The 60,948-nt window shown below is 38.4% G+C and overlaps 1 protein-coding gene across 4 annotated transcripts; it reads left to right on the forward strand.

Moving 5' to 3' along the window:
- The first annotated feature begins 32,383 nt into the window (after window positions 1-32,383).
- Window positions 32,384-59,254, forward strand: APPL2 (adaptor protein, phosphotyrosine interacting with PH domain and leucine zipper 2). 4 transcript variants are annotated; one of them, XM_083366012.1, is made up of 21 exons: window positions 32,384-32,717; window positions 35,920-36,018; window positions 38,324-38,383; window positions 39,146-39,217; window positions 42,488-42,575; window positions 43,803-43,844; window positions 43,936-43,994; window positions 44,358-44,504; window positions 45,321-45,403; window positions 46,094-46,249; window positions 47,043-47,231; window positions 48,706-48,748; window positions 48,866-48,922; window positions 49,047-49,135; window positions 49,466-49,624; window positions 49,736-49,788; window positions 51,984-52,158; window positions 52,704-52,740; window positions 52,830-52,970; window positions 54,498-54,545; window positions 55,918-59,254. In XM_083366012.1, exons 1-21 carry the CDS (start codon window positions 32,664-32,666, stop codon window positions 56,044-56,046), a joined length of 1,980 nt encoding a protein of 659 aa, XP_083222138.1. In that variant the 5' UTR covers window positions 32,384-32,663; the 3' UTR covers window positions 56,047-59,254. The 4 variants fall into 4 exon arrangements, with proteins under 4 accessions (XP_083222138.1, XP_083222136.1, XP_083222137.1 ...); XM_083366010.1 differs by having other exon boundaries at window positions 49,466-49,788; XM_083366011.1 differs by having other exon boundaries at window positions 43,806-43,844; window positions 49,466-49,788.
- Window positions 59,255-60,948: the final 1,694 nt, after the last annotated feature.

A 60,948-nucleotide genomic window follows, 5' to 3' on the forward strand; every position in this document is an offset into this window, starting at 1 on the left:
CTATCTAAATTTTATTTCTTTAGTTATGATTCCAGCAATCTCATTAAGCCTGGAATAGGGATGAAGTTTTTTTCCTGTTTGCACAGAATGAGGGATGGAGGCAGGACATGCAATTGTGCTTCAGTGATTGTATGTTCCATTCATGAGGCCCCACTATCCATTTTCACTCCACTTGAATTATATTTAGAAGAAACACAGAAATATACCACAGACAGAAACTAGCAACCCAGGCATAATTTCACAGCAGAAATCACAAACTGAAAAAATAATATATTAATTTTTTTTTCAGCCTTGGTTCATTTTAAGTGCACTTCTGTGACCTTGACTCTCTTCCATTCAACATATTTCAGACTTTTAAAAACTCCATTGCAAAGAAATAAAACAGTGTGCACACGTTGTGATTTAAAGACAGTGGAAGTATTCATTTTAGCTTTAAAAAAATAACATCCATAAAGCTAAAGAACAGCCAAGACATTGTTTAAAAGCCAAGATTTTATTGCAAGCTGTTATTGGAATTCAGGGTGGTCTTCCTTCTCCGGCAAATATGGGACTTTTTAGCTGAAAACTTTACTAAACACTGCTTGGAATTTAAACACCAGAATATGCATAGTTTTATGATAAATTCTGGACTGTGATGACCTTTAAAATGCTTTGTCAGCTTGGTTACCTCTTTTGGTAGTAACTTCAATCATCCCATATTGGAGGGCCATTGTATACTGCAGGCTTCAGAAAGTCTGGATCATGCTCCATAGCAATGGTTAGAGCAGAAGAGAGACTAGAACCATAATTGCTAGAATCGGTAGCCCTCACTGCCAATGCTGGTGCTCCTGCCAATTCTTCAGTTGTAGCTCACCCTACCTGGAGATCATGAGAATTTGGAAGGCTGGGCTAAAATATTGGACTGGGACCAAGGAGAAATTGGTCCAAATTCTCCCCTCGGGGCACAAAATATTTTGGATTGAATTAGTGCTTTTTATTTGTTTTCTCACTATTACTTAGCCATTTTGTGGGAAAGTTTAATATTAGCACCAGCTCCAAGTTTTCAGAGGTCCTTGGGCAAGTGGGACCTTTCTTTTCCATGTATTTCTAGCACTTTGCATTATCAACCGATGAAAGAGGAGAGAGAACTGAAGAACAAAAAAGAAAAAAAATCTCAAAAAGACAAAAGAGAATTGTAAACAAGGAGTGACAGTTATGATTCTTTCCAGCTTGTAGTGACTTATACTGCTCGTCCTCTCCATCTCAGCCATATGACCACCCAGAAAGAATGAGTGACAATAGGAAGTTGAACAACAACTGTCCTTTCATTGTGGCATGGCTTTCAGCGGATCCACCAATGCCAATCTAATAGCATTGGGCCCATAGGGAAGGGGAGATTGAGGCCAAGAGGATGGGATTCACCAATGGTGAATTGGAAGTTGACCTGATCCCACTGAAGGCTTCTCAGTTTCCATAATTAGATACTACCCTGGGTTTGAACAGTGGGAGATAGACACAATGAACTAAGATGTAAACCATAGTTTCCAAGCCACCAAGTCAAAACCCAGCAAAACACATAGTGGCATTGAAAAACAGATACATTGGATCCCTGTGGATGCAAATTTTGAAATCTGTCAGTTTGAAGGGTTTTTTCTTAACGTAGCTTCCATCCAGTTCTTTCCCATGCTTTCTGATCACTTCTGATCAGCAGGTAGTGCTCTACACAGTCAGCAATCTGGATGTCAGTTAAAAATTAAGTTCCACTGAATTAGCTGTGGGTAATTTCCAGAGCGTATCATACAGCAATAAAGGCTCTTCATCATAGCTTCTAGTCCCTAGGTCCGTGGTGGCTAACCTATGGCACACGTACCACAGGTGGCACGCAGAGCCCTCTCTGTGGGCACACGCGCCCTTGCCCCAGTCCTAGGCCTTCAGCTGGGTTTTATAAAACCTTTTCACGTTATGCCTCCGCTGCCGTGTGCAAACAAAGAAAGAAAAGGTTCAATCAATCAATCAATTTCAACTTCTCGTGGGAAAAAAAAGATCTTGCAAAGTTGGAATTGATTGATTGAACTTTTTAGTCCCACCCAGTCTGCCGTTACCACCGCAGCCACACCTACCCAATTGGCCATACCGACCCAATGGGCCACGCCCACCCGGCACCCAACAATACATAAGTGGGTTTTGGGTTGCAGTTTGGGCACTCGGTCTCTAAAAGATTTGCCATCACTACCCTAGGTCCTGAATAACTGTTTTAAATTCTGGAAGGAGGTGGTAAAATAAACTGGGCAGATTCCAGTGGGCATATTTATAGCCTCTTTCCAACATTGTTTGCCCTGGGAAGCAGCTTCCTTTTCCAAATGTGGACTTTCAGGGCAGAGCAACCTTAGCACTTAGCATTCAAACGACTACTGCAATGACTTGTTTGTATTTATCCCATGCTTTACCTGCATTACATATTAAGTTAAGATGATAGCATACTTTAAGATATTGGAGTGTGGTGGAGAGAATAGTATAAGGAGGAAAAGTCTATCAAAATTGGCAGGCTGTCTACTTCTTCCAAATGGATTTCTTCCAATATCATCCCTGTCTGATCATAACCAGCTGTAACCTATAACTGTTGCTGGAGCTGTCCTGCCCTCTGCTGGACAAATTCAAAAAATGATTTTAAAAAAACCAGTAATAGAAATCCTGTTAAAACAAACGAGTGTGTGTGTGTGTGTGTGTGTGTGTGTGTGTGTAATAAAGGTGTTCTTAGATTTTTTTTTATTATATCACAACTAGCTTTCAATTAGCAATGACTTCGTTAATATCCATCACCAAACAGCCACTTTTTCTTACAGGTTTCTTATCTATTGGATTCAAACTCAACTCATTTTTAGCCAGGTTGACTTTTAAAATTGTATTTTGTTTATATACTACATTAAAAAGACACATTATTTGCATATGTATGTATATATGTATGTATGTGTATGTGTCTGTGTGTGTGTATGTATGTATATAAGTGTTTGTTAAGTATTTTAGAATACCTTGCTAGGCCCCAAACACGGGACAAATATGTATGTATATATGTATATTTGTATGTGTATGTGTGTGTGTGTGTGTGTGTGTATAAAGGTAAAGGTTCCCCCGCACATGCGTGCTAGTCGTTTCCGACTCTAGGGGCCGGTGCTCATCTCCGTTTCAAAGCCGAAGAGCCAGCGCTTGTCCAAGGACCTCTCCGTGGTCATGTGGCCGGCATGACTAGACGCCAAAGGCGCACGGAACGCTGTTACCTTCCCACCGTAGTGGTCCCTATTTTTCTACTTGCATTTTTACGTGCTTTCAAACTGCTAGGTTGGCAGAAGCTGGGATGAGTAACAGGTGCTCACTCTGTTACGCGGCACTCGGGATTCGACCCGCCAAACTGCCGCCTTCTGATCGACAAGCTCAGCGTATTGTAAACTGCTTAGCATGTTCAGAGTTAGGCACTTATACATTCATAAATATATTATTTAAAATATATTTAACGTCTCAGTCTTTGGCTGCTAGGTAGAAATTCCATTTACAGTGCTTTTACACAATGCAATACATTCTTTTTGGCACAAAGGAAGTCTGGAACTGGTATGTAGCACTACTCTGTGTACAGTAATCAGTTCACCAATTTCTGAATTAAATCTTTCCTCTGGGATACTAATACAAGGCTATGGAGCCTATTGGGTAACTTATTATTTGTTCATTTACACAAAGAAGCACTGATTAAGAGCTGGTGCTCAACAATATACATGTAAAATAACCATCAAGAAGCATTTCCATTATGGTTGAGTTCAGGTATTTCACTAATAGTTGTCTGAATTTGGCTTCAGATATTGTGTGAATTCAACTATTATCATCTGTCAAATCATATTTTATTCTTTAGCAGTTGTTAAACACAGCCAGTCATGGGATTTCCAACAAAACATGGCTAAACAAATAATTGTCTAAAACCAGTTACTTTCAAAACAGATGTGTGATAAATCACTAGAAAGTTGAATTATTAGAGTTCTGGAATTAACACAAGAAGTTACTTCTTCACCTAAAACACAGCCAATTGATGGGTTTCTAGATTGTTCCCTTCACATTCTGAGCCTTCCTGAAGGCATTCAACTAACTTTGGAAGCAAGATGTTGGGCTAGAATCTAAAACCAGTGTACAAATAAATTCCACTTAGTCCAATCCTTCAAGAACATTTTCAAAACTTCGTAACTCATTTCTGCTTCTTATTGGGTATCAACCTCATGAAAAACCAAGAGACTTTGAGGCTGACATATGGATTGTATCCAGTGCTTTTTTTGTAAACTCACACATGTCATACAACCCGCCTTGCCTACCCTACAAGGTTCCATCCAAAAAAAGGTGCCGGAAGTCCGTTCTGAGCGTTCTATGACAAAAAAAGCCCTGATTGTATCCATTTCTAACAATCATTTTTCTAGCTGCTTCTCTAATTCTGTTTGTCAAAAGCAGAACATCAAAGTTTAATTGTTCCCAGGAAAGAGGAACCAGTAATGGTTCCTTCTCAGGAAGAAGAAAAGATTCTTCATTTGTCAGAAAAGTCAAAGTGGCCCTTGAAATAAGCAGCAGTAAAATTGAATTATTAGTTTTCCATTACAGAAGACATTCCGAATAAAATATTTCAAATATAATTCCAAACTATAGTAGCTCCCAGAAGTTAGAATTAAATTTTTCATTGCATTGCTGAAAGCACAAATGGAATATAGACAAATTCTCCCCTGCCTTAGGAAATCCTCCCCCCCCCCAATATACATAATTATTAAAATATTTGGGGGGATGATTCCTAAAATACATTATAGCTTCTTTGCAGGAAGTCCTCAACTTACAGGTTGAAGGTTTAAAATATCAGATAATGAAAAGTAAATATCATAGCAATAAAAACAGCTGTGCTGGGGGCCAAGTCATCTCCAAATCAATATTTATTTTAAGGAGTCTTTCCTGGAATTTCTTTGCAAGCACAACAGAACAAGCTACATTTGTTTCACTGTGGTATCTGCCCTACCTATCATTACATTTTCTAAAATCTTATGAAAAACAGAAGATGTAACACAAGCATTTGGGGGAAAGCAGCTAATTCTTTCTTTTAATATTAGCAGGAATGAGGGAATAAATGTAAGAAGAAAAAACAGTACAAACCATTGAAAAATTACAATCACTTTTTAGTAACCTCTTAGTAAGAGGTACACAGTCAATATAAAACCAACTGGTAATCAAAGGGAAAAAGGGACGCGGTGGCTCAGTGGGTTAGGACGCTGAGCTTGTCGATCAGAAGGTCAGCAGTTTGGCGGTTTGAATCCTGAGTGCTGCGTAGCAGAGTGAGCGCCTGTCCCTCGTCCCAGCTTCTGCCAACCTAGCAGTTCGAAAGCACATAAAAAATGCAAGTAGAAAAATAGGGACCACTCCGGTGGAAAGGTAACAGCGTTCCGTGCGCCTTTGGCGTCTAATCATGCCGGCCACATGACCACGGATACGTCCTTGGACAAGCGCTGGCTCTTTGGCTTTGAAACGGAGATGAGCACCGGCCCCTAGAGTTGGAAAAGACTAGCACACATGTGCGGGGGAACCTTTACCTTTACCTTTAATCAAAGGGATCTGACAATGTCTTTTGGGACCCTTGTCTAAATTCCTAAAGCTACTTTTTGAATGTATGATTCAAATAGCTTTATTACTCTTAAGTAAATCAGTAATGTATTGTAGCATCAGCTTAGGAACACTTGAGTGAACAATAGAAAATGTTCTTTCGTTTAAAAAGCTATCAAAAATACAGGAAGCAAAACAACTATACTGTTGTTCAAAGTGTTAACGACTATATTGTTATTCAAACATGCATTCTTGGGCAGAATTGCCCTATATCTACTAATTAATGCAGCACTAAATGGCATTAAAATTGTCCATAAAGTTTGATGCTTCATCCATTTCATTTCATTTCTTCACTCAACTTGATTCATAGTTGCAGCTCTTTTAGGTTTTCACGTTTTTCAGATGATGTGATCTTTCTGTGTAATTCACTTGGCAATGAGTGATCTTTGCAGATAACCAATTAAGAGAGAAAATGGCATATGCGTAATAAATAGCACAGTACTTTCAGAATGTTAAAATAAACTCTATGACAAGAAGAAGAAAGGAGGAGAATCACCCTCAGGGATGAAGCGATTAAGCAAATGCTCATTGTACTAACAACAGGAAGCTGCATATTGGAAAGAGCATTACAGTTCCTATTTCTTGTATTACTTGCATTAATAATCTCTATTGCAGAAAAATACGGCAAATAATAATTCACTGTCATCTAGATAGATAATTAATCAGGTAGAAATCAAGTACAGACCCAATAGAGGTAATCCTCGTCTTACGACAACGACTGAACCCAAACTTTCCACTGCTAAACAAGAGAGTGATTAAGTGAGCCTGACCCCATTTTATGACCTTTCCTGCCATAGATGTTAAATGAATCACTGGTGGTGTTGGTAACAGAGTTGTTAAGTGAATCTGGCTTCTCCACTGACCTTGCTTGTCAGAAGGTTGCAGAAGATGATCACATGACCTTGGGACACCGCAACCGTCATAAATATGAGTCAGTGGCCAAGTACCTGAATTTTGATCATGTATCCATGAGGATGCTGCAACGGTCATAAGTCTGAAAAACAGTCATATGTCACTTTTTTCAGTGCCACTGTAACTTTGAACAGTCACTACATTGTCGTAAATTGAGAAATTCCTGTACAAATGAGCATACCCACTGAAATAAGCCACAGAACCTCACAGGAAAGATGCAAGGGGAAAGAATGTTTCTTGGACTGATCCCTTTAAAGTGAATAACATTATGAATGTTTGTCAGTCCCAACCTTCAGTGCATAAGAAAGCAATTTTTCAGGAAGAAGAGTAATGCTTTTTAAAAAGGCTTGCTTGGAACATATAAATAGAGAGAAATAACAACATGCCATTTCCCTGCAACCTGAAGTAATGATTTAAAACAGAGGCTTGCTTTAAAGTTGGTAACTGATTTCCAGATCTGGAGGCTAACAGGAAACTAAAATTAAGTAGAGGTTTCTTGATTTATTGAGATATGCCATCAAAGGAAATACGGAGGAGTTGTATGCATAAGCAAAAAAATATTTACATATATTAGCAACATACCTACCTCTGCTCCAAGCTCATAAAATGATGGGCTGACTTTCCCTTAGGACTTGTCTCCCAAAAGTCTGTTCTTCAGATTGTTCTCTCTGATCAGGTTCCTATTTTGGAAAGAAATTAGACTGGTAGAAAGGCTCGTATGCTATGTGGGCATGATTTTAAGCTAGTTGTTTAGGGCTGCACTTAGGAAGTTCTCAAATTCAGCAGGCTTGATTTACCACATTTTGACATAACCTAAGACATCTTACAATTAAAAAGGTCTTCCCTTTATATGACAATTAAGTCCTAAAATTATCTACTTCACTGTAGTTTGAACAGAGGCATTAACACAGAGTTGACACTGGATTACTTCATCTCTTCAAACTCGAAAACACCTTCTTTTCTAAACAGTAAGTCCTGTGCTATGGGAAAGATCTGCCAATCCAAAACATTTAGTCTGATCCTGTCAAAAAATATCAGCTCTTTCCCACATTGTAAGAATTTTTAAACTATAAGAATTGGATACAGCAATCCAATAAAGCAGGGAAACAGTTCATCATCCTGACCTATGGTTAGATGAGGGTATAGGAAAATATCTTGTGTATATAGGTGGAGGAACAAAGACCAAAGGATTAGAAAGAAAGAGCAAATCCCTGTATTTCTTCATTGCTGAAATGGGTGGTTCCCTTGAATATTAGCTTGAAAATGATGCTTTGCATTATGACTTTGATCCTTTATGGTAACAGCTAAACAGGGATTTACTCACTTTCTATTTTTATCCATATTCAGTTCTATTATGTATATTTGTGTGTTTCTGTATGCGTGGTTTCTGCATTATATGTATGATTTCTGCTTGAGATATGCAGATAATAGATCAATTTAGGTTTTGTACAAGTATTCCGTTTTGATGAGTAATTATTTTTCCTTCTCTCCACTATCTTGGTTCTGCTACTTCAGAACCTGGATATGGGAAATACAGAAAGATACATACAAACACACACATGTATACAAGTGTATTATATATGCCCCTTTGTTAAGGGTGATCCTCCAAGTTAAGATGCTGTAGAAGCTATGCATCATAGACAATTTTTCTTTTTATTGTTTTTATATACTGTTCCTCCTTGGAAGTGGGTGGTTAATATCACAAATCCTTAGAAGCATGGCCCTGGAATAGTTTGTACAAAAGTTCATTGCATTAATTTCTAAATGGCACAGAACTTTTAAAAGGCTTGGTAAAAGGTCTGAGTGTCTTAATACTGTCTTATACAGTATTAAAAGTTCCAAGTTTCATAATTAATATTTTAAAGCCTTGGGACATTTCAAGGCATATCTAATCCAAATATATATTCTTTCACATCCATAGATACAATTGAGCCAAATCACCTAGGGATGCTACTAGAATCTATTTTTTTAATATAATTTAGGCTTGGCAGAAGAATCATCAAAGTCTCTAAATTGCTTCATGGTTTGGTAAAGTGAAAATCAATGCAATGAGAATCTGATACGTGGTAAGATAACATCATACAAATTGCAGCAGGCTTTCACTGCCTTCAAATTTCATTGTATTGATAGCCCTAATCAATTTGATAGGAAATATCAAATTTTAAGAAGACAGACAGTCAGCCTATGCTGAAGATGTCAGAGTGAAAATCGGTTTCATGTTCAGAGGAATACTTTCAGAATTACTATATTTTGATGAGGTCAAGCTGGTTCCTGTCATCAGATTATATGGCTCAGGTCTCTCAATCTATGGCCTGTTTTGCCAAGAAAAATTTAAAATCACAGACTAACCACCGGATGACTGTGGCTTCTGACTCTAAAGTTGACTCCCTCACTTAGCATAGAGAACATACTGTATTGGTAATTAACTTGATTGTTTGCATTTCTAGAGACCCGTGGTGGCGCTGTGGTTAGAATGCAGCGTTGCAGGCTAATTCTGCCCACAGCCAGCAGTTCGATCCTGACCAGCTCAAGGCTGACTCAGCTTTCCATCCTTCCGAGATTGGTAAAATGAAGATCCAGATTGTCGGGGGCAATATAAACCACTTAAAGAGGGTTGTAGAGCAGGGGTCCCCAACCCCCAGTCCATGGACTGGTACTGGGCTGCAGCATGCCAGCAACCGGTCCACACAAACAAGCAAAGACCCATCTGCGGGATTTAATTTAATTTAATTTAATTTAATTTATTAATATTTCTATACCGCCCTTCTCCCGGAGGACTCAGGGCGGTGTACAGGGCAAGAATAAAACACAGAAATTTACAAAAACTAAAAGATAATTAAATGCATGCCCGATTAAAATACAATTGATACATAGTAAAAACCCCAATAAAAATAATAAAAAACCCCACCAATCCCCCCTCAGGCCAGGCCGGCTTGCTCGAACAAGTATGTTTTCAGATCGCGGCGAAAGGAGCGCAGATCGGGATGCAGGCAGCACACAAAACCACGCACTCTCTGGTCCACAGAAAAACCTTTCTCCATGGAACCAGTCCCTGGTGCCCCAAAGGTTGGGGACCTCTGGTATAGAGCACCATGAAGCGACATAGATGTCTAAGTGCTATGGCTATGGCTATCTTGCTGTGCCTAAACTTCATGGAGTGACCTAGGACTTCTGCTTAACTTGAAAACCTTTTAAAGTTTCAAATGATAAAATGTCTTTCCTAAGCATGATGATAAATGTTAGAAACTAGAAGTACTGAAAAACAGTGGTTGAAAAAATACCTTTAGGTGCTGTTTTTGTCTGGCTGGAAGTCTTGGCTGTTGCAGCAGGTAGGCCAACATAAACACCTCCATAATCTCTTAATGAAAAAGACATGAAAGTCATGACTGGATGCCATACTAAAAGTATATCCTTATGCACAGCAAAATATTTAATCTTTTTTGGACCGTGTGTTACATTATTTAGTATAACTGCTCCCTCAAAAGTGACATTTGGGCAGGATAAAATTATTCTGCTCATTACTCATCCTACACTCAAGTATTACTCATTCTGTTACATTAAAAATTACAATCCAGTGGTAACCTTTGAAGGGGCTCTTGGGATATACTTAAAGCTCGTGAGGGATATTTAAGCAGGTGTGTGTCTGATTAAGACTTCTAATTAGTCTTCACATACATAAGCGCAATGCAATCCTGTAGCAACTGTGAGGCTGGAATGTAGGACACATTTTTTTCTGTTTTCCCCACAAAAAGTGAACAGGCTATAATGAGTGAAATAAGTCCACACTAAGCAACTGGTTGTGTTTATTGGTTTAGAACAGGGGTATCAAACTGCTGGCCCACGGGCTGGATGTGTCATGCGGAAGCCGCTCCCACCCCATTGCTGGCAATGGCAAAACCGTCCCAATAAGTTACACGACATCACGTGACGTCGTGAGTTTGCCATGTCTGGTTTAGAAGAAAAGTTAAAATACTTCATAAAAAACAGATCTCTACATCTGTTGTGGTTATAATATAATACTTTCTGTTATGTACTAGGCTCTTGTGAAACACCACGTGGGTTGCTGGAGCAGCTAACGGCTCTCCAGCAACCCAGACTACAAGTCTACTTTGCTGCAATTGGCTATCTCCAGGTGGCACTGGTTGATTCAAACCTATTGGCTGCCACCTAGGGGCTAGACTATATATTGTGGCTAGTTGCAGACATTTCCCCAGTACAGTTCCACCATGAAATAAACAATGAGTTACCCTATACTCTGTTCCGCATCTTCATTCCTGTGCCAAAGAACCCACTATTTAACACTTTCTGTCTCAGTAAATTTAATTGGACAACCTGGCATATCTTTCCCAATTTAGTTCTCTCTTTACATCAGTCCATGCCATTTTATTCCTTTTTAAATGACAAGGGTTGGAAGCCGTTTGACTCAGTATTCCAACAAGCAATAATTAATACATTGGTCAACCAAGGCGTAGACACTGCTTACATAAACTTATTACAATCATTATATGAAAAAACAATGACGACAATTTGCCTTAATGATCTTAAAGTGAAAATCAACATAGAACGAGGTGTATGACAAGGCGATACAACATCATCTATTCTTTTCTCAGCCTGCCTTGAAGAAGCATTTCACAAACTAGACTAGGGGAAAGATGGAATAAAAATCAATGGTGCCTATTTAAGTCACTTAAGATTTGCAGATGATGTTGTTCTCTTCTCACAAGACCCAGAAGAGCTACAAAGACACATACAGAAGCTGTACAAAACAGGAGAACCATTTGGCTTAAAAATAAACCTGAAAAAGAGCCAGGTTATATTTAATAAGTTCACCAAAGAAATTTTTTCATATCTGGAGAAGAACTACTAGACATAGTAGACCAGTACATATACCTTGCCTAATGGATCTCAATGGTAGGTGATACAAAAAAGGAAATTGAATGGTGTGTTAAATGTGGTTGGCAGGCATTTGGCAAGCTAAGCATAATTTACAAGAACAACCTCCCACTATGCCTGAAGAGAAAAGTTTTCTATCAGTGTGTGCTACCTGTCTAACATGTCAGTGAAACATGGACACTAATCTCACAATTGATACAAAAACTAAGAATGGCACAAAGAGCCATGGAAAGATACATGCTAGGCATTACAAAACAAGACAGAAAGACCTGCACATGGATTAGAGAACAAATGAAATTATACAAAGCTATCAAGAGAGTAAAAGAATTGAAATGGAAACGGGCTGGTCACAGAGCAAGGAGAACGCATGGCAGGTGGACCAAGGAAGTCATAGAATGGATCCCACTTGATTAAAAAAAAAACCTCCACAAAAGTGACCTAAAACTTAAAGTGCAATAGATTTAATATTTTATTGTTGTTTGCATAAGGTAGACTATGATTGTTTGTATATTTATACCCTGTATTGAGCTCTGGGAAGTCGGGGGGAGGGGAGGGGAGGGAGGTGTTGGGGAGGGTTGAGGAGAGGGGAGGGGGTTGGGAGGGGTTTTGTCTTTTTAAAAAAATGTATTGTAAAACTTTTCAATTAAAAAAAAGTGACCTAAAACAAGATGGATCGATGACAAGTATTGTGGGCCCAATTGGCAAAAGAAAGCTCAGGACCGTATTGGCTGGAAACATATGGAAGCTTTATCCTGCAGTGGATAGATCATGGCTAAAGATGATGAAGATGAAAAGACATGGGTATCTGGCTGGGCCAGATGATACAAATTTTAAACCACGCTTTTATGATAGGGTTACTAGATCTGAGTTGCAAAAATATAACAGAAAAGTGGTTGTCTGTATTTTTTTCAGTCCATATCTGGCACCTTATTATCTGATTCAACCTAAATATATGAAAGAAGCATTTAACTATATTTGGAAACCAATATCTGCAATGCTACTGACTTAGATAATCTAGGCAAACAGATTCCCTGCATGGAGCATTCCTATGATAAGCTAAATATCATTATGAAGCTATAATACGGCAATTATTTCCCAGGGTTAGACTACAAGATTCTTAGTTAAAATCTGAGAAGTTCCTATTGGACAAACGAATATGAAGCTGTTGGACTGGGGTTTATAAACCACATTTTAAATAGTTTTCTTGACGTCTTTCTCATGACATAGCAGCCTACTTCAGTCCAGTTCATTGCCAACACACCTCCTTTTGTCATCTTCTGACACCGGCTCATTTGTTCTGCAATTAACAGAAAGAAACAAGGGAGAATGCTTATTTTATTTAATCCCTTTAAAGACTATAAACAATAATGTAAAATAAAGATATACAGTGCATCTGATACTGAAAATCTTCTGAACATTTAATAATAGCCATCTAAAGTTAGAGCATAGCAAATTAAAAATAATTATAATATTAAAATAGTTTACGATTTAAGTTTTGAATTTAAAATTTAGTACATTTTAATAATTTAAAAGTAGTGTTTAAAAGCCCAATCTGAACCAGGTCCCAACTCTCCTATTATCTAGGAAAGTGCACATAATCCCTGCCATTTGAAACAGAGATAGGGATCCTGTAGAGCTATCCGAAAACTTCCCTTCCTTGATCTTCACTGAAAGATCAAGCATCTGGTCACTACTTACATCCACACTATGTCAGGAGGGCTCAAACATTTATCTCTGTATATTTTAGGAAAGTTCTTCCCTGCTTTAACTGAAAGCTTCCTTTCTTTTTCTGGACACCAACCTAGGAAAGCTTTCTTCTTTCACTCATGACTGGTGTTTGGTACAGGTAGTCCTCAACTTACAACAGTTTGCTTAGTGACAATTTGAAGTTACAACAGCACTGAAAAAAGTGATTATGACCATTTTTCACACTTATGACCATAGCACTGACTTTCAACCAACTCACGCAACCTGACCCCTAACTAGCACTTTACCTCCCGATGACTTTCATCTGATGTGACCTCCCCATCACAAGACCCATCACAACACCTTCACCTGACGTGACCCACACCTGACCCATCACAACACCCATCACAACACCTTCACCTGACATGACCCATACATGACCACACAAAGCCCTTATAAGCAGTAGAACACCAACAATGATATTCCCTAAATTCCACTGAAGATGTTACTTTATCCTGGTAATGAAACATTCAGAAACAAACCCACCAGCTCGGAGAACAAACCTCCACCCTCATCCTACACCTGAGCTACAGATATTCGCCACTGTCGCAAACTTATGACCAATGCAGCATCCTCAGGGTTATGTGATTTACATTCGGATGGTTGACAACTGTCTCACATTTATGTGACATTATGGTTGCAATGCGCTGGGGTCATGTGATCACCTTTTGCAACCTTCTGACAAGCAAAGTCAATGGGGAAGATTCACTTAACAACTGTGTTACTAATTTAGCCACTGCAGTGATTCTCTTAACAAATGTGGCAAGGAAAGTCGTAAAATGGGGCAAAACACACTTAAGAAATTTTTCACTTGGCAACATAAATTTTGGGCTCAGTTGTAGTCATAAGTTGAGGACGACCTGTATAACAGCCACCGTAGTTTGCTTTAGTGGCTCTCAGCTTTCGGGAGAGAAAGACAAATTAGCAATATGTTTTCAAGCCTGATTGAGTAAAAAATTGCAGCATCTGGAAGCCCTAACCTGTTCTGTCTAATTAATACCTCTCTTTTCTGTCAATGAGCAGTCAAAAACCTGATCTTCTCAAGTAGGTTCAGGACAGCAACAGTACATGGGAACCTGCTTGAGGACTCAGTGTTGATCAGTTGAAACTCCAAAAAAATAGCACAGAGGTATGTAAAAGTGTCTCCCCTTGTCTATTCCACTAACTCCTATGGCTTCCTATAATACCTCTCATCTCCTCTTCGGTCTATTGCAGTGGTGGTGAACCTATGGCATGTGTGGCAGAGGGGGCACTTGGAGCCCTCTCTGTGGGCTTGCTCTTTGGCTAAGTTTTCGCAGGAAAAAGCCATTTCTCAAGCCCCTTCCTAGCCAAAACAAGCCTCCGGAGAGAGTGTGCTGTTTTCAGCTTTGAATTATATTAAATCTGATACCAGAAACAGACTAACAGATGACCTGAGTGCTGCATGTGTTGCTCTCAAACTTACAAAGTATAAGCCAAGGTTAGACAAATGATCAGCATGCATACAACAGCAAAAATCATATTAATTGTTCAAAAGCATGCCAAATGCAAAGTTTTACCTTTCAGTAAAAAGTTGTTTGTATCATTCAAAGCTTTGTTATTTGTTTTTCTTTTAAGACAAAAGATGTTAATGTATGAGTTGTTTTTTCTAAACTAAAACCTCACTATTCAGATTAAATTGCCGTGTTGGCACTTTGCAATAAATGTGTTTTGGGTTGCAGTTTGGGCACTCGGTCTCTAAAAGGTTTGCCATCACTGATCTATTGTCTCATTTTGTCCTTCCACTACATAGCACTTTACCATTACTGCATTTAGAACACAGAGATCATCAAACAGCACAATTTTGCACACTCTGGGTTTTGCTCCTTGCCAACTTGCAACCAAGGAACCTTCCTCGGTTCACCTCACAGAAAGGCTAGCCCCGGCCAATAGAAAGAGCTGGAATGAGCATTTCCTTTTATCAAGATCAAGAAGAAGTAAATTCCACAATAAACAGAGGCAGTTGGAATATGTAACTTCATCTTAGAAACCTTAAAATATGTCAGGACCTTGATATTATTCTAACAGTGTTTCTCAACCTCAGCAAGATGTCTGGATTTCAACTCCCAGAATTCCCCAGCCATCATGTTGCCTGGGAAATTCTGGAAGTTGATATCTACACATTTGAAAGTTGCTAACTTTGGAAAACGCTCTTCTAGCAGGCTCCCAAGCACAAAATAGCAGTAAGTAAATGTAAACAATAGAAAGAATTAATAATGAAAGAGAGTCTGAAATTTCACAGTTCCTACAAATAAGGATTAGGAGAAAGCTTGTTTATTTTGGAGAAAACAGTTCCATGATACCATGGAGCAATTAAAGAAAAGAAAAAGAAAAAAGAAAAAACATTTTATATTACTTAAATACATCACATGTGACAATTTTAGACAAAATTAATGCTGCAAAGAAATTGGGAGTGCCATCAAAAGGTCTAGATTGTTTATTATTTTGCCTGGTAAAGGGAAATAAACTAAAACTGGGGGAAAAATTAAGACTTTGATAGATGAAAAAAATCATTGAAAAAAACCACTTTGCAAAAACATGATAACAATCATACCTTGACTACAGCATACATTAAGTAAACTATATATTTAAAGAAACCATGAAAAGAGTTCTTTTTCTAAACAGCTGGATTCAAAGCACTTAGCAAACTAGTAGAATCATATATCTTCAAATACAGAGTTTTCTATATTTTTTGGCATCGTTTTAGTGGTCATCTGGATTTTTGCATCCCAGATTTAAACCCCCTATAATGTGGTTTATTTGATTTATGACGTTGTCAACTTTTTTTGAGAGGCAAGGAGTTTTAACTTGTAATAAATAACAAGCTGCAAATACCACCCCATATTCACTGACAGCCAGCCAACAGCCAACTGGCATCAGAATTTCAATCAACATTCACCAGAGAAAGTTGAGTTGTATCAAACAGTATAGGTACAGAGCAAGAGAGAGAGAGAGAGAGAGAGAAGCCTATTTTTTTTGCTGGATATATGAGATTTATGATAGTTCTTTTATTAAAAAAAGATGGAAGTCCAGGGGAATGGAGCAAGCAGGTGTGTACTGAGAAAAAGAAAAAAAAGCTGAATTATTTCCAGCTTCTGATTAAAACGGAATTTCCAAGAAACAATTTGAAGAGAGATGGTATTTATTTTAAGGGTCCTACATTATATAAGACCTTCTGGATATTAAGGTGTTTTTTGTTTTGTATTTTCTGGTCAATTATCTCTGCCCAATCTATAGGAATTCTTAAATTTTTATGTTTTGACTTCCATCTCAAGCTATGTCCAATATCATAACAGACTAGTGCCATCTTGTGGTCTACTGAAATACTGACTTGTATTTTATTTTTGCAATTCTCTTTTAAAATGTTGTCCCGAAATACTGTAGAGAAAGTCTATCATTTTTTTTGTAATTGTAACAACACTTTTTGGATTTTAATATGCAAAGTTTAAAAATAAATTATTTCTTTACCTATTTATTTTATTTAAAAAATCTATGTACTCTAATCCATGGAACTCTGAGCAGCAAACAGTTTTCCTATTGAAAGATCGAATTTGGGTCGGTCATTGGGACCAGAAATTTACTCTCCCAAGCTTTCAGATTGATGCTGGAGCCCATCTTCAGGGAATTTCTTTCTATTGGAATATGTGTTTTGGGCTGTTCTGTGAGTTGTGTTTATGTGGTGCCTTCCCATTGGCTAATTGGTGTGTTGGTGGCTGGCAATTGGCTGTTGTTTTCTTGTGCTGCCAAGCCCTCGGCTCCTAAGTACTTGATAAGCTGGTGGTATATCATCACTCCTATAAACTAAGAAGGGGCCCATTTCCCAGGCTTCAATAATTTCCCTGACTATCTTTGTACCTGCATGGCCAAAAATCTTAGTTGTTATGAAATTAAATGTGTGACCTTGTTTGTTGCAATGTGAGGCTACAAATGAGTTTGGGTCTCTTCGTCTGACCGCTTTGTCTGACTGCTGCTTGTGTTCTTGCAATCTGGGTGGTTAGCTTCCCCCACGTTTGTCTTACATAGTCCTGCGTGGATTCCCACTGTGACTATATAAGACAAACGGGGAGGAAGCTAAGCACCAGACTGGAAGAACACAAGGGAGCAATCAGATGAGGGGAACCAAACTCATTGGTAGCCTCACATTGCAATGAACGACACACATTTAATTTCATAGTAACTAAGATTGTTGGCCATGCAGGTACAAAGATAGCCAGGGAACTGATTGAAGCCTGGGAAACAGGCCGCTCAGTTAATAGGAGTGATGATTTACCATTAAGTACTTAGGAGCCGAGGGCTTGGCAGCAAAAGAAAACAACATCCAATCGCCAGCCACCAATACACCAATCAGCCAATGGGAAGGCACCACATAAAGACGACTCACAAAACAGCCCAAAACAGTATTCCAATAGAAAGAAATTCCCTGAAGATGGGCTCCAGCATCAGTCCGAAAGCTTGGAAGAGTAAATCTCTCGTCCAGACGACCGACCCAAATTCGATCTCACATTATTACCCCGGGACACGTATATTTGCCTTCATTCATGAGTTTTTATATTTTATCTTTTCTTCAGTCCTTATAAAGTTTGATTCTGTTTATTTCTGCTGAAATTATTCTGTCTCTCAAGGAGGAGGAGAAGGGCCAGACCTCTAGTTACCTGATTCTAAGCCATACATCTAGAATGTATAGCATGTAAAGTATTTCATTTTTCCATGTTTATCTTTTAAATAAACACCGCAGTACAAATTATGGGAGTCATCTCTCATTCTCAAACCAGGGTTAAGGGGAGTATACCAGGTGATGCACCCTGTCGAAGATAGGCAGGGGTAGCAGTACCTTCCAACCAGTTACACCGAGACATTCGCTGGGATTAGACTGCAAAAACTCAGAGGGTTTCAGGAGGAGGAAGTTACACTTCCACCCTATCAGCTCAGATACATAAAGCCTTTAACAACAGCAGCATAGGATTCATCAGTGACATCTTCTCCTTCACTACTTTTTTTCCTGAGACATCCTTACCTACTAAACTGTCTCTGGTTGAGCAGCTCTGATTAGCTTCTGGCTACAAAATGGCCACAAATTCTTGGATACAATAATTGAGCACTTTGCAGTTTCACTCAGATTCACATAGATGTTCCGAGAATGATGTTTCTAACGCACTTATGATGACCATTATAACTGGATTCACAAGCACTGTAATTTCATTGCTGCCTAATTGTCCTCAACTAAACAAAACCCACTGCTTCATCATCATCCAATTATAATACCTGTTCTACCCATAAGACAACCTTAAGAGAAAGTATGCAATTATTATTATTTTTTTCATTATGAGACTGGTTTGCTAAATAAGCCACAATGATTGAGTTAACACAATATATTAAACCATGAGTTATATACCAGAAAGCCTGGCTTCATGAGTCATACTAAGCCAAAATCAAGCAAATCACATTACGCTTAGCATGAACAGATAAAAGCTAGGTTCCTAAAACAGCTTAAGCTAGGGGTGTCCAACCTTGGCAACTTTTAAGACTTGTTGATTTCAAAAATTGCCCAACCAATACGGGGGAATTCTGAGAGTTGAAATCCACAGGTCTTAAAGTTGCCAAGATTGGACACCTCTGAAACTATCAATAACAACCCACATTTCAAGTTAGTGGCATACCAAGTTGTACGAACATAATAACTGTACTTTGTTTTTGGTGCCTTCAAATTAGTTTGATTGCATGGACTGGCAGTTTTCCTGACAAGTTTTTCCAGAAGTGGTTTACCATTGCTTCCTTCATAGGGCTGAGAGAGTGTGACTGGCCAAGGTCACCCAACTAGCTTTGTGCCTAAGGGTGCACTAGAACTCATGGTTCCCAGTTTTTAGCCTGATATTTAACCACTATACCAAACAGGCTTTTTGTTCAAAAAATGTGGCTAAACAAAGTAGAGCTTAGTGGGATCCAATTGACAATCTGCTCAAACTACTAAGAAGCTATCATGACCTTGTTATGTATTCTGTAATACCTGGAAACATAACACAAAATAGAAAAATGTATTAAAATATATACTTACATTTCTTTTGATGTTGCTGTAGTACCTGGAATGAAAAAAATGTGAATACATGTTTGTGAACTAAGAAGTTACCTTTTTCCCTCCATTTATCTAGCCAACAGTATTTACAGGAAGTATAAAATGACCCGTTTCAAGAACTGTGACTTCCAATGCTCTGCAAATATCACCCATGTTTCCCATCTCCAGTTTCTTTAGTTAGTTTCAGGATAATTCAAACAGGAGACCTGGTGAATACAATTCTAGATCCACAATTCAAAGCTTTTCTCACCTTGCTACTTATTCGTCCACAATTTGATTCATGCAAATCATTCAGGGAAATCATTACGTACAAAAGCAAAATGTTTGTTTGTTCCAGCTGTGTATGGAGCAGGAACTTTGTACAGGAGAGACAACACAATTAGGACATCAGGTAAAAATAATCAGGATGGTAAAAACAATCACACTGAGGCACCCATCATCTTGATTTTTGTTCATAAATCAGACTGATGGCCCTTAAAGGGATACTTCACAATTCTCAGCCTGAAACAGCCAATAGTGGATAAATTTTCTGCATTAAGGGCTGCATCTGCACAAAATCTCTTTTAGTACTTCCAGCAGCTGCCTGAAAGTGTTAGATGAGGCATCTGTCCATGCCCAATAAATCAATGTCTTTATTGATTAGCCCTTGGGCCATATCAAAGTGCAAAGTTCCAGCAACAAATTGTTACTAAAATTTGATAAAGGCAATTTAAAATGGAATTTTATAAAATACAATTTAAAATGGAATTAAAATAAAATACAATTTAATACAATTTCATCTTAAATACAATTTAAGATGAAATAGTAATAGTAAAATACAATCTAAAATGAAATTGTAATAATGTACAATAATTTAAGGTATCGATAAAATATGATAACATATTTCAGAGTCGCCCTTGCAATTTACCCCAATCAGTCCCACATATGCAGATCTCAACCGGATCATTTTGTTTAAGTACTGTGCTACGTTAAATGTTATTTTCAAGGTAAGTTATTTTGATATGGGGATCCCAATGGGTCATTCGTTTGGTATATAGACCAAGATACCTGTCTCTCACCCTCTTATACAGGCAACAGTCAAATAGGATGTGAACCAGGTCCTCTACCTTTGCCACTCCGCAAATGCAGAGACGCTCATTGTACGGTATAGCATGAAATCTCCCATATCTGACCATTGTGTCAAGCTATTCGAATCTCGCTCTTGTAAATATCTCCCTAAGATGTTTTGGGAGTTGTAACTTCAAATAACTGTCTACTTGAAAAGTACGTTTGTATTTACTCAGCCATTTCAAGTTACCCACCTTACTAAGGATAGCTATATCAGTTTGTGCTTCTATATCCTTAATTCTTTGGGCAACTCTTTTTTTAGATTGTTCTCCTGTTACACAAGAGACAGGAAGGCCACAGCTTCTTACAAAATTTGTTAGTTTAGTGATCCAGGAGATTTGTTATTGTAGTTTTATTTGCTCTAGTAGGCATAATTTGGGGAGTCTATCAGTCTCCATTTCATTAACTTTGCACCAGTAGTTATAAGCTCTAATTTTAGATAATGCCTGAATTGTATGAATTCCCAATTCAGCTCTAACTGCTGCAGCAGATGTTCTTGGATCTACACCCAAAATACATCTCAAGTGCTGGGACTGTGTTTGTTCTAGGACTGTGGTTGAGTAAAAACCACAAATTTCTGCTCCATACAAGAGCATTGTGGTAACCTTAGCCTTATAAACCTTGATTAATGGGGCTAGGGACCCTGGGTAACTATGGTTTTTTTAGTTTGAACAATAAATTCAAATGGGCTTTTGCTCTAAATGTACTCCATTGATGATGGCAGGCCCAAGATCCAGTCTTGGAAAAAGTTACGCCCAAATAAACAAAGGTGTTAACCTGTTCAATTGGTTCACCATCTAATTGCCACTTATGTTTCTGATGGTTTCTTCCAAACACCATTATTTTTTATTTAGATTTGCTAATGATTAGGGAGTTATCCTGGCAATAAGAGCTGAATCTTCTTAATAGCCTCCGTAATCCTACTTGTGAGTATGATAATTTTGCTCCATGTTTTGTTCTTTTTTTTCCCAAGGACTGGACACACAATAACATAGCAGATATGGACACAATTCTTTACAGGACACACCTTCTCCAACAACAGGTGTGGAGCAATGCTTTACAGGACACACCTTCTCCAACAAAAGGCTATGGAGCAAAATGGCTCAGGTTGCTGCCAAGCTCCAAGCAGGATATGCTGCTCACCAAAGATTGTGGTACAGACAGTTGGTGGATAGTTCTCTTGCCTCCTATAATAGCTGCCAATCCCCAGACATTGCTTCCACTTCCCAGTTTGCTTGCCATTTTCTGATCTCCCTTTTTAATACACACCCCACACCTACAGACTGTCTAAGCCTTTGTTTTTGTAAACTAAGGGTCTGGGTGGGGTGAGGCTGCCTCTGCACATCAGTGCATCCTTGAAAATGGCAGGGTGTGGCTCAAATAGTCAGAGAGCTGTTTGTGAGTAAGGTAATGACTGAGTGAATGCACAAGGAAAGTAGGGTGGGAAGCATTTCTGCCTGTCTGAAGCTGCTTTTCTCCAGGACAAACTGCAATCCTGCTTCACTTCCTCACACTTTTCTTGGCAGGGTGATGTCTCTGCTTTTTAGTGTGCTGTCTAGATTTGCCATGGCTTTCCTCCCCAAGAGCAACCATCTTTTAATTTCTTGGCTGCAGTCCCTATCTGCGGTGATCTTGGAGCCCAGGAAAATAAAATCTGTCACTACATACATTTCTTCCCCATCTATTTGCCAGGAATTGAGAGGGCCGGATGCCATGATCTTGGTTTTACCAGCATAATATTGGGATAGAAATCATACTGTAATCATTTACAAAGCAAGAGTGATAAATATATGTGATAGTGCAATTAAAATAATTGAATACTTTGTCTTAGGCACAAATAACTAGCCAGATAAACAACTGATCTTAATGATAAGGAATAGTATCACAATCCAACACAAACTGTCACAGTGACATAATTTTTCTGCAGTCATTGAATAGTTCTTGGATTGATTATAGTACCACAAACCTGAATCATTTTATATCCTCACATCATAATTCAACAAACTGAGGCTGACCTTTTGCAGTTTCTCAGAATTACTTCATGAGATGCTTGAGTGCCAAACACTGGTGACATTTTTGGTTTAAACGAGGGCTTTTCAACCGGTGGTATGCGTACCACCAGTGGTACGCAAGCCCCTGGCTGGTGGTACGCAAGCCCAGCCTAGCTAATTACAGTGGGGGAGGGAAAGAGTCAAAATGGAGCCACACAGACCTGGAGATCAGCTGGAGCTGCAGAGCTTGCCAGAATCCCCAGGATCTGTGGCAACATGCTAATTGGAGCTTCCGGTGCACCCAGAAGAGAAAAGGAGGAGGGTGGAGAGAAGAAAAGGTATAAACGGGGCAGACCGGCCTGTTTTCAGAGGAGCAGTGAGCGGAGCAACCAGTGAGGAAGGATGAGTGAGCAAGTGGTGTGTTTGGGGGGGAAGGGCTAGCAAGCGAACAACTCCTGCCCTGCTCGCTTGCAGAAAACATACTGCTTGCTAAGTGAAGCCCCAGGATCAGCGCCGGGTAGCCTGCTGATCCTGGGGCTTCACTTAGCAAGCAGCCTATTTTCCACAAGCAAATGAGCCGGGCAGGAGCCTGGAATCAGCTGAGCCATGCTCAGAAACGCTGATCCCGGGCTCCTGCCCAGCTCACTTGCTTGCAGAAAATAGGCTGCTTGCTAAGTAAGCTGGGCAGGAGCCCGGGATCAGTGTTTCTGAGCGCGACTTCTGATCCTGGGCTCCTGACCAGCTCACTTAGCAAGCAGCCTATTTTCTGCAAGCAAGCTGGGCAGCAGCCCAGGCGACAATGGTGCTTGCAGCTTTTCTGCAGCGCAGACCCGAGGGCTGCTTCGTTCCCACTCGGCCTCTCACAGGACCCAGGCTGCCTGCACTGGCAGAAAATGCGGTGCTTCTTTTTCCACAGTGGTGGCGCGCAGGCATCGCTTGGCAACACTCTGTGAGATGTGCCTTTGCAGTGGGTTTCCCCTTCTGTTAGATATTGGAAGTTTGAAAGGCAAACTGCTCCCAGGTATAAAAGTAGAGGGTCCAAACAGTGAGAGTCATGCAGCTCTCCGACTCTCTACTTCAGGCTGAAACAGTCTCAAAGTTGGGTCTGGAGATTACTTCACCCAAAGGAAGTGTGACTTGGTAGCAATGCGGGTTTGTCTCCCTTCCTTTCGAGGAGGGATAAAAGTGTCGCTCTCTTCCTTCGGACAGGTGCAAATGTAACTTAAGAACAGTAGCTATGCGGCCAGAAATGGGTATTTCTCGACAACGCTGGGGAGAGCTATGGGAAGAACGATGTACACAGAGATGATTGGGGAACCTGGCTCCAACGCTGGGCTCCGGTAGGGGAGAAATGACTGGGAGAAGTAGCCGGTTCGTAATATATGTGCCTGAAAATGGGAGGTGAACCGGCGACATCCCCGCCCTGCCTGTGCACGCGCAGAGGCTGAGGTGCATGCGCTCTCCTCTGCCTCTGCGTGCGCACAGGCAGGGCAGTGATGTCAGTGGTTTACTTCGCCCGGCTGCTCCGTGTGGATGAGAATGCGTCACTACTTTCCCAAACCAGGCTGGGATCTGGGTGGCATAGCACAGGACAATGGAGGGAGGGAAGGAAGGAAGGAAAGAAGGAAGGAAGGGACAATGAGAGAGAGGGAAGGCACCCATCCCAGTCCCACTCCCCTCCACCAGAGACCCACAGATTTCCCCCCCACAGGCACCCCATAACCTGAGTGATGAGCTGGCCACGCCCTCCGGCCATTGATCACATGACCCTGGGACACTGAATGTTATAAATATGAATCAGTTGCCAAGCATCCGAATGTAAATCACATGACCCTGGGGATGCTGCAATAGTCATAAGTGTGAAAAATGGTCATAATTCACTTTTTCCAGTGCCGTTGTAACTTTGAACAGTCATTAAGCGAATTGTTGTAAGTCGAGGACTACCTGTACTTTATCATTTTTTCCTCTCTTTTTTTGGTCAAGTTTTTGACACCTTGCTGGGCAATTGGTGGTACTAGGATATTGCCTTATCCTATAAGTGGTACAATGGATGAAAAGGTTGAAAAGCCCTGGTTTAAGCAATACCTGAGCTTAATTGTCCCTGAATTTAAGCCAGCATCATTATGGACATAAACTGAAGTATCACCAGGGTCAAAATGGTGGTCATAGTCCTTGACTTATGACAATTGTGCCCAAAATTTCTGATGCTAAGTGAGACAGTTGTTAAATGAGTTGTGCTGAAGAAAAGCTTGAGAACCACTGGCTTAAGGAATTCTAGCTGGGAAATTTAAACAAAAGTCATCTGATAGGAAAACCACTTTAAATCTAATTTTATTCTTACGATCATCATTTTCTGGCCAAAAGAGATATGATGATGATGATTTGCAAAAGCAGGTAGCCCTACTTTTTAGATCCGCCACTCCACCGGCAAATGTTATCTGACCAAAAACGCCCCAGGTGTTTTGTTTTTTTTTGCTATACCTCCCCATCCCGGAATCCAGGAGAATCCTGAAAGTTATTTTGTTCCTGCAGAAAAAAAGGAGGACAGGAAACTATTGCTGCCACATCCTACATACACACAGAGAGAGTTTCTTCCCCCAAGCCTCTTCTTGCCTCCCCAAAACTTTCTTTCCAGTTCTAGAAGCGCGCGCGCGCGCTCTTCCTTCTTCTCGCCAGGCGCAAAAGAAAAACAGCAGCTTTTAGAACAGATGGAACCTCTTCCTCCTCCAGCGGGGTTTTTTTTTTTTTTTTTTACCCTTTTGGCTCAACTCTATTTCTTGGCCCGCGATTCCTCCTGTCCCTTGCTCCCACCTCACTCCCGAGCCTTCCAGCTTTCTCTCCCCCCCTCCCGTTGCCTCTGAGCTCTACCTTTTGCGTGCGCCTTTCCTGCACCGCGTTATTCCGCGCTCACCTTTGCTGCCAGCGCTAGTGACCGTGGAGTTCCCACAGCCCATCGCTGGCAACTCCGGCCGGTTCCCTCGCTGAGGGTGACTCCACCCCTCCCGAAACAGCCTGGAATGACAAAACGATCCGCTTCGTGCTGCGGCAACAGGGGTGAAAAAGAGAAGACGGTGGCAGAAGTGACGGGACGAGCGAGAGAAGAATCCGCGCCGAGGGGACCACTCTCTTTTATCCCGATCCGTCGTCTTGGCAACAACAGAAGCCAATCAGGGTTGCCTTCATCTTTAAGGATGCTTTCCTACTGGCCTAGCAGAAATGAGCGGGGTTTCGAATGGAGAAGGAAGGGGGTGGGGTTAAAAAACGCAAGACTGGGCCAGTGGCCAGCCAGCTGGTTCATAGAGAAACCCACTAGAATGATCATCAGTGAAGATTATTACTTTTCCCACCTTGCAATCCTCTCCTAACAACTATTCAGTACTACACTGCCTTTGAAATTTGCTGTTTTTTTATTTATCTATTTATTTTACATCCCTCCTTTACTTTGCGGGATCATTATGTATACTTATTTTCTTCGCAACAACTACTCTGGACTGAGAAGAGTGACTGGTCCAAAGCCATCCAGCTGGCTTTCATACCTAAGAATCATGCCAGCTGATTCATAGGGAGGCTGTCCCTTGGTTTCTAGCCCAGAACTACACCACTACATCAGACTAGCTAAATGGGCATGTGACTATCTTATCCAGTTAGGAATACAGAAATATATGTGGAAGGAACAGTGGGACGCATTCTTTATATATTTATCTATTGCCGTTAACTACATCTGCTAGGAGACACAAGTGCTTCCAAGAAGGCTTAAAATACTATCAATTACCATTAATGCAGCAACAATGCCAGATTCTCTATCAACAGAGACCTCCTTGACAGAGTTCAAAAGGATGGTGAAAATCAAGCTGTTCTTGACAGTGTTCTAATCAGTTTTGGCTATCATTATTCTTTACATTTCTTTTTATTTATCTGTATTTTTTCTTTCTTAAGTATCTGTATTCCTATTTTAATATATACTGTGGATATTTTCATGTTTTTTATATCTTTTAACTAAACTGCTCTAAATTATTGCACCTGAAGCAAGTATAGAACATTCCCTCAGCTCCTGGTCATTCTCCCCATCCAGAGACCACTGCTTTGCAGTATCCTTGTGAAAAGCAACCATACAAAATGCAGCTTGGGTGATCTCACATTGTCTCTTTGTCCAGAGAGTGTTAAAGAAACTGATCTACTGGTTGGCTCTCTGTTCTTGGCTACAATCATTGGCTCTACTTTACATGGAGCCATCTTTTATCCCCCATTCTTTTTCAGATTTTCAGTATATGTGTGCAAATGTGCAAATAAGTGTATTTGTCTGTGTCTTTCTGAGAATAATTTCTAGGAAACAGTTCAAAGTCAGTATTTTGAAGAGACTGTGGTGCAGTATGCATGCTGTAAATCAAGTTTCAATAAACTGTGATTAGCTTTCATTGAAAAATTCCCTGGAAATATATATTTTTATAAGGTAAGATAACATATTTATGTATATATCTATTTACTTCATTTTGTATCAATTAATACTCTCCTTACCACCTTGAGTATTGGAAAACTTATTTGTTTCTCAGTTAACATCACAAAGTTTTTATACTTGGCAATCAATTTCTTGCAAAACTGTATCTAAAAGAGGGGAAAGGACAATGTACTGTAGGTATGATGTCATCAGACAAATGCCATAACTAATATATTTATATCAGATATTGTGACACAAGTATACAGTGGTGGTGGCTATTGCATGTTGAAGTGTTTATTGTTATTTTGGTGCCATTGGGATGTGTGCAAACTCCATTATTCATAATTATGAGCAGAAGGAGGAAAAAAATGAGAACAAGAGAGAGTTTTGGTCACCATGATGTAAAAAAGATGTTGAGACTCTAGAAAGAGTACAGAGAAGAGCAACAAAGATGATTAGGGGACTGGAGACTAAAATATATAAGGAACTGCTGCTGGACTTGGGTATGTCTAGTTTAATGAAGAGAAGGTCGAGGGGGGACATGATAGCAGTCTTCCAGTATCTCAGGGGCTGCCACAAAGAAGAGGGAGTCAAGCTATTCTCCAAAGCACCTGAAAGCAGGACAAGAAGCAACGGATGGAAACTAGTCAAGGAGAGAAGCAACTTAGAACTAAGGAGAAACTTCCTGACAGAACAATTAGCCAGTGGAACAACCTGCCTCCAGAAGCTGTGAATGCTCCAGCAATGGAAGTTTTTAAGAAGAGACTGGACAGCCATTTGTCCGAAATAGTATAGGGTTTCCTGCTTTAGCAGGGGGTTGGATTTGATGACCTCCAAGGTCCCTTCCAACTTTATTATTATTAGTTTAGAGGGTGACATCTTCATATGTTGTTTCTGAGTGATGCAGAAGAATGTGGTGAATTGCAGTTAGAAACAGAATCACAGAACAGGTAACATTCAATCTGATGTATTATTTCTTAAATATAATTCTGTATAGTGAAACACTGCAAGCAATGCATACTGTGTGTTTAATGGGATTTACTGCCAGTTAGGTGGCAATCAGAATAATTAATGTTGGCTAGGTTCACTCATTCATTGTATCCATGATTTAACCATAGCTTATTGAACAAGTCATTGAATCTGATTAACACATAATGATAAAACCATCCATTCTTTATAAATTCAGCATTTTATTGTCTCTCTTCGGCATGTTAAAGTTTAGTCTTTTCTTCACATTATAATTGTGGCACCACTTTATGTCTTCTGAATCTGACTTTGCTTAAAGTTAAGAGTCGGAATACTGTGAGAGGGATCTAGGTGTCTTAGTGGGCCACCACTTAAATATGAGCCAGCAGTGTGCTGCAGCTGCCAAAAAAGCCAATGAAGTCCTAGGCTGCATCAACAGGGATAGTGTCAAAATAACTAGAAGTGATAGTATTGCTTTACACTGTGGTGGAGAGACCACCTTTAGAATACTGTGTTCAGTTCTGGTCCCAAAGGTACAAAAAACATGCTGAGATCCTGGAAAGTGCGCAAAGAAGAGCAACAAAGATGATAAAGGGTCGGGAGGTTAAATCATATGATGAACAGTTGAAGGAATTAGATATATTTAGCCTATCAAAGAGAAGGATTGGGGGGAACGTGATAGCTGTTTTGAGTACTTAAGGGGTTGACACAAAGAAGAGGGGGTTGACTTATTCTGGAAGGCATCAGAGGGCAGATCAGGAAGTAATGGGTGGAAGCTTGTTAAAGAGAGATCTAATCTGGAAGTAAGACATTTTCTGACTGATAGCTTGCTTCCTGAGTTTGTGGGTACTCCCTCACTGGAGATTTTCAAAAATAGACTGGACAACCATTTGACTGGACAACCATTTGACTGTGTTTTTTATTCTTGCCCTGTTCACCGCCCTGAGTCCTTCGGGAGAAGGGCGGTATAGAAATATTAATAAATTAAATTAAATTAAATAAGGTTCCTACCTTGAGCAGGGGGGGTGAACTAGAAGGCCTCCAAGATCCCTTCCAGCCCTATGATTCTATGATGATTTTATATTTGTTAATTAATGGGACTCTGGATTTTTTCTTGACACCTGGACTGGAGAAGATGTCATTTATGGATTTGCCTGTAGTTAAGAGTTGAATTTTGGAATCCTATGTTTTATATATTAATTAAAAGATGAAAAATAGTAAAACTGTTTATATTTGTGATGAGAGGGGGAAGTTGTTTTCTTAGAAGGGGTTCTATTTTTCTTTCTTTCTTTTTCTTACACCTTTTATTCTACTTTTTTGTTTTTTAGTTTTTAAAAACAATTATTTTTTTTAGTACTTACTATTGTTATTACAACTTTTAATATATATTTTTTTAAAAAAAGGTACTGACAGAGAAGCATAAAAGCCTGTTTCCAGTGCTTTATATGGTATAAAATCTTGGTTTTTTTACAGTCCTCCATAACAGCAGGCTCTTAGAAAAATAAATCATAAATCATTGGTAATCATTGATTTTTATTTAGCAGTACAGTTTACCCTCCTGAAAGAATGACAGTGTTATTGTGCAATTTCAAATGTGTAAAATGTCAAGCTTGTTTGCCACCCTAAGTGTTCAAAGCTGAAATCTCTTCTTTAACCTGTTTTATTTGAAGTGTTTATTCAGCTGGTGGGCACCTAGCTGGTTGGGAAACTGCTCCCCTCAGCTTGAGATGCCATGTTATGAGGAGATACTTAACAGAACAGAGGAAGCAGAGTTAGCTGTTATTTAAGCTGTTACCATTACAAGTTGTTACCATTACAACTGGGAGCACCATCTGCAGTTCCTCATGAGAATCATATTTTCTCCCATTTTATAAATGCAAATAGTAAATAATCAAAACTTCAAGGATAACAAGGAACAAAATCAATATATTTTTAGAATACAAACATTAACATGGGAATATATATATAGGTAGTCAACTTGCAATTGCAATTGAGCCCAAAATTTCAATTGCAAAGCCAGGCAGTTATTAAATGAATTTTAAGGTTTTTGCTATAGTTGTTCAATGAAGCACGCAGTTGTTAAGCAAAATTAGCTTCCTCCATTGACATTGCTTGTTGGAAGGCAGCTAGGTTACAAATGGTTATCATGTGACCTCAGGCAGAGCAAGTATCATAAATACATGCCAATTGAGAGGTGCCCAAGTTTTAATCATGTGACCATGCAGATGCTGCAACAGTCGTGAGAACTGGTATAAGTCATTTTTTTTCAATGCCACCATTAACTTCAAACGGTCATTAAACTAATACTTGTAAGTCAAGGATTACCTGTATTTCTTTTGTTTTTCTTGAAATCATTTTCATGGTAAATTAATTTTTAAATTATTTTTATTTAGTTTTTAAAAAGAACTAGGTGAAAACGATACCTGGAGAAAAGCACACACAAACGTCTGTGTAATTAACAATTACATCAGTGACTTTTTCAAATTACAAGAACCACCTTTGTGTCACATTTGAGACTGGGGGAAATGGGAGTTTTAACTATAGTAACCAACCTGGATCGGAGGACAGAATGCTTGCTTTTTGCACTGAGGAAAAGGCCAAGGGAGGTAAGGAGAATCATACCGAAGCTTTTTCCCATTGCAAACGGGAAGTGATCACAAATGAAGCAGAACCTTTCTCAGGACTTTTCTGTGACTCTGAAAACAGTCAAAAATGGTTGTTTTTTTTTGGTGACCATCATTTCCTCTAATGCATTATTTCAAATAGCTGAAGCAGAACAAATGTTTATTGTGTTTACTTTTAGACTAAGATTAGGCTAAGGTTATCTAAACCCCACTTGTGGGATAATATAATCACTTGCAGTTGCAGTTCTGAATGCAGGTAGAGATTGTCCTCCTTTGTATAATATGCCATGGCAGAATTTCAAGGAATGTTTGAAGAACTTTGAGCTTAGTTCAGAACAAGCTTGGTGGTCTTTGCTTTGGTTCTTCCCACCAGAAGGCAAGACTAACAGATTATTGACGCTCCTTTTCAGAGTTTGGAGGGTGGTGGTAGTTGGGCATTTTTTCAATTTTATGATCATGTCCTCTATGCCAATTCCCCAAAGTTTCCAGAATATTTCCTATATTTATGCGGGTCTTTGACCATAATGAAGATTTGGTTTATACCCTATACCTCTTTTACCTTATTTTTTTCCTCAATTGGTAGTTTTTCCTCACACATTAGGTTTTCTAAAAATGGCTCTTGGAAGTTAAGATGATGCTAAAGATTACAGTAGTACTTTCATTTATTCTTGTGTTGACCTTTTAAATCACCCAAAAACCACAATTCTAGTGTATAATTCAATTGAAAACACACACATACATACCTTATGCTTATAAAACACGTTTAAAAACAACATACAAAACTGTAATGATCAACTGCAGTGAATTGCATGGTGATCATCATCTGCAGTCAACAATAACAATGAATACAGAATTTAAACTATAATTGTTAAGACACAAAAACAGTCACAAATTGAAATCCACTGTTTGTGTTACAAATAGAAAAGAAGTTTATTAAGACTTCACAACAAGTCTAAAAAATAATGTAGCCAAACACTGAACCACACCCCAAATTCCAAAATCACATATTATTATACATCCTATCGCGACGCCCCATTCCCTCCCCCATGGTCCCATTGGCTTAGGCTTTGGAGGTTACAATCTATCAGAAGCGCCTAAACAGAATACATTATCTCTGCCCCTGTTTGCTTACATTATACTAATAAGATCCCTCCCCTACTATCCTGTTTCTAGAGATGTCTCCCATGTTCTACACCTGCCAGGGGTACCAGGCACCAGAAGGTACTTAAAAACAATTCCTAGATAGTGACTCACATTTGGGCCCCATAGTAACTCCTGTTCTCCACTTGAGGCCTGTATTTTTCCCCATATTCTCAAAGCATCTACTCAAGCAATTGATTATAAAATGATTATTATAAAATATAAAATATGATTACATGATACTAAAAGCATATATATTTTTATTTTTTAACTTCGTCACTACTTCCAAGTTATTTTCCACATAAACCAAATTTTTTTTTCAAGGGCTCACACTTTAGGAATCATAAATATAGTTTATGCAGTTCATTAAACAGCAAACGCAACTGAGGATCATCACCCCCATCCCAGGGTCAGGAAGAATCAGCATTCTAAGAAAATCTCCAAACTCTGCAAAACTGCAAATATTTAAACAGGGAGCAATCCTCCTTCGAAGCAACCCCATGAACACTGAATATGCTCAACTGAGGAGGGGAAATGAAAATGAGACTAAACTACTGTACAGCATGCTGGAAAAAAAAGGCCTAGCTGCCTAACAACTTGGCTGGGAGCACTCCACGCTCTAACATTTAGTTATAACCCTCCCTTGTTGATTGCACTTTGCGTCTCTGCTCTTTGCCTGAAGGTTGTAAGCAGGGTGGAATGCACACAGAAGAGTTAATGAGGAAGATCCTCGATGCCACACTTCCTGCTGCTCTCCATTTCTCGTCCTGCCAGAAACAGGAACTAAGAGGAGGAGTCCTAGGCGAGGCGTTTGCCTGCCTGTTGACCGGGGCTGGGCATGCAACAGGCGGGAGTACAACCTGTTTAACACACCCCTGGGTTCGTGGGCTGCGCCTCTGGCCCCTTTCTCCCTTCATTTTAGTGTGGAAGAAAAGGAAAAGGAGGCTCCGGCGGAAAGACTCCGGATTCTGCAGGCGGTTTCCTCGCGCATTCGGTCTCCTGGGCGAAGCGACCCAGCGTCCAGATCCGACGTGTCAGCAAAAGCGCCTGGCCATCGCTTTCGCAGCTGAGCAAGCTTACGTGATTCCCGATCGCCTCTCCAGCGCCAGGCAATGCCCGCCGTCGACAGACTTCGCCTAGAAGACGCTCTGCAAGATAGTCCGCAGGTATCGGATCCCGGACGAGGCTTCAGTGCACCTGATCGGCGGTTTGGGAAGGGATGGCGCAACAGATTCCGTGCAAAAGCTACCTGCCGTCCGGGCGAGGGACAAGGCCGGGGGCGGGGAGGGGTAGAGGGAGAAAAAGGGTTGACGGTAATGATCGGGGAAGATGTGATTTAGCCGAGCCTGTTTTTATGGATAGAGTTTATGGTCGCATCAAAGCAAATCTGAGACTGCGTTTATCGTTTCACAACAAGCATAGGAAAATTACCTTCTGCAAAGACTGCAGTCTTCACAACTATTATTCAAATGATATTGTCGCGCCTTCTTCCTTCTGTTCCATTTTATTATTTTTATGGTACCAAGAGAATAACAATATCATTTAAACTGACCAAGTGCTGTCACTAAAATATTCAAAGTTCTTTGGCGATCAGAGATGTACTTTGCATCACATAATGACAACCCAATCTTTAGTATTTAAGGATCCTGATGTAATATATACAAAAGAGCAGGGTTCTTAACTATCGTAATAAAAATAACGCTCACCCGGATACTGTACGGTGAAAACACACCTTCCGCGCAGTTGCTGTTATGGCAATGTGTCTTTTCTCAGGTTACAACTTGGAAAGGAAGGGGAGTAGGGAAGGGTTAACAAGGACTGAGGCAGTATACCCTGGAAATATTAATGAGTTTTTGGATGGAGGAGGTGGAGACACCAAGTACTGCAACTTTATTAGTGTATTTGCTCCAATTTGACAAATCTAGGTCACTGAAGAAAAGTGAGGAATTTTGCAGGAAAGAAAAACAATAACTATCTGAAAGCAGCTGGGGGAAAAAACAATGGTTTGGAATGATAGGGGGTGAATTAAGGTTAAATATTGAGACTCCACAATTAAAAATTATGCAGGACAATTCAAAGTGGAAGGAGAAGATTGATTGTTCAAGGCTGGTGAATTTGGGGATCTTGGTAAATCCTTATGGTCAGTCAACTGCTGTTAGCAAGGACCAAATGACTTTATTAGCAAACAGCCCTCTCCCTCTTCTGGTTTTGGATCTTTGTTAAGCATTGCAAAAGAGTCTTTTGGTTCATTGACAAACAAAACAATATAATGTGACTCATGCAAATGGATGCAGGTGCTTACTGGACAATAATTAAATATAAAACAATTGCCACTATGGACAGGATATTTTTTTAGAACCCTGCATTCCCACAATTGCTGAAGTTATGGGCTTTCATGCTTATTTATAATTTATAAAATCCACATGTTTCCTTGATTTGGAGATTTCTTAGATATAGTTGTTTAGCTACAATTTTTCAGTGAAGGCGTGTTCACAGAAGTAATTTAGAAATTGAGACAGTCCAGAAAAAATAATAAAGGCCTATCACATAATTGTGTCTACATATTGAGAGATCCAAGATGTTATACTTTGGTCTAATCAGAAACTAATTTCAGTTTTTATTTTGGTCAGTTTTCCAGTAACTAGTATTTTTAAATACTAACTATAACAAAAAATGAACAGATTCAAAGTGAACAGCAGTTAAAATTATACAAAAGCAATAATATCCATATACACCATGATATATTTACAATTGGAAGAAAATAACGTTTACTATCATTAAATGTACTTACTATCTAACTTACTGCTGTCCTCAGCATCTGCTTCACTTCTATCAGTCATCTTACTTTATTGAATAAACAAGTGTTCAGATCCCTTTTAAATCATTTGTCCAATGAATAACGAAGAAACTTCTCAAAATATTTCCCCTTAGCCCAGGTTTCAGACATAGAATATGATCAAATCCTTCTTCCTCTAAGATCTCCAAATGTTTTTTCCCCCTGAGGTTGCCCTGTGTATTAACATAAACTCTGTGGCTTCATGCTTTAGTTTATCAGCAATCATTTGGTGAAGTCTACATAATTAGTCTTTATAGTACATAATGGTTGTATGAATTTTCTCTGTTCTCCTGACTATGTTGGCTCCTCCCTTAACAACTTCATTTGAAGCATTTCCTGATATTCCTCCTTAAAAATTACATAATCCTCTAATCTGATATCCTCAGGAGTTTGGATTAAAATTCCCTTTTTATCACCCTGTAATCTCCAAGTATTTTTTGTTTGTTTACCTTTGCTTCCATTCCACTTTCCATTACTCTGGTTTCTCCTGCAGTGACCTGTTGAGAGATAAAATTACCCTTTCGTGCTCAGTAATGGGCTAATACAAATAATGCAAATAGGCATATGGAATATTAAGATATTGCATTTTAAATTATGTAAACCCAATGTAATGTACACACTGCTGTGCATTTCTACAGCATATAAATGGAAATAATATAAACATACATTTGGAAATAAAAACCATACTCCCCCACACTTACAGTTCTCCGGGGAAAAAACTTTTCTAAGCCTAGATCTATTTGGAGAAGTAATTCTTCATTGAGGTTAATAGAATGTATGAGTGGCCCCTAAATCTCCCTTAGAGTTTTTGTTTGAAGGGGTGACCCATATTAGACATCTAAAACTAAATAGGTTACCTGGTCACAACCTTCCCTAGTACAATGAAATGTATTTAAGCATTTATTCCTAATCTGGTATAAATATTTATTATCCTACAAACATGTAAAACAAGCTTGTGTCTTTTTTTGCACCTTTCCCTTTTATAAGTGACTGTGCAAGGGATTTTCCCCAATGCAAGCAGCACTTTCAAAACATTTATCTCAGTGTTTCTCAACCTTGGCTGCTTGAAGAAGTGTGGGCCCAGAATTCCCCAGACAGCTGACATCTTCAAGTGATATTTTCAAATGGCCAAGGTTGAGAAACACTGATCTATCTGATGATGCCAGAAGCCAGGGTCATCTAATAAATAGAGGGAGTCTTTCGTAGATGGTGTGGTTTTACTGTGGAATTTATTCCTTCACTATACAGGTAACATCTGCCAGATTTAATTCCACAAGAAAAGACTACGGGGTGGTCACTAGTACCAGTGGCTCTGTGTACAGTAACAACAATTGTTGGCTCCTTAAGCTTATGTCCCACTTGTGTACTTCTTGTCAACAACTAGGTGAACAGAACGCTGGATCACAGAATCTTTGGCAGATGGTATCTCTGTTGAATGATTTTTTTTATAATTAAGGTGTTGCTAATGGAAGAAAAAAGTGAGTGATACTTTTATTCAATATTTCATTTATGTTTGTTTTTAAATGCTTCAGACCCGCTCCTTGTTGAGCGTATTTGAAGAAGATGCTGGAACACTCACAGAGTACACCAACCAGCTGCTTCAAGCAATGCAGCGAATCTATGGGGCACAGGTAAGTTAGTTTCCATGAAATACATTGGATTTTTTTCCCTTTCCTTTTTCTGAGATACATTTTTAATTTTTTCTTGTACTTTCTCTTACAGTTCAGCTACTGTTAATACAGGTAGTCCTTGACTTACAACAGTTCATTTAGTGACCATTGGAAGTTACAATGCCACTGTAAAAAATGACAGGACCATTTTTCACACTGCATTGCAGCATCTCCATGGTCACGTGATCAAAATTCAGACTCTTGGCAACTGACTCATATTTATGACTTTTGCAGCGTCCCAGGGTCATGTGATCCCCTTTTGTGTTCTTCTGACGAGCAAAATCAACAGGGATGCCAATTCACTTATCAACCATGTTATTAACTTAAAAACTGGAGTGATTCACTTAACAACTGTGGCAAGAAATGTCATTAAATGGGGCAAAACTAACTTAGCAAATGTCTCACTTAGCAACAGAAATTTTGGGCTCAATTGTGGTCATATGTTGAGGACTACCTGTAGTTGAGTGTTGATCTGGGGTGGGTGGGAATAGGCCCAGAAATTTTGGACATCAATTTCCATCAGCCTGCCCAACATAGCTGTTGGCAAGGAATTGTCAGTGCTGTAGGCCAACATATTTTGAAGACATAAATTGTTACTCCTAATCTATACATCATGTGATCTGGTCTTTAGAAACTTCATCTTCTGAGGTAAAAGAATACTTTTGCTGTTATTGATCATTGTATGGGAAAAAGATGTTACAGAAATAAAGGAGCCCTTTAAATTTTCATATCCATTTCATTTTCTTTACCTTGGTCTGTGTATACAAAGGCCAACCCTTATTGTTTACATATGAGTTCTTTAAATTACTGTATAGCTGTGGGTTGCATCACCACTCTTAAAACGCCAGGTGGAATATCTGAAGCTCAGCATTTTATGGAGCATCTCTCTCTGACCTCCGTGGACTTGCATCTTATTTCAAGATTAATTTCATCAGAAAAGCAATTTATTAACCTAGTTTGAATTACTGCAGAGATGAGTGTTAGTGGTTTTGCCCAACATAATATTCTTAATGCTTATTTGAGAAAAGAGATGAAGTCAATTGTTCTTTGTAAAGCATGTAACATTTTGTGATAGATTTCAGCTACAGCATGAGGGCAGTTTTAATTGGTCTTGCAATTTTGTGAAAAGAATAAAAAATTAGCTTTATTGAAATAATTGACATAAATGAAATGAGATTGTTGTGGCTTTAAAAAAGTGATTTTGCTGAAAACTTGTATGTTGTTTTATCTGCATGCTGCCCTCTTTTTTCTTCCTACATAATTGGGAGGACCTTACCAGTGTGTCTTCTCACTTTCTTCAGTAGCAGGCCTGTCATGTATAAATCCTGATTGGTTACCACTTTCCAATTTAAAGATTCAAGATAGTTTCTTTAGAAGTTGAGCAACATTTGTTTTAAATTATATTTAATTCAGGCAAATGACAATGTTAAAAAAGCAGCACTAAAATGTGACAGCAGTGGGTTTTTATTACCACAATTTTATCTGTAATCTTTCCTCATTTGTGTGGTAAAAATTGCAACAGATAACTAATAATGAGCAGTGTGCTAAAGAGCACTGCAGATTTCTACTTATTTAGGAAGCAGATTGCAGGAGATCCAGTAATGTATGGATTAATGGATTAATTTATTAATCTGCTTTTGGGGGGAGAGAAACTTAATACAAGAGCCTAAAGTCATTCAGTCTTCATCCAATCCAGATATATGCTTCTAAGAAATAATTGTTATATAGATTAGAAATAGAATAAATACCAACAGCCCCCTTTGAGGTGAAGCCTGTGACTGTAATAAAAAATTGGAGTCTTAGATAATATTTTTTTAAAGTCTCGGCTATACCTAGAGATTTGTTTCTTTGCTAAAATTATAATCTGCTTTTTGATAAGGAGCAAAGGAGCTCCTCCCATCTTTTTCACCACACCAATAAGTCAAGTTGGGCTAAGAGAGAGTGACTGACCCAAAGTCTCCTTTGGATCTTCAGTGGCTGAAGGCAGACGTGACTCTGGGTCCAAATATTACCCAGTCCTGACTCTACATATCTGGATAGAGTCTTCTTTAATAGTTGACTTTAATGTGAATTCTGTTCTTTAATGGTATCCAATAAAAGACATTGCCTGAGCAACATCTTGGACCAATCTGCCACTTTTTGCAATATAGCGAATCATTTAAAAGTCAAATCCAGTCCTTCTTTGGAAAAAAGTTGTGTAGCCCTTTCATTGTAAATCTTTAAGTGTTTATGTGCATCAGTAATGAGACACATTCTCTCTTTATAGAATGAAATGTGCCTAGCAACACAACAGCTTTCCAAGCATCTTCTTGCATATGAAAAACAGGTATGTGCAGTACAGTCTTTTCCTGAGCAATTTCCACACTGGGAAGATGAAAAGTAGACATAGTTTAACCATCCACTAGTATTTTGCTTGATTATCTGCACAGATTACAAGGAGACTAACTTGTTCTGACATACTCTGGTGGCCAGAGGTGTGGCAGCTACTAAGGCCTTGCTTTCTTCATTTGAAATGGCACATGGAATTGATTCTTAAAACTCAAACAACCGTGTCACTTGTCATCATTTCTCTCTTCACAGTAGTGGTGAGGTACCTAAGATGTTTTCAGGGAGGGTAGAAAATGTTAGGATGATAACAAAAGCCACACAATAGAACCTTTAAAATGGGTACAGCTTCAAACCTACCTATCTTGACTCTTTGCACCCCTTTTTAGATACCCTGGGAGGTATATATGCCCCACTGATGTTGAGAAAGATTTTGTTGGCATTTCTATCAGTGCGTCATATTGGTAGGAAACTTTAAAAATGTTAGAAAGCCTATATGTAAGTGACTCACACTGCTATTTTGCAGAAATTTGCAGAAGGTTAGTGCAGTGAGATTGTAATCTATGATTGGGGTAGAGTTTCTATCGCTTTGGATTATAAATAACGAGAGGCTGGCTCTTTTTTCTCCTTGGCTCACAATCTTAATCTTAATCTTGCTGAGTAAAATACTTATTATTGAGCTAAACGTGAGCTGAGCCTTCTTAGACTCGTTCTCATTTCCTTCTCAGATTAAGTGCTGCCATTAATTCTTGTTAACTTACAGAATTTTGCCTTGGGGAAAGGAGATGAAGAAATGATATCTACCCTTCAGTCCTTCTCAAAAATTGTGGATGAGGTAATCCAAATTATAACTTGATTTTCTCTCTTTCGCTCTCCTCATTAGGACATAAGGATGCTAGAAAAAAAGAGCAGTTAATGCATGGTGTGGATCAGAAATGACTGCAGCTGATATAATAAAAAGGAGTCATTCTGCTTTTCTATGAAGAGTCTTATGAAAGCCTTTAACAGTTTTTAGTTCAGGATGGTGACATTGAGTGCAATAGGTTTACTATTATCACTGTTACTATTATTATTTACTAGTGCATAAAATACTCTGGAGGTTATTGAGTTTTTCTATTTGTACCCATTGGCATGTGAAAGGTGAGAATTAGTTCACGAAGATAGTATTTATGAAGAAAACCTGAGCTTTAATAAATGTGTTAATCTGTAAAGTGCTTATTTTTTGCAGTTTGCACTTAATATTCTCATCATTGCCCAAATGCAGTAAAACCATTTCCGAGTTCTCACATTGTAAGGCAGGAATAAAATACCTGTAGCCTTCCAATTACTGTTGAACTTCAAAATCCCAGGAGCCTAAATGTCATAATCTAATGAATTTTCCCACTCGTGTTCATAGACTTTTTGCCATCTCCTTATCCTCAGATGTTCTAATATCATCCCTATACAATTTTTATTACAGTCCACAATTTTTCAGAGGCAGACAGGGAATTTTTGCATTTTCTAGCAAGTTGGTTTCTGCTATATCTTCCACTTTGGCTTGATCTCAAACAACTTCATTATTCCAAACTTGTTTTCTCTTAGGGATTTCACATCCTTTTTACGTATGGTTTCCATTGTTTAATCACACTCAACCAAAATCCACAATTCTGTGAACTACTCATCACTAAAACAATAGTAACTTTTGTAGAGCATTAGCTCTTTGCAATTTGTCTTAAACAGTCTTGAGATTTGCATTTGGGGAGAGAAGGGAGAATTCTTTAATCTCTGCTTTATGTAGCTGACTTGGTTAAGCCTCGGAGAGTTGAGCCTGATTAGTACTTGGTTGGGAGACCACTAGGAAATCCAACCTAGTGTAAGCTAGATTAAGAAAGAAAAAAAAACATTCTGGAAAAAAGAAGCCAGTGGCTTTTTTTCATATCTTGGAGAGAGAAAATTCATCTCTTTTAATAGCTCAGTTCTATGTATGACTATGCATACACAAAAGCACTATAGACAAAACGTATCAGCACTTGTGAGAATTCAAGTACAAAATAGTTTTTGTTGAAGAGTCCATTATCCTGTCCATCTTTTTAACAGGATGCTTAACAGTGGTATCCTGGGGCTAAAATGTGGCAAGGGGTTTGTCAAATATGTAATACTGGTAGGTCTTCAAAGAAAGTTTCTGTGTTCTTCTCCAGATGCTCTCCCTTTCCCACAGCGTAAACCATTTAGTAGCCCTTGTGTTTGTTAATGATGATGAATCATACCTTACGTCTACTTCTTGTATTTATATATCAGCCCACACATGAAAATCAATAACTGTTTAAAAACCTCCCTTGGATATTACAGTGTTCTGCTAGAAAAAGAAAAGAAAGAAAAACATAACAGCTATTTGTTTGGTTTGGATAAAAGAACTACATGGGCAAAGCAATACGATGTGCGAATGAAACTGAAGTTTGCAGAATCAATATAAACATTCAAGTTAATTTTGCTTCAGAGCCTCTCCTTAAGTAAACTCTTCAGTCATTTGATAACATGGAAACTTTCTTGCTCAACTGAAGCTATACAGTGAGATGTTATTTGTGACTTGAGTCTTACTTGCATTTTGTAAAGTAAATCCCTTTGGAATTTTTGATGGAATAACCTCAGTGTTCAACTTCATTCACTTTTAAGATAGGATGAGTTTTATCATTAGAGGCAATTCAGATAAGACATTCCAGATTTTGAACTTGGACAGCATGTGGGAAAACTGCAGTGTGAGAGATTCTCTTGATCAGCCTTTACAAACTGCTGCCTTCTGAGTGAGTTAAGTTGTGCTTCCAATTATCCTTATGCTGGCTGGAGAAAAGTTGCACTACACAATTGGGAGCACCATCTGCATTTCCTCATGAGAATCACATTTTCCCCTGTTTTATAAACACAAATAGTAAATCATCAAAATGCTAACAAGGAACAAAATCAACACATCTTTAGAATGCAAACATTAATATGGGAATACATATACAGGTAATCCTCAATTTACAACAGTTGCTAAGTGAATCACTTTAGTTACTAAATGAATCATGTGTTTGTTAAGTGAATCTGGCTTCCCCCATTGATTTTGCTTGACAGAAGCTGTTTGGGAAGGTTACAAATGGTGATCACATGATCCCAGAACAATGCAACTGTCATAAATACATGCCAGTTGCCAAGTGCCTAAATTTTGATCATGTGACTAGGGGGGATGCTGCAGTGTTCGTAAGTGTGAAAGCCAGTCATAAGTCACTTTTTCCAGTGCCATTGTAACTTAGAATGGTCAGTACACGAGTGCTTGTAAGTCAAGGACTATGTGTAAATATAAACTGAAGAAGAGATGTAGTGAAATCATTTACATTTGAAAGTTCACTGCAGAAACTTTTTTTCTATAGATGAAGATAATCTGCTGGGATCTGCTTTTTAGACATAACTTATTCTGTAAACCAAGCATGGATGAGTCCTTAAGGAAAGTTTTAAGACTCTGGTTAATTTTTCTTCCTTTCTTCCCCCCTTGCCCTCCCCAATACTATTCATCAAAACAGATGCACTTTAAGTACTCTTTTATTGATCAAAAGATATTCCACACAAAAAACCATCAGGCTACTAACTTCTTATTGAGGCTGATTTATTTTTGAAGGTTTCCTACAGTGAACAAGAGATAGGACTTGACAGCTAAAAAGGCATCTGACTGTCAGTCATTTAGTCCCTGCAATTATAATGGAGATTAATAGTAATAAAGTTCAATATTTAACTATTCTACATTAGAAAGTTGATAATTCCATATTAAGAGATTCAGAATTTAGAAGAATTACTGTATGCATAGATAGATCAGGAGATTGCCGAGATGTGAATACATACAAAATGATTTTGAAGATAAATATTCTTCTAATATATTTAAATGTATTTTATATATATTAGGCGGGATTCCAATCTGGCTGTATAGAAATAATGTTGGTTTTCTTCAATCCAGTGTCAATTTTTTCTTCTTTTCTCTAATTTCCTTTGCTTATATCAGCTTTATTATGTTTATTATCTAGAGTTGAAATTGAGGCTGAGAGATATTTCCAGGGTTGTAGTACCAAGATAGTATCATTGCTTTCCTGTTTTTCAGCTTAATGTTTTACACACTGAACTGGCAAAACAGCTTGCAGATACAATGGTTCTCCCTGTCATCCAGTTTCGTGAGAAAGATCTTACAGGTAAATAATTGAAATGCTTCTTCCTGGTTGGGAATTTCCACAGGCTGTCTTCTCATGAGATAGTCCTCATTTAACGTCCATCATTTCAGTGACCATAAGTTATGAAAGTGCTGAACAAAGGGACTTACGACTGGTCCTTGAAGCCCCAGATGGTCACATGAACAAAATTTGTTCCTGCCCTCATTTACAACCCCCTTTTGGCCATCCGCCTACATGTTGTTGCCAGCTGGCCCCTACTGAGCAGTCCAGTGCACTTGCCACAAATGCACCTTATTTGTGTCAGTCCAGCCAGGGTCTCTGTTGCAGTTGCACCCCTTTGAGGGTCTGTGCTTATGTTCTGCTGAGGGCTTCCATTTGAGCCACATCCGGGGCCTCTGTTCATTAAAAAAGGACCAGTGTGGCATGCAAAAGGAGGCCAGTGTACAAACCTGACTGGTGGTGCAACGTGGAGTGGGGGTAGTGGCCGGCAGGGCTGGGTGATGGGGCAGCTATCAGCAATGGGTAGATGGGTTGCCCAAAGGGCAGAGATGAGAGAGACATAAATGAATGGGGTGAGTTGAAGTAGAGGCAGCCCCTTAATCTTGCTGTTGTTGCTGAATGGAGCATTTATGTGCTGTTTCATTTAACAATCCTGCCAGTTAGCAACAGAGTTGCCAGCACCAGAGGACTGTCTGTATATGGTGTCCCAGAGAGAATATATGAATAGAAAATTAAAGGGAAGAAATAAGCTATTTTTTATTTAAGAAATCTCAAAAGATATAGGCAAGAATAATATATTGAATAATAACAATATTGAACACAGTCCAACTTACCAGAACATTCCCCTACATATTTATTTTAAAATAAGATGGACAGTCCTGGTGGGTGTGGTTACATTACAAAAACGGGAAAAAATGAAGGGAATAAGATCTTGTCTACAGCCTTCAGGCTTTTACCCATCCTAGTCATTTCTAGATAGGCTGCCAGATTCTCCTGCTGTATTGGCCAAAGGAGTTCTGGCCATTGGATTCAAAATAGAAATTGTGATAAAACAAAGATGCTACAAGAATAGCAGCTTTCCATCCCAGATTTTCTTGGGTTGATTAATAAAAACTATTTGGTGAGAACTGTACAGAGGTTTTTAAGTAAAGCAGATGGAATTCTATTTCTGTCCAGGATTTAATCCACATATATGAAAAAATATGTAATACAAATATTGTTGGTTTATCTTCTTTACTTCCTCCCTAGAAGTAAGCACTTTGAAGGATCTCTTCAGTCTTGCAAGCAATGGTATGTTGCACATTTTATCTTTGGTTTAATAGAATTCCCTGGTACACGTGCAGCTTCAGTTGTGAGGCTCAGAGGTTGCCTTTTCTTTCAGAACATGACATCTCCATGGCCAGATACAGCAGGCTATCCAAAAAGAGAGAGAATGGAAAGGTATGTGTTTCCAGTTTTAGATTATTATTTTAAAAAAAAAACAAATTCTAGACAGAAAAATGTAGAAAAATGCAAGTGAGCAGAAACCTGAATGTGACACATCTATGTCATAGAAATAAAAATGTGATGGAAAGATTGCTTAAAATTTATGGTAGCGTTTGAATTATTTGGATGTGCCTTTCAAATGATGGGTGCATCTCTCGGAATGAGAGTCCTGATTGTTAAAATATGCAGTATAGTCCAAGTGCTTTCAATAGACTTTGATGTGATGTTATCTGTTGTATGTTGCATTCTTCAGCCTCTGTTGAAAAAAAAGCTGACTGCTGATACTTGTCTGGGTTTTACAAACATTTTATTGTTCAGCTAAAGGCTGAAGTTGTCAAAGAAGTTGCCAGTGCCCGAAGGAAACAGCATCTGTCATCATTACAATATTACTGTGCCTTGAATGCTTTACAGTATCGTAAACGAATTGCGATGATGGAGCCTATGCTAGGATACGCACGTTCACAGGTATGTAGCCGAAAGCAGCACAGTTTTGTAGCTAAGAAAGGAGCTGTGAATTATTTTATAGTACAGTGGAATATCTTATTTGCAAATGGTGTTTCATATGTCTGAGCGTGATATAACTCCTAATATTTCAGCCACTTTATATTCAAAGCACCTGTGTTCCCTAATATTGTAAACCAAACCTCTGATCATTTTCTTGAGTGAACTATAAAAATGTATAAATGATAGTCTACTCTTAAAGTAAACAAATGTTTATTAAATAAATTGTGTGCGGAAATTTCCACGAGTTTTAACTGAAGTGAAGAATATTGATGGTACAAAAGAGGATACTTGCAATGATTTCTTACACAAAGAGAGAGAGAGAGAGAGAGAGAGAAAGGGATTCAAGATCATATAAACTGAATTTCAATGATATATTTTGCCTATAAACAGTGTTTCTCTTGGTACCCACCTGGCCTATTCTTTTTAATCCTTTCATTTACATTTTTCAAAGCTTCTAGGATTATATTTGTCCAAAATACCCTTGAATTCCACATTGCTCCATTGATATCCAGAAGAGTAAAAGCAAGCTGTAAATTAAGAGTGAATCTCCTGCCAAGGGTTGGGCATCTAGAAACTGTATAAGTGTTTTGCACTAAATATACCCATGGTGACTATTTTATGAATAAGCAAGCCACCTTTTTCTCTAAGGATCCACGAAAATCTCTCAAAATACAAAGTACGTTCTCTCACCTCAAGGCTTCAAGATCCTTGGAGTGAGCCATTTGCTAATCAAAGTCTTCAGTAGTAGTATTCCAGCTTCCTTTTTATACTTTTCAGATTAATTTTTTGAAGAAAGGAGCAGAGATGTTTTCAAAAAAACTGGATGGCTTCTTAACATCGGTTACAAATATGGTGCAGAGGTAACATTATATTCCAGCTTAACATTGCTTTGCAGTTTGGGAAGGGAGGAAAAACATTGCTTGTATTGTTCTTACCTACATGAGCAAGAAGGGAGAGGGAGAGAAAGGGAGATTGAATTGTCTTGATGTGAAAATACAGTTGAAGACTTGTTCAGCTGTGACTTATATTGAAATCCAACTGATAATTGGCCATGCTGGCTTGTGATAATAATACTTGTACTCCATACATCTGAAAGATGTCGGCATATAATTTATGCTGCCTAATCAGGGATCTTGAAAGTAATTGTGGTTGTTTTTACCTCCCACGGTACACCTCTATAGAGCTGCAACGTTTAAATACACGAAATGGCACTAAAATAGTTTGCCTAGAGCTAAGCTGCAACATAACGTATCACAAAAGTGATTTCTAAAAAGTGTTGTCCGCATTTTACCTGATTTGGAGGGTACCTGATTTGGAGCTATGATCAGCCTAAAACGTTTATCATGTAGGATATATATGAAATCATGCTGCCATTGTGATTCATAATTACTTGCAAATGCACATTTTTACATTGGTTTGTAGCTCTTAAGTGTTTATGAAAAACATATTTATAAATAATCGTTAATGCCCAGTTGTATTAATTGCACACATAAAAGTTCATAAGAAGTAGCATGATGGTGAAGTGCTTTAATTTTATTTATGTATTTCAGCATCCAAGAAGAATCAGATGCTGAAGTTGAAGCAATGCGGGTATCTCAGCAAGATCTGCTTTCAGTTGGTGAATCAGTATATACGCCCGATTTTGATGCTTCTCCTGTCATCAACAAAAACCTTATCCAGAAAGCAGGCTACCTTAACCTTAGAAAGTAATGTGGAAGCTCAGTAATGTTTTATTTATCTTGGTAAATTGGTCATTTCAGCTTTGGGGGGGGGGGAATTATCAGTACTCCTACCTAATTCGGACCAATAAGAGTGCTAAAAATAAATGAAACACCATTTTTTACATTTGCTTTGAATCTTAAAGGGTGATAAGATGCTTCTTGTACTATGGAAAAATGCACTAGTAATTAAAGTGCATAGGAATCCAGATATGCATATAGGCATATATGAGGGACTTTTTAAAGGTCCATACATATAGGCATATATGAGGGACTTTTTAAAGGTCCATACATATAGGCATATATGAGGGACTTTTTAAAGGTACATACACAGTAGGCTTCAACACGGAGAGGAGCTGGGAAAAACAGCAACTATTACTTTTTTTCCTGTACACAACAATTAGCCTCTGCTTATAGAAGCTTATTAATATCTAGATATGCTTTAGACATTGCAAATATCAATTCCATTTGTGGGATGCATCTAATGGTGGTAAACGTAACAGTCTCTGCTTGTCCAGCCATATTTAGTAACTGTATAGTTAGATTACTGATCTGGACATTTCAGACAATGAGCCCTGACTCTCCAATATAGCAGTGTTATAAAATCCAGCACCTGAAAGTAAATAAAACTAGGATATAGTGATATAGCCATAACAAAATATAGTCTTAAAAATCCATGTGCTGAAGACAGTCAGACGGGCTTGTTGGAATGAATTTGGCAAATATGTTCCAGTATTATTTTTTAAAATCTTGAAATGGTATATATATATATATTTTGCAGCAAAACGGGCCTTGTGACAACCACATGGGACAGGCTGTATTTCTTCACTCAGGGTGGAAACTTGATGTGCCAGCTCAGGGGTGCAGTAGCTGGTGGATTGATTCAAGATTTGGACAACTGCTCTGTAATGGCAATTGATTGTGAAGACCGACGTTACTGCTTCCAGATCACGACTCCGACTGGAAAACCGTATGTGGGTCAGGCTTTCTGCTGGGAATCAAGGCATCTGCTAGAAGGAAAGCTTTGTAAATATTGACGAGGCTGCATTAACTGAGCTGCTTTATTTCCTCCATTTAATCTAAATCAAGTTTTTTCTGAATTATATGGGAGTTACTGTAAAAATAGTTTTGGCATTATACATGGCTTTCCAGTTTAAAGAAGCCAAGGGTCAGGGACTACAGCAATTTTTTTCAGTTACTTCCCCATATTATTAGAGCCTTGGTGGAGCAGTGGGCTAATGCCTCCTTAAGTAACACCAGCTGCCTGCAATTAGTGCAGGTTCGAGTCCCACCAGGCTCAAGGTTGACTCAGCCTTCCATCCTTCCGAGGTAGGTAAAATGAGGACCCAGATTGTTGGGGGCAATAAGCTGACTTTGTAATAATGCTGATTGGGGGGCCCCGAAAGCCCTAATAAGCAGGCATATACATAGAATGAAGGCTATTGCTAAGCACATTGATTTGTGCTTAGATTGTAAGACACCCTGAGTCTCGGAGAAGGGCGGGATATAAATGGGATTAAAATAAAAATAAATAAAATAAAGTTCTCGTGAGTTTAGTGCCCTCCCTGTTGAATGTAAGTCACCAGGAACAACATTTGTAACTTAGCAGTATAGAAATTTAAGAAGGTTACTGTTGTCAGATTCTAAGAAAGAACAATACAGGCATCGTATAATAATTAAGGCCATTATTATACTATTTCACCAGATGAGAGTCAATTTGGTTAAGGCAGTTAAGGCTGCAGCCTAGAAACTGGAGACTGAGTTCTAGTCCCTCCTTAGGCACAAAGCTAGCTGGGTAGGTTTGGCCAGTCATTCTCTCTCAGGCCTAGCACCACAAGCACCACTTCTGAAATCTTGACAAGAAAACTCCAGGGATTTATCCAGACAATTTACCAGGAGTCAGTACTGACTTGAAGGCGCACAAACATTTTTCAGCAAATACAAATAACCTTGTATCTATACATCAAGCACAAAATTCTAAAATGGCTTTTTTTTTGCAATTTTAAGAGTTTCGAGGCCTACACATTATTTTATTTTATTTTATTTTATTTTAATCCCATTTATATCCCACCCTTCTCGGAAGACTCAGGGCGGCTTACAATCTAAGAAGCACAAATCAAATGTGCTTAGCAGTAGCCTTCATTCTATGTATATGCCTGCTTATTAGGGCTTTCGCGCGCCCCCCAAGCGGCATTTTTACAAAGTCAGCTTATTGCCCCCAACAATCTGGGTCCTCATTAGGCCTTTGGTCTAGAATGTTTAATCAAAAACATTTTGATTGTTTTGATTTCTAAGGCCACAACATTAATATTCTGCAAATTCAAACTTTTGGATCACAAAATTGTATTACTGTGTTGTATTTTTCATTCATGCAGTCTTGAGCATGAATGATATGTATGTGATAATCCAGGAAAATAATACTAATGGCTGTGTATTTTTTTTAGAGGCATAACCCTCCAGGCAGAAAGCAAAAAGGAATATGAGGAGGTAAAACAGTTCACTGTGAATGGAAGACTTTAATTTGTTAGATAAAATCAATTCTACCAGTTAAGAATTCAAGAATATCCAGATGCCTTATTTTAAATGTTTGCTTTGTTGTTACAGTGGATAAGCGCAATCAACAACATTTCACGACAGATCTATCTGACTGACAACCCAGAAGTGAGCGTGTTTTAAATTTTTTTTTCAAATGTATTGTCTTATAAGATATATTTACTTATGATTCTGTGTTAATGCAAGAACTTTAAACAGTATTACTCAAGGATGCATCTCTGTTTTACTTCAGGCAGTTGCCATTAGGTTAAATCAGACAGCACTGCAAGCTGTGACCCCAATCATGAGCTTTGAGAAGAAGCAAGCTAGTCATTCTTCCAGGTACTTTCATATTTGCCTTGGGGTTTGTTCTTCCCCACTGAAAATAAAGCTGCCTTTTCCCTAACATGCAATTTTAGTGTAAGCAGAGAATTCTGTCCTGGTGGAATATTTAATCCTGCATTTCCTGTTCTAGTTATGAAGTGAAGAACTTCCTTAGAAGAGACTCTCTGCTTCTTCAACTTATTCTTCCTCATTCATTCTTTGAAACTAGTAAAATACATGAAAGATGATACCTTAGTTATTTTTAATGGATTTTCCCATTCATAATAATCCATTGTGCTTTTTAACTGCATATTTCAAATGTCCCCCTTCTCTTCTCTTTTCCTTTAGCCAGGAGGGGAAGAACATGGATATTCTGAATGACCAGACAGTCCCTGAGGAGTCTGCTGATGCTGTCGTCCCCACCGAGTTAATTGCACCTGGAACTCCCATTCAGTTTGACATTGTGCTTCCTGCAACAGAGTTCCTAGATCAGCACAGGGGTGGAAGGTACAAGCTGCCAACAATCTTTCTTTTGGCAAGGAGCTCTATTTTTTTCTTTTTTTTTACTTTTCTCTTAGTATTGGAAAATGGTCTTTTAGAAATGCTGTTTTGTTGCAGACGCACCAACCCTTTTGGAGAATCTGAAGATGGCGAGAAAGAGGATGAAGCAGGTAGATACCCTAAGCGCTGTTCATCACTCTTTGCTTTGGTTCCAAAGTCATCCAGATTAATCTCCCACTTTCAGAGACAAAGCTATTTTGCCTGTGCTGTTAAAACCACCTGGTAGTCTGTTTATTGTCCTACTGTAAGCGAAAAGCTGTTAAATGTGGGATGTGCAGAATAACGATTTCCTTTGGCTTAAAAAATGTATAAGCAGAACTCAACAATGCTTCTGGAAAAAGCCTTGGTGGAGCAGTGGGCTAATGCCTCCTTAAGTAACACCAGCTGCCTGCAATTAGTGCAGGTTCGCATCCCACCAGGCTCAAGGTTGACTCAGCCTTCCATCCTTCCAAGGTAGGTAAAATGAGGACCCAGATTGTTGGGGGCAGTTAAGCTGACTGTAATAATGCCGCTTGGGGGGGGGGGAGAAAGCCCTAATAAGCAGGCATATACATAGAATGAAGGCTATTGTTAAGCACATTGATTTGTGCTTTAAATTGTAAGCCGCCCTGAGTCTTCGGAGAAGGGCGGGATATAAATGGGATTTTTTTAAAAACAACAACAACAACGCTTCTGGTCTCTATAGGATGGAGACATGCGGTCTTTTCTAGGTTGATTTTAATTTTTGAAATTCTGTGGGCAGAATGAGTCCAGTATCAGTTAAGCATGTTAAGTGTGCCCATGGTGTACCACTCTCTACGCACGTTTTTTAATTCAGTTTTTTTCCCTTTCATTCATTAGCTTTATTTATAATAATGGATGGAATGACTGAGGGCACTTTTCACAGTTACCATTCTCATTGCACAATTTCTCAGTTATTAGAAGAGTTTAGCTGGTGACCAGAAGAGTATAAAAATTAACTTGTAGCCCAGCCCCATCTTTCCTCACTGCTGCACTTTTTTCTGTGGTAGCTTGGAAAGGAGAAGTCCAGTTTCCATGAGGGTAAGCAGTAAACATTGGAGAAAGGATACTTTTAGTGCTAATATGGCTAAGAATCTGGGGGTGGAGATGAGAGTAGTTTCCTACCAGGAGGAAGCTCTCAAGCTATACAAATATAATAAAGAAATGAATAAAAATAAGCTCCAGCATTTGTGCTCAAACTGCATTTGCATTGATTCCATATTTACAAAGCCAGATTACAAGGGGCTGCTAATTATTTCATACTCCAAATGTGAGTTCATAAGCAAGTATGTGAACTGCCCCACTGAAAGAGTGTTTATGAATGCACTCTGCATAGGAAGAGACAACCTGGAACTTATATACATGCGCAAGCTTTCAAGTTAATCTCAAAAGCACTTTGTAAATGATCGGACCAGACTTCTGGTCAAAGCCGTCTCTCTCCCAGTGTCTTGCTGGGTGAAGAAAGGGTGTGTAAGGAAATTCAGGAGGAAATAATAATATATAAAGTTGGAAGGGACCTTGGAGGTCATCTAGTCCAACCCCCTGCTCAGGCAGGAAACCCTATACCATTTCAGGCAAATGGCTGGCCAGTCTCTTCTTAAAAACCTCTTATATAGTCCTCTTTTATCAATGGACTCATTTAGCAACTGTTCATAGTTACAGTGGTGATGAAAAAGTAACTTTGCAACCAATCCTCACATTTATGACTGTCATAGCACTGTAAAGCAAAGGAAAGCTAAAATCAGATGATAAGCACAGTGGCCGTTTCTTAGTGGCCACTTCACTTAGAGACCAAGTTGCCAGTCCTGATTGTGATTGCTAAACAAGGACCACCTGTAATAGACAGGAAGTGCTGCTCCTGCCTGCTTTGGTTCTTGCCCATATTTCATCAGTGTATAGCACCTGGCATATTACCCCAAAAGGAAAGCCAGCCCTCCATGAGCAAAATGGATGTAGCCTTGATATTATATGTTTTAAAGTATATATCACTGCTTGATCACCTATGTCAGGGATCTTCAAACTTGGCCCTTTTATGACTTGTGGACTTCAACTCCCAGAATTCCTCAGCCAGCACAGCTGGCTGAGGAATTCTGGGAGTTGAAGTCCACAAGTCATAAAAGGGCCAAGTTTGAAGACCCCTGATCTATGTGAACTGAGATTTGAAATATATTGCAGATGGGGAGACTTCTCTTTGAAGTAATATTTTTTTTCAGCAATCTACTAAAGAAAATTCTTATGTTGAAAGGCAATATAAACAGATTTCCTTCCATTTCTCTCCTCCCTACTGCTGCCCCACAACCCCCAGATTCACTCCTGCAGCACATGTTTGTGGTTCGGTTTTTGGGCTCTATGGCTGTCAGATCTGACCACACAGTGGAGGTGATCTATGAAGCAATGCGACAGGTGTTGGCAGCTCGGGCCATTCATAACATTTTCCGTACAACTGAATCCCATCTCTTGGTCACCAGCAATGACCTGAAGTAAGCAAAGTTTGCCTTCTCTGATCCATTCCCATTTAACTTTCCCTCTTTTAGTTTTGTGCTCTCTCTGTGGTTTTAGTTGTAAAGTGATTATAGGAATGGAATCACAGTCACAGAAAAAACATTAGGGAGAGGAGGCAGATTTTGTTATGTGATGCACATCTGCTCCAGGGTTGGTCCTTCAACAAATGTGTGGGAGGAGCTAAAAACTAAGAGCTTTGCTAGGTCAAAGGCATGTGTAGTCAAATCATCTTGATACTTTTCATTACTCAACTAGTCACAGTCTTGTGCATCCCAAGCTGTAAGTAGTGAAAAAAGCTACTGATGATGAAGGCATTGCTAGCCTTCACGAGTGGTAGTTATTGATCGCTCTTCTTCAGGGCCCTGGAAAGGGAAGGGAGATGCCATGCCCCATCCCTTATTGGCAGGAGTTTCAACTTCATCAACAATTGTTTTGTTCATAGGAGGTTTGCTCTGGATTCAGTCTATGGTCATGATGGAGTTTATTGCCTTTTAAACTTGAACATATTTTTTTCCATTAACAGATTGATAGATCCTCAAACACAAGTTACAAGATCAAATGTAAGCACATGCTTTCTTTTATCACTACAGAAAAATTGCACTCCCTGAGAATTTAGGTAAATTTATATTATTTTCACTTTCTTTTTCAGTTTGAACTAGCCAATGTGACACAGTTTGCTGCTCACAAGGAAAACAAGAGGCTGTTTGGGTTTGTGGTTTGTGCCTCTGAATTGCCAGGTGAAGAGGGCATGAGTGCTTATGTGTTTGAGAGTAACACCGAAGGCGAAAAGGTATGGAAAGCACTTTGTTATATAATTAGAATTCATACATGTAACTGCTTTCTTCAGTGAAATGCAATGTTATGAGCTAATGACCCAATTGTTTTGTAAAATGCAATCAGATAAAAACAGCAATAGTAGCAAGTTCATTATAAGACTATAGAATGGGTAACTAGGCAGCACCTCTTTTGCAACCCTCAGAATGGATTGGGCCAAATATTTTGAGAGATTTATTTCCAGTTTTATTTTTTTTGTGGAGTTCCAATTCTTAAGCTTCCCAACAGCTCATTAACTCTTCAAATAATCTGATTCATCCCAAAATTGGTCCTGATCTTGCCCACTTTCAAATTATAGTGCACAAAATCTAATGTAGCCTTCAAACTAACATGTCCTCTTTGATACCCATAGACCGTAACTTATGATAATTTAACTATGGTTTGAAGTTATGTTGGTGCTGGAAAAAGTGACTTAGATCCCATCCTTGAAGTTATAAAAGTTGCACCCTCTCCTGTCTTGTGCTCATGATTTCGGCACATGGCAGTTGGCTCACATTTACAATGGTTGCAGTATTTTATCATCACAATCATCCCCCACTGACTTTGCCTTTGATCTTCCCAGCTAGCTTCCAATAAGCAAAGTCAATGGGGGGGTGCCAGATTCGCTTAATGATCACATCAATTCACTTAATGGCCACGGTAAAATGGTCACAAAATTAGGTCTAGTTACATGCTGACCTGCTTAACAATTGAAATTCTGGTCCAGTAGTAGTTGTAAGTCAAGGAGTACCAGTAACCTTGATATAATGGGCTTATTTCAGTTCAAGAAAGTTTATTTTTTTCCTGCCTTTATTATTTTTAAAAATAACTCAAGGCAGCAAACAGTTTATTTGTAGCCTGCTTTTATTTTTTTTACAAATAACTCAAGGCAGCGAACATACCCAACACACGTTCGTTCCCCCTATTTCCCCCACAACTTTGTGAGGCTGAGAGTGTGACTGGCCTTGAAATGGAATGTTTTCTTCTGCTTATGGTATCCATTTAAAATGACCCATTGATAGAATTTCATTTGTTAATTCCAACCTATGCTTGGAATTAGAGCAGCAGTACCATAGAAAGGAGTATGGTTTGTGTTTCCTTATACAGGTTGTTGGATTACAATTTCCTTTAGTCATAGCTAATTATATTATGAGCATTATAGTCAGTATCTGGACAGTTATATGGCTAGTGCCTGACAACTAGTTGGAAGTGAACATTTGTTCTAAACTTCTGCCAGTGCCAGAAAACTGTTGCTTCAGTAACGGTCGGAACCATCTTTCCTTGTCATAAATGGTTATTGTAAAGCTTTCACAGGCTGTTTGGTGGTCTTAATTTTATTATTGGGAATGTTGCCACGATTTCTGAACCTGTAATCCAGATCCAGTGATAGGAGAAATTATTCAGGAAATACTGAGCTTTGTCCATTTATCTGCAGTTTTAAATAGGTAGTATAATCAAGAAAAAAATGTAAGTGATACTAAGGCAGCTTCTGTTTTTTCTGTAGATTTGCTATGCAATAAATCTGGGGAAGGAAATCATTGAGGCTCGAAAGGTAATATATTTAACCTCATATTCCTTATCCTCTGAATTAAATCTTGCTTTTGATTTTCTGGTATTTATTGTTATGACTACACAGAATTCAAACAAATCATCTTTACTTTAGAATTAAGAGGATGTGATCTGAAGCTAATTCTATACAGTAAATTCCATAAACTTAGTTACTAAATAACAACTCTTGGTATTGAATTAAGTGATTTCAGTGTGTTGTATAGTGTATATTGTACATGTGATATGTTTAGGGAGTCCTTCAGCCAGTAACCAGATATAGATAACTAGCATCTAATTTGCTTATAGATATTGAACAGATAAGTATCTACTTCCGCTGAACTTAAGCATGTTGAGTTTTGAATGAATATTAGATGATAAATTAGGAAAAAAATGAGTTTGATAATGAAGGATAGTGAAGGTCAATACAAGGTCAAAGAAATAAGCTTTGACAAGTTCTTGGGTTGTCTATTTGCTTCCCCCCCTATTTGCTTGATATAACAACAGCTTTCAACATGAATTTTAGGACTGGGTTGTTTTTTTCTTGGAAGAGTCAGTTTTGTTTTGTGGTTAAGGTTTCATTCTAGAAACTGAGAGACCATAGGTTCTAATCTTACCTTAGGTACAAAGCCAACTGGGTGGCCTTGGGTAGCTACTTTCTCTTCTCTCAGCTCTAGGAAGTATGCAATGGTAAATCATTCTAAAATTATGTCAAGAAAACTAAAGGCAGTTTAGTCAAAGCAGTTGCCAGAAGTGAAAAATTGACTAAAATGTGTGTGTGTGTGGGGGTTTCTTTAGAAATTATACATTAAACATGACTGGAATCCAGTATTTTGTTTGGAGATTATAGTTTTACACACCCACCTGAGCATAAACCAAGAATTGCAGGATATGTTCTTATCATTTTGTCTTCTGACAAGCAGGTATTTATGTCACTAACTTTGGAAGCTGTTTTGTGGGAATACCCAAAATAGTCTTGTTTCTCCATCATCTAATAGAATCGTATTATCATTAAAACTACAAAAGGATTCCAATATAATGAAAATGGTTCTAGATATTATTTCAGTTGGAATTAAAAATGTCAACTGAAAGCTGACTTCAGGAAAGTAAAAATATGAAGTCAGTTTACAGTGTTTTTAAGATGATTAACAAAAGTTTTTCTAGCCATGTGAATTGTTAAGATATACAGTACCTTATGAGAACTTTTGAGAAAACGTCACTGCAGTTATAAATAGCAAGGGCTTTTAGGGGCTGATCTGGTTTGGGAACACAACAGTAAGGAAACTGCATCTTGATTTATAGGCTGCTTTTTGAAAAGACATTCATGAAATTATATTTTATTTGCCTTGAATAATTTTCATTTGTCATTTTAATTATAGGATCCAAAAGCTCTAGCTCAATTAATATCATCCATGCCTCTGACTAATGATGGAAAATTCAAGTTACTGAATGACCAATCAGAAGAAGACAATGTTGTACATGGTGAAGGACAGGAGTCAGAAGCATAACTTGTAATTTCTCTCAGTGGAGATGATGGTGCCCATAAGAGAAAATGCCCTGTGCTCTCAGCTGTGGTCCAACATAGATGGGCTAAAAGAAACACCAAGAGATGAGAACTTGATCCAAATTTTTGGTATAGAAAACTGACAGTCTTTTTAAAATTCTTCCTCAGTACCATACCATTTTGATACTGATGGGAGGACCACAAAGTCATCACTACCACCAGCAAAGAATTAATTCCTTATGAACATGCATTCACAAAATTTATAAATAAATACACACCTATTTCACATAATTCTACTAGCTATAGTAGAGAGGAAGGAATTGCACAGGCCACAAAGTTTCTGAAAGTCTGGAATAAAATACAGAGGCACTTCACAGACAAACTAATATTTTGTATCTTAATTGAAATAAGTAGAAGAATTGAAGTGTTTGGAATATAATCTCAGTGATAAATACTTTATTTGCTCCTATTTGCATACCTCTTTGAAAAGTAATGGGAAAGCTATTTTAAACTAGGCTATTTAGAAAGATATTCAATAACAGTTTCTACTAATATTTATTTTTATATTTTTATCTGAGTTAAGCTTTCAAAATTAAGTGCCTAATTTGTGATAATGTAAAACAAAAAACTCAAGCGAATAGAAAATAGATGGACCAGAAAGCAAGTTAGAGCTATTATTAATCATTTATCAAGGCTGAAGAAAAGATGAGTGGTTATCACTGCTATTCAAATAAGCCTGTTGGCTACCATTTTTGCACTGTTCTGTAAGACAAGATAACGGCTTTCCTACTTTCACACGAGTTTACAAATTTGATAGAAGATGGACTCCATTCCTCAAACAAAACAATTTCTTCAAACCTAGATATAAGCAGCACCAGAAGCACTTTCACACTACCCTGGGAAAAGCAGTTTCTTCAGAAAGAAGATCAAGCTGGGCACAGCAATGCTTATACTAACTATCTTCTTTATTTGACATTCTTCCTCGTGGAGCCAGCACAAATTTGGATATATCTGCTTTGGCAGCTTTTAAATTAAATTAAAAGCACTGTAAATAAATTACAATGATAGCTGGATCTCATGAAGAATTTTATCTAACTTTAATTGTTTGAATGTTAAAACAAGGTCCACAGCTTGCAATACAACAGTTTCAGCAATAATGGCTAAAGTAAGAGCCTGAAAAATATATGAGAAAGGGGTTCAGTTATGTAAATTATAGTACAGGACATGTTATGATTTAGTAACATCTTAAGATTTTTAAACTAGAAGACTAGAAAAATGCCAATAGAGATTCTGAAAGTGTATTATTGTACCGAAGTTTTCTGTATTAATGATATTCAAAATTGTTCTAATTAGTACGATAGATATAAGTAGATTAAATCATTTAAGTGCAATAAGTTTATATTAGCTGAAGCTGTTCCCATGTTAATATTAACATCCAATCTAGTTGATATGAACTATATGCAGTGAAATAGAAACGGATCATATTTTGGCTGCTCTAGAAATTGAAACAGAAGGTACCCTCTTAATTTGCCTAGTAGTATTACTGTGTATTGTAGAGATTCCACACACACGTATCTTAGTAGTGATCAAACCAGAAATGAAGAACTATTAGAACTGACTGACAATGATTATATTTAAACAAGTATACTTCACTTTTTGTTATCCACTAGAAAGAATGTGGGGCACATTTCTAAATGAAATTTATTTCAAAACTTACTATAGAATATATTTCAGTTAGCCTTATGAAATATAAATCAGTTTTAGCGTTCTGGTTTAGCTGTAGATTGAAGTATCTACATTGGTAAACCTGGTTCTCATTAAAGATACAGCAAAGAAGTCAAAACAACCCAGGGTTGTGACCACTATATGCAAATCCATTTTTCCCAAAGTTCAATTTATTATTATGTACAGAATAAACAAGAATGTATTGAGGTAACAGGTTTTTTGTTTTGCTTCATTTTGCTTTTGTAAACAAATTAGAATAAGACATGTTATAATTTTGTCTTTCGTTCCTGAGAATGTGAACATAGATGGAATAGGTCAGAGTAACTCAATGACAACAGGATCTCCTTCAGTAACTTTGGCAAAAGCTCAAACATACAAATGTACAAAATATTCATGGCTTTGCTGAGTCAATCCCTATCGCTCCTGGTAGGCCTTGTGATTTTATTTTGGACGACCATGTAACAGTTAAGAGAACCTTTACTGGAAGTGACCTAGACATTTGTGTTCAATTATGTATTTCACAGAAAATAAAGATTCCTTACAAATAAAGATTAAGAATTTGAAAGAGAAAAATCTGTCTGTGGCATTCTTTTGTAAATAAAATACATGGAGAAGATGCCATAGCTACTGTCTCCATGTTGGATTCAGAAACGAATCATAGCAGGGTGTCCCAATGTCTGTGCTTATGCAGAGTTTATTACTTTTATACAGTTTTAACAAGCAGCAAAAAGCATAAAGCAACAGCATCGTTATTGGTGTATTCTCCTTGTCAATCTTTAAGAACATCCCAGCCAGGGTAGAGTCTCACATATCTTGATGGTTCCTGGCAGTGCCTGGTGGTGCTAATTAGGGTGAGCTCATAGACAGGAGGTAAACAGGTACTGAAGGCATGGCGGTTTGCTGCACACAGCCCCTACGTAACCTTTATATGACCTCTATCTCTACATCTCACTCTTTTTTGTTAGACAAGGTATTATAAAAGGGGTTAGTGAAAGGGTCATAATCAGGAGAGGAATATCCTTGCAATTGCAGTGTGGTAGGGGGTTTAGGGTGAAAAGCTGTGATGCATATATTGCAAAAGGAAGGAAGACACTGAACAAAACAGCACCCACCAATCAAAATTTCCTAATAAACCTGTGGGCAGCCAAGCCCAAAGGCTTTCCCACCAAGATCCTAAAGTATCAATTTTCAAATCAGAGGCCAAATTGTGTAAAGTATTGAGCTGGTGCTGGATGGTTTGTGATTCATCTGAAAGGTTGAAACAACACATTCCTTCGAAACTTTCACAACCCAAATGCTGGCGCAGAAGTAAATAATCAATAGCAGCGCGATTTTGTAAAATAGCCTTTCACAAAGCTTGCAGCTGGTGGTTGATTGCTGAAATAGCTATAGAAGTAGCATTGTTTTTGCCAAATTACACGCAACAGCATTAATGTTAAGATGAGCGCAAGCAGCAAGCGTTGGCACACCCACTATAGATATAGTCAATGCTACGTACTCTGCTTTATTAAGTAAAGCTGTTTCAGAGTCACAAGTGCTATTATCTAGCTGTTTGGAAAGCAAAACAGGAATCAACCGGCTGAGACAACACTGTGCTTCACTAATATTAGCAGGAATGTAATTAAAAGTTTCTTGACCACATGTAAAAAACCATCCTTGTGGGAGCCAAACATGAGCAAAATTAAACAGTCTCCTCAAAAGCTGTACAGTTTGAAACAGGTGAACTAATACAAAAACAGTGAGGTTTTTTACTTGAACATGTACAATTAACTATTTTTGCGCATGTTATATTCTCAGGGACTGCTACTATCCGTGTGTGCAAAGCAATTGCATCAGGGGGTGGATCATAGGCAGTCAACCCCCAACTATATATAGTCCCATAGTTAAAGTTTTTTTTTATTGAAAAGTTTTAACATACAATTTTTCCTTTAAAAATCCCCCCTCCCCCTCCCTTCTCCCTCCCCCCTACCTCTCCCCCTTCCCCCCCTCCCCCCCCCCGACTTCCCAGAGCTAAATACAAGGTATATATAAAAAAACAATCACAAACAACCATATACTAACAACCATAAACTCTAAAATCCATCACTCTCTAGCTTATATAGGATAAAACAAACCTTAGTGATATTAAATATATATAGAAAAACTAAAATAGAAAAAGAAAAGAAAGAAGACTTATTCAAATGCTACGTAAAACTTCTTAACCCTATACTTGTTCTGGATAAACTCAATCCATTTTCTCCATTCCATAATATAGCGTTCTTGCGAGTGATCTTTCAAATAGGCCGAAATCTTTGCCATCTCTGCCAGGTCAGAAACCTTCAAAGTCCATTCTTCTATAGTCGGCAGTTCCTCTTTCTTCCAATACTGACCTATCAAAAGTCTTGCTGCCGTAATTAAATTCAACATCAACTTAGTGTCCACAACTGTAGCATCTGTAATTATTCCCAACAAAAAAAGTTGCGGACAAAGCTTTATCCTCTGTTTAAAAATCTTCTGCATGTTCCACCAGACTTTTATCCAAAAGGCCTTAACCTTTTTACAAGTCCACCATATGTGAAAATATGTTGCGTCTTCATCACCGCACCTCCAACATTTAGGCTGATAATTCGGATACATACTTGCAAGCTTTTTAGGATCTAAATGCCATCTATAAAACATTTTGTAAAAATTCTTAGATTTTGAGCTTGTGTAAATTTTACGTTCCTCACCCAAATCTTTTCCCATGTGTCCATTGTAATAACTTCCTGGATATTTTGGGCCCATTTTATCATACAATCCTTAACAAGTTCTGTTTCTGAATCAATCTCTATCAACGCAAGATATATCCGTTTAATATGTGCTGGTCCCTGATTTCTGATTTGCTTTATCAAATTTTCATCAGTCATTGTAAAACCATTTTTCTGGTCTTCTTTCCACCTGGCCCGTAACTGAGTATATTGAAACCAATTTTGAACAACCTTCTCTTCTCGCAAGAGGCTATATGATTTCAAACACCAAACATTTCTTTCCAAGCTTAGGATCTCCTTGTACGTAGTCACATCATGTTTGAAACCAGCATGTATATTTTCTATTGCGTGTTTTGGAATTGCCCACAGTGGTATCTTGCAATCTAGCTTATGTCTATACTTCTTCCAAACTCTCAACAATGCCTGTCTTAAAATATGCACTCTAAACACATTGT

The sequence above is a fragment of the Vipera ursinii genome (genome assembly GCF_947247035.1).
Source record: "Vipera ursinii genome assembly, chromosome: 6".
In the NCBI taxonomy this organism is placed as follows: Eukaryota; Metazoa; Chordata; class Lepidosauria; order Squamata; family Viperidae; genus Vipera; species Vipera ursinii.

Bases quoted from the DNA above. Each gene is read 5' to 3' on its own strand.
- APPL2 (XM_083366010.1), top strand. From the start codon at position 32,664: ATGCCCGCCGTCGACAGACTTCGCCTAGAAGACGCTCTGCAAGATAGT. The intron at 43,995-44,357 runs GTATGTGTTTCC...TTTATTGTTCAG, and splicing joins AAAAGAGAGAGAATGGAAAG to CTAAAGGCTGAAGTTGTCAA. The intron at 52,741-52,829 runs GTAAGCACATGC...TTTCTTTTTCAG, and splicing joins CACAAGTTACAAGATCAAAT to TTTGAACTAGCCAATGTGAC.